The 71,683-nt window shown below is 44.6% G+C and overlaps 1 protein-coding gene across 1 annotated transcript; it reads right to left on the bottom strand.

Moving 5' to 3' along the window:
- Positions 1-21,506: 21,506 nt before the first annotated feature.
- ADRA1A (adrenoceptor alpha 1A) lies at positions 21,507-37,814 on the bottom strand. The gene is made up of 2 exons (XM_032204162.1): positions 36,932-37,814; positions 21,507-22,027 (listed from the first exon to the last, which is right to left on the bottom strand). The coding sequence occupies exons 1-2, from the start codon at positions 37,812-37,814 to the stop codon at positions 21,507-21,509; spliced, it is 1,404 nt and encodes a 467-aa protein (XP_032060053.1).
- Positions 37,815-71,683: the final 33,869 nt, after the last annotated feature.

The following is a 71,683-nucleotide window of genomic DNA, read 5'->3' as shown; positions in this document are numbered from 1 at the left end:
CTGCTGAGGGTTTGTACCTGAAATGAAACCCAAACCGTCAGGGACTTGAGGCACACTGTGTCAGGACGGGGGTTGCTTTCTCCCAAACAACGTTTTGGTTTTGTGAAGATCTTAGAGGGAGGGAATATTTCTGGCTCAGGCTGCGCTTTTGAGCAGGAAAGACGGAAAACGCAAGCCACACACAAACAGAAACAATGGAGGGGAAAGGTTGGAAGCAGCATCCCAAAATAACTCGGTGGTTTAGCCAGAAACACAGCGAGCCTGTCTGTGCTAAGAAGTGTTGCTTCAAGAGGCACAAGGCAGCCGAATGGGAGGAGCGTGGTAAGGATGGTAGGTGCTGCGTGTGCCTGTGTGTGTGCACAAAACCTCAGAAAAGGCAATTCCTGGCCACGCGTGCCTGAGCCAAGGTGACCACAGCCGTAGCCCTACGCGGTTTGAAGAGGTTTCTGCGTGCACGTAAACATCGCCACGGATAAAAGTGATTAATTGGCAGATTAAAAATCTGACCCCAAAAGGTATTGTTCTCTGTGATGAAAGATGAGCCCGAGCAAGGATTTACAGCCCCGGCGTCTCATTGCCATAGTAGGGCTGTGCTTGCAGGCGAGGTTATTATGGTGAATGTTAATGACAACTGCATCTGGGTAAAAGCCTCTCCATCACCTCTTGCTGTCGATGCCTCTTCCGTAGCTATGGAAATGGCACCTTCTGCTCAGCTGCTGCTTCTGATTAAAATTCAAGTGGAGAGGGACGGGGAGAGAAGAAAAGCCAGGGGACAAACACAGCTGATGAGCCAGGCGGCATGGAGGAGAGGAAGGGTGCAGTGTTACCTGCTCAGCTTCAGAGGAAGAAAGGGTGCTTGGGCTTCGTTGCTCTGATGGCTGCAATTTAGAATGAGAGCCACTGTATTTGCCCGGCACAAAATCTGTTTTAAGAAAGAGTCTCTGAAAGGAGTAACTTACGCTGTGAGTGCCCCTAGGAATGGAAAAGACCAAGGCAGAGCTCTTTGCCCTGGACATCAGCAGATGAGCTTCTCCCTCGCAGAGCCAGGTAGAGGCTGGGTTTTCTGGCTGCTGCGCTGCTCCCCGTGGGTTTGGCTGCTGATTACGACACTTGAGTAGTTTGGGTCTCTTTTAGCCTGTAAACACATTTGCGAGAACAATAGCAGCTTAATGGCAGATTTCAAAAGTCTGTCATCCATCATCTTCTAACGCAGCTTGTGTGGAGCTGTCTCTGCCTTCAACAACTGGAATACGGAAAGGGGCTCCTGCAGGAAGCACAGGAAAAGAAACACAACTGGGCTACCATAAATTTACGTTATTATGGCTGTGACACAGTGGCAGCACGGGAGCATCCAGCCAAAACTGGGGCTCTATTGTCTGAGGCAAATGCTACTGTGTGGAGCATTAATAACAGAGATAGCCAGAGGAGGTGTGTGACTGCATGCGATGCTTTCCATGTTAAAACTGGAGAAGAGAGGCCCAGAGGGACGAAGTCATCTCGGGTTATGCAGGAATCCTGTGGCAAAACGAGTGGAAGAACCGATCTGCTGGGCCTGGGCCAGCATTGGACTGCTGTGCCATCTCGGAGCTCATCCTCCGAAAGCTTTTAAGGCATAGCAGCTTTCTTTTATGGTTGAAATTCCCTGTAAATGTTGAATGATCTGCCTGGTGCCAGCACTGGTCGGTTCCCTGGGTCTGAAAGCAGCACGTGCTACCAGATCTGGGCTATCACTGCCATCCTCCAGCAGTGCATAGTCCCTTGGGGACAGGAGTGCTGTCCCTAGAGGACTGCCTGCCTTCCTTCTGTGTCATCTCGGGCAGAGTTTCAGCTCACAGCCACCTGGTTCAACACACGAATTGAAGGTCCGACCTTATTAATTTGCAGATAATAGGATCTGCTGTGCCCTAGCTGCTATGGGGCAACCAGGACTCTCCGTGGGCTAATTCGGGTTAGGATGGATGATGCTGCAGTGCTGAGGCTCTTTACCACTCAGTGAAGGTAGAAGGTAGAGATGAGAGAGCATCGGGGTTTTCTAGGAGACCCTGCTGAGAGTCCTGGGACCATAAAAGCATCAGTGCAGGATATTGGCCTTTAAAACTGGTTAGAAGCATAAGCTCTATTCTGACCTGCCATTTTCCAGTGCAGGGCTGACTGACCCTTAATGGCCAACCCATACCCATCAGGTGTCTCCAGGGAAAGCCCAGGTTTGGCTCTACCTTGTCCTTATGTTTGCAAGGCAAGACATACCACTTTGCTGTTCCCCCAGGTGCTAGAATCAGTATTTCAGGAAGCACCCTTCATGCTCAAAGCAGGCTTATTTTCCTTTTTGATGTGAACGCAGTGCTGGTAACAACACTAGGAGCTGGGCATATCACAGGATGTCTTCTGACCCCGCAGCCTCACAACTGATGTGCTCCCCGTACCACGAGCTGAGTGATTCTCCGGTCCTTGGAGTGTCTTTAAGGCATTTGCTTGCCATCAGTAGGTTACACCGACACAGATTGTGTGGCCTGTGGGTTCTACCAACTGCTTAGATGTGAAAGGTTTTGTATTGTTACAAGCCTTGGCCCAAAAGACACATGTTCTGATCAATTTAATCTGTATAAATCCTCTTATTTTATTTTAGCAGAGCTGCTCTGGAGTCATATCAACTTCTGATGCCAGTTTTGCTGTGGCTCTTACTGTTTTCACAATGTTCCTGTGTATCCACACTGGGTTTGGAGCTGGGGTTATGAGGTACAAGTCATCCTTGGCAAGAGTCAGAATGAGCTTCATAGGCTGGTAATTGAGATCAGATTCTGGCTTTTAGCATTTCCCCCCTCTGGCTCTGGCGAACCAATTGTGCTGGGAACTTCAGCTAGAACAAATCAGCTCAAAATAATTCTGAACAGTTTGTTTTTTCAGTTAGTGCAGAGAGAGAGAGACATCCCCATGAATAATTATGGATCTTTTCCCTACTAAAATTGTCACTTTCCCTCCTCCAGATTTCCCTGGTCTCCCACATGAGCGCCCAGAACATTACCTGCTGCAGTGGACAGTAACAACTCAGCCAGGCAACATTCTCCCTTCCAGAGGGCTGGATCCAAACAGGAGGTGAGCTGGTATCAGCGCCAGTGTAAGAGCTTTTAGCAACAGGACAGGCTGGGGCTACAAAATCAGGACGGGAGCCACGTGCCATAGGAGAGGTGCTGCTGGTAGCTCTTGCAGGAGATGCCTTTTGGGGCATCCCACACATCTGGCTTTGGACCATCTCTTTGTTGTGCATTTTTTTGCAGGCGCTGATTTTAAAGTGCCCGTAGGACCACTTCAATTTCCATCTGCAGGAGTGGAAAGAATATATTTTGGCATTCACTTTATTGTACAAACAACTTAGCTAGCATCTTTTTACCTCAATGGAAAGAGTAAGGAAAACAGCCCATATGGTGCTACCTAGAGCTTTAATACAACCTTAGTGCTGATTTGTGATTCTACTTGCTCAATCATCATTTAAAACCTTTTCTCCTACAAGACTGGGCAAGGGAGAAAGATTTCTGTCCTATGACAAGCTGCAAAAATCAGTGCAAGGATGCTTCTTTCCCTGCTGGGAATGCCTACATCTAAGGTACTTGAAATGAGTGTCACACTTGTGCCAGTTTCTGGTTTGGGGTGCAGTGAATTCCTTCACTTCATGCCTCAGTTTACCCCTTATAAAAGAGAAATATGATTCTGACCACCTTTGTAAGGAGCTTGGAGTTCCCCTGATGAAAGCATCTCACCAGAACTATTTTATTATGGTAAAGAAGCTTAGATTTGTTCTTATGCCAGAGCCCTAAGTCAGATTCTCTGGAGCAAAAACCCCTTGGGCTCAGAATTTTTCATATCCATTCTCCTCTCCTCCCTGTCCAATGTTAATTTCAACAACCAAGAGCATGTCCTCTGTGACCGAGCTGCTCTGCCTTTCCCCAGCATCAAGAAATCCCTGAGCAGAGCAGTTCCCTTAACCCTGGCAAGGGCTAGCAAACCCTCAGAGCATCCCTGACCAAATCCCGGTGCTGCAGAGGGAGGAACCCAGCTGCAACAAAGCCACTGTGGTCTTTTGGGGAACCAGCTTTGTGGTTTGTTGGCAGCCAGTCCTTATTAAATGTGTGGGTATGGATGGTGCTGAATTTCATTGGGCAGCCCCATCAGATGTGATGAACAATGGAGATCTCTTTAGCTTAGCTCTTAAAAATCCCACCCCAGCCCCACCTCATGAAGCTGAACAGACCAAAATCTGGAGAAAAATAAATAAATGACAAATTTTGCCCTTTTTTTCTTTTGTGGGGCTACTCTGGTGTTAATAGTCAGGCCTTCGTTATCTCTTACTGGAGACTTCCCCCCTCCTAGCACAGAGGCTGACTGGTGGTTGTTTGTTTGTTTGTTTTTTCTAATCCAACTCTAAAACAGTTTTTCCTGGTACTTTATTTCTAATGTGCACAATATCCACCAGAGGGCAAGATTCCCTCATCCCGGACTCAAAGAGATCTCTCCCCATCCCACATTAAAAACAGCCTGGTCCCAACTCACTTAAATCAATGGGAGTATTTCCATCCACTTCAGTGGTCTTTGGATTAGGTCCTAGTGTTCCTTTAATATAAAAAAAATCCCGGCAAGATGTTTTATATAAACTTAGAAACAAGGTTTTATAAACTGAAAATAAATAAAAAAAAAGGCATTTATACACTCTGGGTTTAGCTGTAACTTGTCAGATGGATGTTAAATGGTCCTTTTATTTATAATACGTTTATTTTTTAAATACTCATGTTATGAACAAGCCACAGCAACAGAGGGGATGTAATCCAAAACCCTACAATTTTTGTTTTAAATCGTCCTTGCGAAGCTGTGTCTGCACTGTGATGGGGTGAGCACTGCTCATTAATACTTGCATTGCAAGGTGAGTGCCTGTGAGGCAGTTTTCTGCCATAATTTAGCAGAGTCTGTTGGCATGTGCTTGCCTATAGGCACTGTACCAGCTCACCGACTGCAATGGGAATTGATGAAACCTGAGGTTTGAAATCCTTCTTAGCCTCCTGGAGGAAAATTCCCAATCCTGGTTCTCGATCCCAGCCCAGAAGCTTCGTGCAGGGCTCTCTTAGGGAGTCAGGAGGCACTGACAAAGGGGTGAGAGACATAACAGTGACAGACATAACCCCATCTGCACCGTGCCCAGCTGGGGAGGGACCTGCCTTCCCTCTGTATGCAACATGCAGCCCTGTGCCTGCCTCTGGGGCACGGCATCCAAGCCAGTGTGCCCTGCCAGAAAGGGAGGGCACAGAGGTTGTGGAAGCACAAAACCATCTAAAATAAAACCCTATTGATCAGCAGGTGGGTCCCGAGGAGAAGGGGGTTAAAGTTACTCTCTTCTGAACCTCTGTTTTCTCAAGTGTGAATATAAAGAGCTCCTGGGCTGAATGAACTAAATCCCTTGCTGACCCATTGCATGAGTCAGGGCAAAGCCACATTTTCTAATTCTACAGCAGAAGAAATGGACATTAGAAACCTTTAATAGGGCTTAGACAGCATCTCAAAAGCACTGTGCCAGCCTCGCTCCTAGGAAGCTCCAGGAAAGGTGAGCGGCAACCCTGCATTGCCTTCAGGGGCAGCAGAGCTTTGGGCAATGCAAAATGCTAAGAAAAAAGCTCCCCAATAATGTTTATAAAGCTCTTTCACGTTTACTGATGAAAGATGCTATTGAAGTACACAGTTTTTGCTGGAAGTTTTCCCTCCCACCTACTGCACTGTTTCTAGGCAAATATCTTGCCCTTTTGAATAATACGGCGTGGAGTGGAAAGATAAACTCATGTAATTATCCCTTTCCTCAGCGTGGCTGTGCTGAAAAGACAAACTGCCTCCTTCAGCATTACTGCTCGCGGAAAAATTGGACCTGACGCATCCGTGGGAAGATTAGACTGACTGAAACATTTTTTGCTTGCACCCTGGTTCTTGAGGATGCTACGGCAAGATGCAAAAGCAGCTCATAAAAGCCCTGGGGAATACAAAGCCCTCATTTCCACGGGGGAAATTATCATCTGCAACCTGTAACGGAGGTGAGGAGAGGTTATGGGGTGGAGGAGAAATTACCAGTTCATCACAAAAGCAGGGACACTGTAATACAAAGATCTGAGCTGGAGCCACTGCTTGAACGAGGTTCTCCAGAGCCCCCAGTGCCTGGCATTGCTTGCCCTGGCCTCCTGTTCTGTGCTGAGGTTATTTCAGTCTTCGGGCCTGCCAAAACTTACACTAGCTCTAAAAGCAGTTCATTTCAGTACCAGACCAGCTCAGGAGAAAGCTCAGGAACATCTGAGAAGATAATCTTAGCACGTCTCCCAGTTTGGAAGCGCAGTTTGCTACCCAATATCAGGGGAGTGGAAACTCCTATTTTGAGAAAAACCTCTTGACATCAGGCCTGCCCTAAGAGTTTGATTTAGAAATAAGGCAAACTGCAGATGCCATAGTCATACATCCGTGCTTGCTCTGGGCCAGGAATTATTCACCCCTGGGCTTTGTGTTGCATGACGGTGTCCCCAGTGACAAGCACTCAAGGAAGGCTACGAGAGTGACTTCAGCCTGACATCCAAAGGGAAGAGAAAATAATCTGAAGCCAAAAAAGAGGAAGCCAAGAGCATCCTTTGTGGCTTGAACACGAGAGGTAATGTGCCAGTGTGACACAGACCAAGGACATTTCACTGGGGAACTTTCAGCAGAGACAATGAGGATGGAAGTGTCAGCTGAGAGCATGAGATCCTACCAGGGAAGCTCCCTTCTTGTGCTGCTTTTCTTCTCCAAAGAGATTTAATTCATTAGGTAGAAGTAATGGATTGTCAGGTTATCTTCAGTCCTATTTCTGGCTGCTGCAGTTCTCTCTGTAACAAGCTGCGGTTTAAGTATATAGAGAAAAATAAAACGTGCCTCCTTCTTGTTAGAGCAGCAAGTCTGAAATAATGAAATATCTGCTGGAAAACCGATCGGTGCCTCTGTGCACTTAGGAGGATGACAAGCATTTGCAGCTTTGTAGCTGCCAAAGAGGCTTAGATTCCGAAATATTAAGTCTTTTTTTAAGGCAATGATTGTTGGTTAATTCCCTCATTGGTTCTAAGACCAGGTCCAAGAGTTTGAGGCTGCACAATTTCTTTACACACTTTCTTTAGACACTCGTTTAGTCTTATTAAAAGGCTTTCAGAGCTGGAGAAATGGAGAATTTGTAGATTTGTAATGTTGCTTCGTAACCTGTCTTGATGGTGATTTGCTCTCCCCAATAATAATAAAACAAAGTGTCTCATGACAAATTCTTCTGCCAGACACCAACTTTTTCAAATGAAGCAGAAAGACGGAAATGGCCTCAGTTTCTTCAGAGAGATCTCCGTGGTCCCAAGGAGGATGGAAGCCCCACTGCTGTGTCATGCTGCTTGTGCTGCACTGATCAGAAGCTGCAGGGTTGGAAGCTGCTGGGTGATATTACCAATACAGAGCTGGAACAGGCAGACTCCTTTTTCTTTATCTGTCTTAGAAAATGACTTCTGGTTATTTTTTTTTTTTTAAGTGTTATTTTTTTTTTTTCTGTGGCTTGCTTCTTTTGTATTTGAATAATTCCAGCCTTGCCATTTACTGAGAAGGTCTCTCTGCTAAATTTAGATGAGAATGTTACTCGCTTTTCTAAGATGTGTTAATATCCCTTAGGTTAAGAATAATTAGATGTTAATTTTCAGAACCTGAAAGGAAATTATACCCCTAATTCATCATTAAAAGTAAAATAGCTGCTTTAAAAGTCATACATAGCTACATTAAACAAAGGTCTAGCCATTTTTCTCCTAAACAAAAATTAACCTCAATACAAATTAAGATGATATGATTCTAGTTAGATTAACAACACCAATTAGGCTAATGCATTTCTAAAGCTCTCAGAGTTTGTGGAATTCAAGAAGGCAGAAGATCAACCACTGCAAAGCAGCAGACCTTCCCCAGCTACGTTTTGCTTTGCTGGCTCTCACGTCTCCAGCATTAACCTGCTTACAGAAGCTGAAGCTGTACCCCCTGCCATGGGGCTCACAGACTCCTCTTCCCCAAAATTAGGAGCAGGTTTTCCTTTGTTGGCATGAGCAAAATACCTGCAGGGATGGAGAAACCCCGGGCATATAAAGGGAAGGTAAGAATTTAGCCCTGTTAGCTCACTGCTGTGATCAACGTGAAGAGCTAATTTTGCCGTCTCAATGTTAACATTTCCATGGGCTTCTCAGGTATTTGCAGGCACCTGCTCTTGATGTTTCTGAGGCTGACCTCCCCTCCTGCCTCCCATCCCTGAGACTTGGCCGGCTCCAGCATCTCCTCAGCCCACCACGACACCTCTGCAGCAACGGAGTGAAGGGGAGCGAATCCCTCCTTTACCAAGACAGGCCCCTGGCGGTTGAACCACGAGGAAACTGTTCTCTGCAAGTCTTTAACACGGTAGCAATGTTGCTCAGTTCCACCACGTATTTTATTACTGTACAACCAGCATAAGAAACCAGCATAGTTCACAGGGTGCAAATAGTAGGGGGCAATAGGATCCCATGGGTGCGTTCAGGAAGAGCCTATATATGCTAATATTGGCCTATACACACCTTGAGCAGTTGGAAGGCAGATTTTCCTCCTTATATGTTGCCATTTCTGGTGGTGGGATCAGAAATCAAGCCTGGTAGTGAAGTTCATGGCTCTGAACTGCCAGTGTTAAACCAGTATAGCAGTGTTAAACCATATAGCGGTGGGAAATAGGATAGCAAACAGACTGAGGGCAATCTTTTTCCCCGTCTTTTTGAGTTACTGTAGCATCTCTTTCTCTTCCCACCTGTGCTGTCAGATCCTCTTCTTACCCCAATTTGCCTTTCAAACTCGCAGAGCTGAGCAGACCACAAGATGGCAAGGCTGTACCGAACATGCCCGGGACAAGTGCTGCGGATGCAACAGGTGTTTATTGGCCAATTTGATGTTTGCCACCTGCTTCAATAGATGCTGAATTGTATTTTTATACATAGCTGCCAGCAAAACAAATGTCCCCAGTATCCTGCCTGATGTGAACACTGGGTTCTGGAGCATTTAGGCATGATCCCTTTGCAGCACCAGGAAGGGGTATATGATTCTTACGAGTCCTCTGGAGCCTTTTAATATGCCCAGATCCATATGTAAATATAGCTTGAGATGAGATTTATATTCAGATATGTCCCGGTGAAGCCAGCAAACACTCCAGGCATGTTACAAATGAAACAACAACCCAACCAAGCCTTGTAATTTAATTTAACTGCCTCTTTTGGGGTATGTGTCATGCATTCAGAATTAGAGAACTGAATTCCCAATCAAATGTTCTTTGGATATAACAACATATTGAAAAGCATGGAAGTGCCTTAAAATAGCGTACTAACAACCACATGGAACCTATTCTTTTGGCAAAAGGAGGAGGCAATTTATAGGTCTGGACTCACTGCTCATAAATAAGTACATGTTCCTTTTTCTTTGCATTGGCATGTTTTTGGCTTTTCAGATTTTCTGTGCACTTTATAAATTCTCATCTAACTGTTCAGACAGGAGATGGGAATGCACAGGCATTTGACGAGGGGGAGGGCATGAATTTATCCCATTTGAACTGTCTGAAACAAGTTCTCTATTAACATTGCAATGAAATTCCTCCTGGGCTGGTTATTCCAAGTTTTCCTGCCATGCCTATTCTGCTTGAAAACCCTGAGAGCAAACCAGCTACTTGGTTTACTGAGCACGTTCTGAATATTATTCTCCTTAAGAGGAGTGGCAGCAAGTGAGTTTAAGCAAGCAGCAATTGCAGTTTGTTGCCTCCACGTTTTGTAATGTTTGTTAGCATCAAAATGTCACATGCCTTTCTTGAGGTAGGTAAATAGGAGCTTGATTCTGGAGCAAGGCAAAGACAGGCAGAACATCAGAAACACAGTCTGGTGATTAAATACAGCTGCCTCACAGGCTACCACACAGCAGTGCTTGAGCTAAGTACTGATAAAAACTGATTTAAGAGAGATTTTCCTACGCAGAAAGTGATTTTGCTGTGATGGTGTTCTGAATGAGGACTACTGAAACTGGAAAAAGAGTTGTTTTTCCAAAAGTCAAGATAAATATGATTAACAGTACTGCTTGTAACCAGCAGATTTGCTTTGTCCTCCCTTTTACATATGCCCAAGGAAAGAAATACTTTTAAAAAATAAGGCTAACTGGTAATATTCTCCCTACCAGCCTCCTCCTCCACTACATCTCCGGATATAGCACCATTAGATTGAGATTTTTATGACTCTCGGGGGAAACGCGGAACATTCCTAAAACTGAAGTAGCATTTTGGAATCCCTGAGCTGGAGTCCAGATAGCGTGGTCTCTCTCAAGGATAAATCATGGGAGCTGCCAACATATGGGATATTTAGTTTAAGAGGCATGAGGCCAATAAACTTCGATACTGTTACTTGATTCACTAATAAATAGCAAATGTTTCATCTCAAGCTAGCTCAGTGTGATTTCCAGTAGCAACGTGATGATAAAGAAGTGTCACAACTAAGGGTAGGTAGTATTAATAAAAACCTAACATCACGAGCTAGCTTTTGCTGCCAGCTGCCTCCACCTCAGCAGCTGTAATGAGGGAAAAACTACCAGTGAGGGAGCAGACAGCAGCTCTTCAGCTTCGTGTCAACACCAAACAATGCAGTGTGATCGTGAATTTTATCAAAATGACAATTTAATTGTAAAAAAAACAACCAACCAGTGAAACAAAAGAGCCTGGCATAGCAAAACCTTAGCTGGCCTGAAATACTGCAGTGGATTTAATTTTGTCCAAGTGGAATTTCTCCAGCTTTCAACTCTGTGGGGTTGGTCTGTTATGGTTAAAAACTCATGAGTATTTGAAATACAATTTTCGGAAGGGAGACGCTGTGCTAGCTGGGGAATGTGTTGCTGTGTTCATTCATTCCTCTTATCATTACTGGTAAGTTAACATGAAAACTGGACAGAAGGTGGGTTCAGCATTCAGCAGCATGGGCTGGGTTGTTATTTCCTAGCTGTCAACTACCCTTTCCACCATAAAGGTTGTCATCTATAACGTGGTGATGTCATGTCATCTATAACTAGGTGTTTCCCTGGCCAACCATGTTTTTATTGTGAGCTTAAGGCTGTGTATCTGATGAAAAGTTGGGATTTGGAGGTTTGAGATCCTCCTAGTGACATTCCATTCTGATATTCAGTAATGACATGGAGTCAGGTAGTGTTTGCTCTGTGTTACTGTTATTAAAATGTTGTCTGTGCTAAGCGAGCCTCAAGCTTCCACAGATCCTTAAAGCAGGGTAGTATTAATGGGGATTTCAGCTCACATTAATTAATTCTACCAAAAAGCAGAGCACGTTAGTTTGGTGGAGGTGCCATGCGTCTGCACTCCACCACTGGAAGAAGCGCCATGTAAAAATCCTGTCTCCTTGCTCAGAGGTGGACTCATCAGTCGTTAAGAGGCAGCGTGCAGCTGCACAGCCCTGTTCTCCACACCCTTGGGCAGCTCAACCAGTAGTGATCACCAGGATCAGCTGCTGAAAAGAGAATCAAGTGTGTGTTGGGGGGAAGGGGTGAAAAATGCAGAGCCATGTGCACATGTGAGTGTGTGAACGTCCATAGTGAGGAAATGAGTAACAACTGGGCTGTTTAATGAAGCCCTTTAACACTCTCTTCCCTTTGCTTTGCGATAGGTACATGAAGGTCTGAAGGAACAAGTTGAGGATCTACGAAATCAGGTATGTGCACTTTCTTTTGGTAAACAAGTTCAGGGCAGGTTTTCCTATTTAAGAAGGAAGGCATCTTATGCAGAGTTTCTAAAATAAACCTTTAGATTAGCTGATAACTCTTGACTTCTTGCAGGCTATTTTGTCCTTCTTAGCCTTTAGCCAGCAGATCTATGGAGGGGAAACAAACTGGTATCCCAACATCCTATTATGCAAAGGAAACTTAAATGCTATCTTGTGCTTAAATGCTACTCATAATGTCACAGGGCTTTATTGTTGTGGTGCATTATCAGCCAAGTGGGGAATAATACATGTAGGTCTGGAGAGTCGTTCCCTTATGCTAATTTAACTATTTGCTGGGTTAAACTGTGATCAGTTTTACACCAAGTGAAGTTAGTTGTGGCTCAGACCTCAAGGTTTTGTCCAGACAGTGATGTTATACCCTGTATGAAGAAAAGGATGTGTGTATGCTGATCAGGAGCAGAACACCCTCAGTTCAGCATTATGACAAAAGGGCTCTTTTTGACTCTCTCACTGTTCTTGGATCTGTAAAAGTTCACCTGCATTTCCTGCTAATTCTTCTAAAAAACAGTATTACTTCTCAGAGGGATTGCTTCTGAGAGGTTTGGTTTGCATCAACTGGGCATTACTCTGTTCTAGGCAAGGAGACAAAGGTGGTGGACTGCTGAGCTGTCCTGCTGGGACTACTGGGACTCCGTGGTGACCGACTGCTCAGTGCGGTAAGGAATGCTGGATCTGCTTCAATATGTATTTTTAATTGGGCTGAAGGGAAACAAGATCAGCCTTTCACTTTTTTCAAATATGGGAGGCATTCATTTTTTACTTCCCCTCTGCTTTTGTGCCAAACCGTCAGGAAGAAAATGCAAAACGAAAAGAAAACATACCCAGAAAGCTTCTATCCATCACGAGCTGTGCTTTCTTGAAAACAGAACAGCACTTTAATTATAACAAACCATAAAATCTAAAAGATGTGCTCTGGTGTGGAAGTGTGTTTGGGTACAATCCTCAACTGAAATTTAATCCCGCTCCTTATTTGTTATGTCTCTTCTGTTGTGTACAAGCTAAGGTCCCGATTTCAGTTAAACTCTTAGAAATGTTTATGCAGAATTTATTACCCTTCTCTCTGATGCATTTTCTGCATTTTCTCCTTGCTTTGGGACATAGCCTGTGAGATTAACAAGGCCACTTCTAATTGTATCTGGGGATCTGTCCCTTACAGAGCTAATCATTACAGTGGTAAGCTAAGCCAGCAGTGACAGATCCCTGCTAGCCTTGTCCATATAGGTGCTCCAAATGTATTTGCTTCGCACAAAAGATAATGTTGACTGCATGCCCTGGCCAAGTCTGGAGAACAGCATTATCTCAGGGAGAAAGCAGCCGTTCTCCAAAGCTGCTCAGTCAATTCTGCAGCTTTCTGATAACGATCAGCAGCTGGAAATTGCATTATGTGAGCTGGTGGATTAACGAATACCTGTTTGGCTCACTTACACTTTAATGAACAGCAGAAGAAGGTTACTTTAAAACCTGATAGCATTAGGCCAAAACAATGTGTAAGAAAAAAACCTGGATGTTTTCTTGCTCTTGCTTCTCCTGAGATTGCCAGCACGATGTGTCACTTATCATTGTAAAAGTGTTTGCACCCCAATGAAGCTGTTGACTGCTTTGACTTTTGCCTGCAGTTAGATAACAGGACAAAAGCTGCAGCGTGAAGATTTTTCTCCTGCAGCAGGCGATGATTATAACTGTAGTAAAATTTCCCACTGGGTCTGCATCTTTATGAAAAAGACCCAGTTGTTCTGGAGAGCATTAGAGGAATTTCTCTGGAAGATGAAGCAGCCCCCTGGCCTCAAGGGTCCGTGGGTTATTAAAGCATTCAGACTGAATATACATTAGGTATAGTTTAACTTAATCTATTTCATGCATTTTGCCTTAACATAATTTAAAACTTAAAGTCAGTAGCAGTTTCAGAAAGGGCCTTGAGCCGAATTTCCTGGCAGTGAAGTGGCTGTGCTGGCCCATGGTCAGGATTTGAGTGAAAGCTGTGCCTTTTCCCTTCACACTGAGGACAGGTGGAAGTAGCAGCCTCGTGGCTCTTTCTCACTGTGCCATTAGCGCTGTCCTACCGAGGGATTTTGGCCTTTATGAAAAAGGATGCAACGAGGGCAGTTTATTGATGGAGCTGAGCGGACAGAAGCTGCTGAGAATCCGGATATCCGAGGAGCCGGAAAGGGGTAGGAAGTTTATCCCAGAAAAAGCACTGGCAGCATTTGCCTAACTCATGTAGCTGTAAAGAAAGGAAACAAGTGCACCAACAGGTTTTATTTTTTTCTCTGACATATGTCAGCTTTTCAAAATCATTGATGGTATTTTATGAGGCTCAGCATTCCTGGGACAGTTGGGATATGTCACATCCATTGCACAGAGGGGAATTTAAACACAGTACAAGTGCTCAGATGTGCTGAAGGTCAGAAAATCATGACCAAGTTAGGAAAATAACTATCATCCAGTATGTCAGAAAAAGTAATTCCTTCCTGTCCACACCTGGCAGGTTTGGGCACGTGTTCTGTAACAGAGGAGGAGCTGCAACCACTTCACTAAGAAAGATTGACGTAGTCCTACGTAGTCTTATCTGAATTTATTTTATATGTACAAAAATATACTCATTTCCTACAAAATTTTCCTACCATTGACTAAAAATAACTTCTGTTATCCGCCAGTAAAGGTACCGATCACAAAAGCATTCTGACACTGTAAGTTGTTATTTATAGCTGCGATATTTTCATGTCCATCCTTAGATGTAAATGGGAATTCTGTAGAGCAATGTCTGCATCATTCAAGGGCTAAAATTTGGTCCTCAGTGAAGCTGAGGCTCTCCTACAATACAAAATAATACAGGGCAAATGCTTATTCTATGTCAGAGGAAGAACAGGTCTGAAAAAGAAGCAGGGGAGCGATGCTTGTTGTTTTTTCCTCTTGCAGTTTTTCTCCCTAGTTTCCCTGAGACCTAGGGTGAAATTTTGAAGGGTTTCACCAGTGACAACTGCAGGCAGGGCTCTCAAAGTTCCTAGTGTATCAGCTGTTTTGGAAATCTCTTTCCTTCTCTGTTTTCCCTTTATAAATCATGGAAAATAGTCATTCAGCACTGTCTTTCCCAAAGAGGATTTACATTCTTGGGTTGACAGAGATTGTTCTCTTAGTGTTTGTTTATAAGGGATACAGCAAAATGGACTGGATTTCATCTGGGACCTGATGTTTTACTATAAGCAAACCGAACGAGCATGGTAAGGACCAGTCTCCTTTCAAATTGTTTTGGGAACTCTAACTTTTTATAGAAGAAATAACAAGTGTGATTCCTTTATTTTCCCTGTACCTCACTCCCACTAAAACCACCGAGATCAACAGCATCAGGAGGACTCTACTTCACCCACCTGATCCTCTACTTGAGGGATGTGTGGTAGGGGAAAGGTCATGTACAAATATTTAAATATAAGAAACAAAACCAGGCAAACAAACCTGTGGCTCACATGTCACAAAGTGCACGTCCCCCCCCAATAATTTATTTGTTCACTGAGCAATATTTCATATACATTCAGTTTTGTTCAAGGAAATGACCAGTATGACTGTTCAAACATGTTGCATAATAAACAACGGGCCTATAAAAACAGCATATACAAAAGTCAATGACATCGGAATACCAGAAAATGCAGTGCCCATTTCAAGAAATGTCTTTAGAAACCATTGGCAGCCAAATTTGTACAACATGCAGGCGAAATGCTGCTGCAGACAGAGGAGAAGTAAAACATTTCTTGCAGCCAAAGGCTGGCTAAGCAAAAACGAACAAACAAAATAAAACCACACCAGCTTGCAACGAGTCCCACAGTCATAACATAAGTACAATCAAGTATTTAACGTTATTCAGCAAAGGTATTGTACCACAAAACAATGATGCTGCAATTATTAGCTGAGTGGAATTGCTGTCTAAGTGGAAATCTGCTGAAATGCAGGCTGCTGTTTTTTCTTCAGAAAAATGACCAAGTTTTGACAGTAGAAATGCAGATCGATCCAAGAAGGTCTTGTCATTCAGTCTGACACGTGGAGTGCTGGAAAAATCAGTTTTGCTTTTCGATAGAAGCACTTGGGCATTTTGACTCTGAAAAAGATCCGAAGGTATCGTGATGCTAAAGGAGAGGAATTTTTCTGTCTGGATTTAAGCCTAACAGATAGCAATCTACATTAACCGGCCCTTTGAGCATGTTGTGGAGCCAAAAGACATGTTATTTCTTATATTCGCTCACAATACAGAGCTCTCCTCTTTAGCAATTCATTTCCCCTTAGCTCATGCTTGCTATTTTTCTCCTTCTCTGCCAGTATGAGAAATATGCAGCATGTTCTGCGTCGAAGGCCTGACATTTTACTTGAATCCCTAATACAAATGCTTAATCTCCTCCTGGGAAATAAGTGATTCAATTATGTTTATCAAGCTGTGTGGAAGATCTTGCTTTAATGCATCAGAAACTCTCTTGTAGTGCCTCGGATTTCCATAATGCTGCCGTACATGAAACAATCTGCTCGTGAGTGCCTTCAAGACGCAGGTGGTTGTGTTTCTGGATGGGGAAGGTTTAGTTTGGTGCAGCGATAGGAAAAGACAGGATTAGTCTGGTCACAGGGTCTACCCTTCATCCCTGTCTCGTTGTAATTAGGCAAGAAGCAGAGTAAACATTGGATGGGTTCATTCATAAAAGCGTTAGCTGGCTCCTGGGCTTCTTTGGAAACAACTTGAGGGCGGATACGGTGGTGAGAGTAATGAGCTCCGAGCAGAAGGATGACTGGAAGTAGGCATGAGGAATGCAGAGAGAGAGCAGGGAGCACAAAGCCGCCTCCTTCCAGCAGCTCTCCAGGAGCTCTGGGGGCCTTTTCCTTCTAGCAAACATCGACGCTGCCTGGGGAGGTCCCAGATAGGCCTGGAGCTTCTTGCAATGTCTTACAGACTGGCTTTGCTTTTTGGCACTGGTGATGGCAGCAATCATCCTGCAATAACTGGTGCCAACAGCCTCTCCTACCGAGTTGGTTTCCAGCATTGTCTTACTTATCCAGCAGGTATTAAGACAGGAAGGAGGGTAAAGGCACCTCTGAATTGGATACTGAGTTAATTACCAAGCGTGGAGTCAGTATGGGACAGCTGAAATCTTCCTTTGGCAATCACCGAGTCACTCTGCTCAGTAGCTTTATCTTACGCTGGGGTTCTTAAAAATCCATTCAAACATCAACATCATTTAATGTGAGACTGACAGCCATGCTACGACAAGCAACTTCCACTTCAGTCAAGCAATAAGAGCTTTTTTAACTGACTTCAGTTGCTTTAAGGTACTACAGCCCCTGTTACCTTTCAGATAATTGAAGAAGTCAAGAAGGGGAATTTTGCAAGACTGAAGAAGCTTTGTGAATCTGTTTGCTGACTCTGAGTAGAAGAGCAAGAAATTTTCCAATCTCTTTTCAATGCCATGGCTTTTCAAGGCATTAAACCTGGCAAAGGGCAGTATTTCATTATACGGTGTATAATTTATCCTTGGTCTTGGCAGAGTAGAAATCATAAAAATGAGGAGACATTTGGATAATGGACAAACTTTAACGCATTTGGGACCTGAATAAGCTGAAAGAGTATGTGAAGCCTCCAAACTATAATACAGTAAGTCTGAATGAAAGCAAACTGTCTATACAATATACACAAGCAGTGTATGTTGTATATAACCCTCAAAGACTTCCAGCAGGACGCATCAATGAACCAGTCGATGTGCTTAGGTGGATGTGACGGAAGGAGAATCAGGACACTCCACCGATCCGGCCACCTTGTGCTTGTTTTCTAAACTCCCTGACTTGCTGCTGTTCCGTATTCCTAAAGTAACCCACACAACAGAGTCCTGGCTGGAGAGAAATTTTACCTATGATGATAGTGGCAAGGCAGGGGGCAATCTCTTGTGCTGCTAGTGCTTTTTGTACAGACCAGCCTTCAGACTCTGGGGCTGTAACTTTTCCACCAGTGCCAAGATCACTTTAAATAACAGAAAAATCTGGGCTGGTTAAATATGCACTTATTTCCCCCCCCATAACTCCTTCTACAGCTTTTGAAACTTGTCAGTCCGAATGTCCATCAAGATGACAAGTGCCTGTGACCCTACTTTGGGGAGGGAACCGGGCGGTTTTCATGCAGGAATTCTGAGTGACCCAGACAAATCGGGTGTTTGTTTTTGCTGGCAGATGAGACAGCAGCGGAGGTGCGGCCAGGACCAGGCATGCCTGATGCAGAGGTCCCAGTGCTTTTCAGCGACGCTGGACAAAAAGAGCTTCTTCACGTCATTTGATGATAGACAAAAAGGGTAAGGATTGAGACCAAGATTTCATTGTTCTAACCTCTGCCTCTCTGAGGCAGGAGCACTGCTCCTGTCCCCGATACCAGGCGGTGCCACCAGCACGCCGACTTCTTTGCACTCGCTTCAGATTCAAATTATCACTGCTAAAGATCTGCTCCACAATTAAACGAGGAAGCCGTTTGTTCTAACCCATGGGTAGCTCCACAACAACCCCTTGCCTGACACCACGAAACCTCAACAAATCTAAAATTACAAGAGCTGGTATGTAAAGTGCTGTAGAGGAGAGAGATGGCATGCATGACCTTGTTGGTCCAAGCTATAAAATAAGTTTACAGATGGGGTTAGGCAGCAAGTGCCTGCAGCAGGGATACCAAATCTTCCTCTCTTTGCTCACTTTAATGGGTGTTTTCAAATGTTTCAGAGTTCAGGTTTTCTTCAAATAAGTGTCCCACGTATTTGAACCCCGTGAGACCGAAAACCTTGGCTACGAGTCTCATGTGACTTTGTTATGAGATTTCCAGCTTTTCTGCTTCTGGTCTTGGCTTGAAATACCATGAGAATATTTTTTCGTGGTATTTCAACACTCCTGGTTTCAAATCCTAGGCGTTATTGAAAAACCTGAAGAAAAGCTTGAAGGGTGTGGGGTGGGTTTCTTATTTAAAATAAAAATGGGGTAACACCACAGACTTGCTGTCTGTGAATACCTGATTTTGGAAATAAAAAAGGGTTTGAGTCTAGGGCTTGGACTTGAAGACTTCTCTAATTTTAACCTGTTTGGGACATTCTGTAGCTTTCTTACCCAGCGCTCATACGAGAGAACAAACATATTTGCTTAAGTCAATCAGCTGAGCTAGATAGTTCGTTCGTCCAAGTAGAAGTGCTGGAAGGTGCCATTTACTGGCACACCAAACACAGCAAAACCTTAATGGGATGAAAAACACCGTGCTTCCAAACTCAAGTCTCTTCTCCATGTCTGCAGGACCGCTGCAGGCTGGGCTGGGGGATATTAGCTTTGTGTTCCCTACCACTGTGTGCACATTTATTTGAAGGCTTGGAAGTCCTCTGCCTGATGTGACTTATTAGCACCTGAAAACACCTATGAGATGTATATCTGAGGCAGCGAGTGCTGCAAGGAAAATGGACAGGGAGATATGGGACCTCTGTAGGTTTTCTGTTGTGTAATAGTATTACACAGTAATTTTAATGCATTGAGAACAGGGCCAAATGAAGGGGAAGAGTCGCTAGCTTGCCCTGCCTCTGTGAACTGGTTACATAAAACACAGGCTAAAATTCATCTATGCTGTTCTTTCACTTTGAGCTCAACATTTATTTATGATGGGGGTGCCTTGTTAGCATCCTGGCCATGTAAAACAACGTTTGTATCAATAAGAAGTGCATTTACACTCTGAGGTTGCTTCCTGCTTCCAGGATTGTGTAAAGCGAGAGTATTGCAAGAACTCTAAGTGTTGGATTTTACTTTTTGCAAGTTTTCTGGTAATGTTCTAGCTGCAAACATGTTTGCAGGAGGAAAGAAACCTCATTCATGCATAAATAAAATGCAGAAAACTGAAATTCTCTTGATGCTGGAGACTCACTACTGAGGGAGAGATGAATAAACAAAGATTCCTTATCAACATGACTGAGGTGTCCTTCCAAGGTCCTATCCTGTAAAAGTTAAATTATCTGAAGCCCCTTCCCTTTCCAAGCTAGTAGATATTCAGCACGGTGCAGGATCTGAGACATGAGTAAAAGCTTGTGTCTTGTTTCAAGGAAACTGCATTCTTGCTTGGCAGGCTCAGGAGGAGTTATGTCAAGAGCTGCTTATTTCTAATGTTGTACAGAGAATTCCTCCCACTATTTCTTCCAGATGCTGAGTGGCTTATTTATTTATTTATTTATTTGGATTAGTTATATTAAAATATAACATGCTTCCAAATGCTTTTCCCCCAAATTCCCAAAGGAAGGCCCTTTCTCATGAGGATGTACATCCTTCAGTCAATTAATGAGCTTAACTCCCACTGCTCTGAAGAGGGATCAAGTTCCTGACTTCGTGGTACCAGGGTCTCTTGGAAGGCTTAGGGCAGTTTGCACTGGAGGAGGCAGAAGAGGAATGTGGTGTGACACTGGGCAGGGAGACAGCAAAGCATCAGCTCTTTTCCAGCGATGGTGGCACTGCGGTACCCTGGGATCTGACTAGTGCAAGCACCTGGGCAAGGAGTTTTTGAGTTTCTAAGTGGTCCTCTGATGGACTTGGATCAAGGAGAACAAATGGATGAGTGGAAGTGACCTTATTTGATGATGCCTTACCTAGTTTTGAATTTTATCGGACCCGCATCAAAGCACAGACACCCTCCAAAGAAACCTAGCACGCATGCAAATTTTCATTTGGATTTGGATGGGGATTTCAGGGGGTTGTACAAAAAAAGAAAAGTTCCGGCTTGTCTCTGAAGCTAGGTGGGGTGCAGCCACTTGGACTGAGTTTCTCTTGGCAGTGGAATTTACTGAAATCCACAGCACCAAAGGAAACTTTGGGCGACTCCAAGCAGGGCAGGAGCTGAGAGAGCTTTGCTGTGCCCTGTGATTTGAAGTTGCTGCCTTTCCGGACAGCTGGAGGCCCAGCAGCCTTGTGGCCACTGCAGAACACCAGATCCCCACCTGGCACAGCTCAGGGATGTCCCAGTTGAAGGTGTCATCCAAAGAGCTGCCTGGCCCCTTCAGCAAGGGGTGTAGGACCTCGCCAAACCGGGACCTGGAGATGAACAAAAGAGGCAAGACATGGTAGGAACTCATTCTTCTCCACAGTCCCTTAACAAAAAGTAAGCAGAGATCTGTAAACACTGTCCCAAGACCTGAGCCTCCCGACCTCAGTTCTCCTGGCTGTTAAATCAATGTTTATCTTTTTATTATTAAAAAGTCACAGAAGCGGCTCTAGACTTGGAGCTGTCTGAAAGCATTCATGCTGAAATCAGTACGGGAACTTTGTAGTTTGCTCTTTCTCCATCCTTGCACCTAAATCAGAGCGGTTGGCCTTTACAACAAGGGAATAGAGTGAGAAATAAGGCCTTTAAACATCAGGCAAATCACTTGCAGGGGCCAGTCTTATGGAAGAGCATAGCGTGCTCACCATCCACTGAAGCCATTCACTGTCTTTTAGGCCCTTTGGTCAGGTCCCAGCACTCCTCAAAAGACTTGGCACTGTTTTTTGGTACTCTATTCATTTCACCCAACCCCATTCAGCTGTCGTAGCCTCTACTTCTACTTCCCAGTAAAAAGAGCAACTTGCAATTAAAAGAGCAACCTCCTGTCTGCACAGCCATGAGTTTGCCAGCCTACCCTAGTAGGCACGTTGAGTCCTTTAGACATCCTCCCCGTTTTCGCTGAGGGAGATTGTGTGGATTTTAATGGTTGGCACTTTACAATTTTCGTGGGCCACGTTCCCCGAAGTGCCTGCACAGCAGCATTCCTGGAGGAAACCTTTGCTTTTCACTTTGGCAGCGGTGCAGCTGGACTTGTCCTTAGCAACTGCGTTTTTTGTAGGCACGCTTTGCACGGCAGAGAATATCTTCCATTCGCAGACCCCATCGGACTTGGAGATCTTATAGAAGGTTTCGCCCGAGCCGACGGGGATACGGACCACACCTTTGCCACTTTCCATGCTTTGGCTAGCGGGATGGTTGAGGTTGAAACTTGGGGATTGCTTCTTTGCTGCGTGCTTCCTCGGGAGGCACTGCGCTCTCAGGACGTTTTGGAACGCTTTCTTAAACTCTTGACTCGAGCACGGATAGATGATGGGGTTGATGCAGCTGTTTAAATATCCAAGCCAAAATGTTATTTTAAAAAGCGTGTCCGGGGGTTTGATTGCAGGAAAGAAAGAACCTAAAATGGAAAATATACAGAGTGTTAAGGCAGAGGCAATGAGAAATTGCAGGTAACCAAAGAAACTTAAACACTGGAAAAAAATAAATAGGATTCTGTTCTGTCTTGCAAAATTTATGACTCAAAGCCTAATTCCTGCAGGAATGAGTCTTTCAGAATGTATGATGTTGTGCAATTACATGGATGTTATATCAGAGATCAATTCAATATTCAAGACATCTACTTCATTAAACAGGCATTGTATTTACCCAGTTACAGCCAGAGAGCCAAGAGGACTGATAGCAAGTGATAAAGGGAAATTGCTTCCTCCAGGACTTTTAATTCAAGGTTATGAATTAACTATTAATTGGCTATGAATTATGGCTATATTGGCTATGAATATGGCTATGAATTAACTATTAATTGGCTAACGCCAAACAACAACCATGACATGGAAGTCATCAAAAGGGGTTTCAAAGGGCAACAAAACCACACCACTTCAGAATCTGAGAGATTACTGGGTTGACTACATTACAACCAAAAGCCTTAGAAATGATAAAGTAGTGGGTGCTCATTTTCCCTTAAGTCTTTTGGGGAAAAAAAAAATCCACATTTTTCTTTTTCATGGCATGCATCTAAAATTCGGAGAAGTTAAAGGAAAGGTTCCTTCTTATGTCAGTGAACACTGAAGAGGGTCTGAAACTGGAATATACTGGAAACTGGTGTATACTTGCAAGCCCATCTCCCAGAGACCATTCAAAGAGCAAGAACTTAGGTGGCTCCTTACTAAGGAAAGTCCTGTGGGCCTTCTCATTCTATGAAAGGCAGGACAGCATCTAAAAATATTAGAAACTGTTTGACAGAGGTTGTTCAGCAAATCAGTGACAGTCATTGATGATGCACTTGTTAGTCCTCACTGGCACAACAGTCAGCTTCAAGTCACCATGCCAATTGAAATGGCATTGCTAACAGCCTTTTGTTAAAGCAGATTACAGTACACGAGTGATATTGTAGGATTTCATCCTATAAGAAATCTGCTGATTTAAAACCTTGGGAACGTTTTCCCTAATGCAAATGTTTGATTTTTTGTTTAAATACAATTTGAGTGCCTTACTTCTTCTATAAGCAAGTTCTTCACTTTGAGTTGTTTGAATAGGATGTCAGTAAACACTTAAGAGATTTCCTCCTGGAGAGATGTTACTATAAAACTGTATTTAGGATATCAAAGAGTCAACGCTGCTGCTGCTTACGGAGAATTGTTTAGAAATTTGTTGCTTTTCCTGAATGACACTGGAAAGCAGCCATTGTAACAAGATCCTTTAATTCTCTTGTTGGTACTTCTCTTTGCTTGGAAATAAAAACAGTATTGTCTGAATGTGAATGAGACAGAAAACCAAACTGCGTGTGATGCTGGGGGAGGAATAAGTGATAACGGCACTTCTAAGACACCAGTCCTGTCAAATGGATCTAGAACGAAAAAAAAGAGAAAAATATTTCCCATGTGTTGTCAAGGGAAAGACTGTTACTTACTTTCCTATATTAAAAAAAAAAAAAATCCATCACTCCACTCTTAGTAATTAGCTTGGGTAGCAGATCATGGGCATGGGAAGCAAAGTCATTTCCCAGAAAACATAACTGGCTCGTTTTGGCCTTTATAATCAGGTGTGTAATAAATGGATCTTCTAGCACTGACCTGTGCTTTTTTTCCTGCTTCCCCCCAAAAATCATAAGTTGTGCATGAAGAAATGCTGGGGAAGATTTTGTCTATACATTTGTCATCCTCTGCAGTTTACCTATTTTCTGCAGGCAGCTCCTAAGCTTTACACGGATTGATCTGTTTCTTAGACCTCCAGTGACTCTGGAAAAGCTAATAATGTAATCAGGGAGCCTCCTAATTAAATTCCGAGAGCTGCCGAACTTCGCTTTGAGTCTTTTGCTTCCCGTCTTTGCCAAGCAAAGCTACAGCAAGTGCAGCAAAAGCCGGAGAGGAATTCTCAGGGTGTTTTTTGCCTGTGTGAGAACGTAGCAAAATATTGCCTGCACCGGAGACGCAAATAGTGCAGGGTGATTAATGGTGCGCTCCTTCTGCTTCTGCTGAGCATGGTTTCATGGTTTGTGCTGCGTGGAGCAATGCTGTCTGCCCGTGGCACCGGCTCGGAGAGGCACTGGTGGCCCCAAGGACGTGCTGCTGTCACCGAGGTTATCGTGCCGCTTATCCCTGGCTTTGGAGCAGTCCCCCAAGATGTGAGCTGTCAGGTGCACGGCATCGGAGATCGCCGGAGAGGCTTTGCAGGGAAGTGAGTCACAATACCCAAAGGCAACGCACAACGTACCAAAGGAGCTTGCTCTTTGTATTCCCGCAGCTCAACCTCAGTTTTCAGCTCCAGGTGCAAGCTGGGCAGCCAACGCGAGCTCGCTGCTGGCTAGGTACACCGCTTTCACTATCAGTTTCAAAGCTGGCAAGTGTTTTAAGGCCAAAAAAATGTTGTGCTAAAGACAGCAATTGCTATTTTGCAGATTAGCACGAGCGAGCAGGCACGTCTCAGCAAATTACTGCTGCTTTCCTGTAATGAAAAACAACTAAATAAGCTTCTTGGAGAACTTGCTGGCTGAAGCCGCTGGCAGATGAAAAATACAAAAGGATTCGAAATGCCCAAATCCCGCTCAATCGTCGCTTTATTTCTTCAGTTAGGTGCAGAGTATCCACTGCTTCCCCATCTCGTATTAAGGCAAAAGGTGAAACAAATCTAGGTTTAGGGAATCAGCAATGTGGGGCTGAGTGTAAAAATGGGTAAACAATAACAATTCCTGTTTGCTGCAACTTCTGGCTCCCTTTAACTGGAATGCAAGTGCCTTGCCAAAGCCTGCTAAAAATAGTAAAGAGCCAGTGTCAGACTCTGTCTCTTTTTTTTCTTTTTTTTTTTTTTTTTGGGGGGGGGGTAAGAGGGAGATCTGCATGCTAATTTATTAACGTAACCATTTTTGGTTCATCAGTGTAGGGATTTGTTGCCTTGGATCAACGCGCTGTCAGAGAAAGGAAAAGAAAACGAAGAAGCTTTAAGAGCATACAAACTTTGCTAGGGTAGGTCCCATCACACGCTGTCATTAACTCGTTCCTTCCAGAACGGATACGACTCAGGTTTGAGGACAGTAGCTTTTCTCTGCCCTGTATTTGGTCATGCTAGTCTGTGATGTTTCACAAGTTTAGACCAGCTAAAGCTCTGCCTACAGGCTTTGTTATAACTGCGTGGTGTCCTGTAAATGGTCCTAATGCCAATAGAAAGAAACATGGTCAGTGGAATCCTGGTGGAACTGGGGCTGGAACTGATAGTAAAATTAGAGTAGAGATACTGTGCACCTTCTTCTTGCTTATGCCAACAACTTATTCATCTCCCAGAGCCGTATAAATCAAGGTCAGTTTGCCTAAACCTTGAGCCGCTGAGCTATTGTGTAGGACAGAGAAATTATTTCACCTCCTGCATCTTCTCTACAGTGGGCCAAATCCTTCTGTACATTGCAGGACTGTAGCAAGGAGCTATGGGCACATTAGTATTTATGTAGTGCCTCGACAGAAGTCCGGTGTCCTCTTCAAATGGCCCCAGAAAGCAGTGCAGACACCTGGTGAGCTCTGTAGTTCAGAAACATTCCCTAGCTTATTTTGTTCCCTGGCAGAATATCTGGCAAAAGGGGGAAAATATTGTATTCCCCAGGTCCTCGAGGGACCACCGTGCCTCCCACAGAATATTAGGAATGTGTTCTTTTCTTCCAGGAGTTTAAAATTCAGTAATGTTGCTGTCATGATTGATACCAGTGGTGGATGTATCTGGTAGCAAGTAGGAGTAATTTCCAAACAGCGCTGCTGAGCCTGGTGATAAAGTATTTTGTTCAGTGAGCAGAGACATCTAACCAGGTGGAGTCAGACAAGGTCAAAGTGGGAATAAAGCATGGGTGGGTTTTTTTTGTTTGTTTTAACAGTGGCTGTGATTAACCATGAGAGAAAACAACAAAGCGGAGTGGTGAATTCTCTTTTTTTTCTTAAGGTATTCAGTATAAGGTTGTCTGTTTCCTACGTAGCAGTGAGGCACTACAGAGAAAGCAGGTGAAAACCTTTGGTCTGTGACATACAGGGCGGTGAAGTAGAAGACCTCATTTGCCTTTGGGCCTTTACAATTCGTAAGTATGGAGGTATTGTATTGTAAAATTAATAAAACCAATTAAAGTCTGCTTATAGAAGCAATCACAGAGGCTGTGCCCCCCTTTAGGGGGGCAGCTAGCTCCTCACAAACTCGTTTCCCTCAAAGCTTTGTTGGCACAACTCATCCACCCTTGGGGTAAGCAGTTCAGAGACCTCGGCCATCCAGACCTTGGCCACTGAGTGGCTGCCAATTAGTGTCAGCTTGGATTTGGACACTTGCCTACTAATAGCCAGGGCTGAGAAAAAAGAATTATAACAGCATCTGATGAGCAAGCTTTCCAAATCGTCTCACTCTAAACTGGTTGTCTCAATGGCCTTAATGCCTTGCCTGGTTACACTGTCAGGGATGAACTAGTGAATAGTGGCAAAACCGAATACAGTTCAGAGCCTTCCTCATCCATTGTCCCTCTACAGTTTGTGCTGGAAGAGAAGTAAAGAAAACTTCAACTGATCCCTTAATGCCTTTGACTGTAGATTGACTAAATGATGCTTGAATCCCTGCTTTGTTTCCAAAAGGTTGAGGATTTTCAAGTGTCACTAGCACAATGCAATTGTTTGTTAGATGAAAATTAAATAAACCAGAATGTATTATTAGCCTCCTGAGATCCTTTGCCATTAAGTATTTCATCACTCTCCCCTGAAAATGTCAGGATTGCGTTCCCGTCCCTCATCATTTATTTTCCTGTTTGTGAACTTCAGGTTTCTTCAGATCTGCCAGAGAAGTTTTCCCTGCACCTCCCAGTGAGTAAGTGCCAATTCAGTCACAACGATGTAATTTGACTTTGTCGTTAGTCACAAGTTACAGAGCTGCTTGATTACAGGTTGTTTAAAAGCCAGTGCTGATGTCGGGCGTCACTTCACTGACGGACAGCACAGAGGGATTTAGAAGCTCCCAGGCTTCAGAAATTTGTAGTGTTTACTCTGTATCGTCTCCTTTGCACCACAGGAAGAAGATCCTAGAGATTTTATGATCTGTGGACCTCACTGTGTTGTTAAAGTCCAGCTCCATGGCTAAATCTTGCAGCTCTGATTCGGTTCACTACTTTTTCTCCCTTTTTTGTTGCATGTCACAAATGTTGTGGTTGAATCAGAGCACAGGAAAAGGCAGACGGGGTGGGATGGCTCCAGTAGTGCTTGCGGGAGATCAGGGCTGTACCCAGGTGTGCTGAGGAACCAGCACCAACCTGCAAAACGGTCATGGCCTCGTATTCAGAGCCTGCAGGGAGCAGCCATGTGTGGTACTGGTGCTCATTGTGAGCAGAGAACCACCCAGTGCTGTTAGGGCTGTGTTCTTAGGGCTTTAGGAGTCCAAAAGGATCAGGGAAAGTGCACGTTTTATACCTTGCTCAAAAGTCTGAAATCTTAACGTGTCTTGACTGGCACCTGGGAAATATTCCTCTATAATCACAGCAAATTGAAAATAAGGAGAGTGGTGTGGTTTGCAGAGAGGCGAAGCTAAAATTCAGGTCCTGTAATCTGTCCTATTCCAGACCAATTGCCCTAAAGACCCAGAGGATGAAGCACAGAAGAGCCCTGATTTTCTCCCACGGACTGACTCTACCAGGGACTCTCTGGATCTCTCGTGAGCCTGCCCTACTAATGTAGATAAATGTGCTTCATCGGGGGTTCCCAAGCTCAGTGTTAGCGTTGAACTTTATTCCGTGAGACTGGCACTCCATCCTGCGTCTCAGGTCAAACACAGACCACCCCATAGGAAGTATATTTATATATACATACGTATAAATATATATGTGTATTGCTGCAGACACGTAGCAGCTGCACTCTGTACATATATGCTGACCCAGCACGTCTCGCCCCACAGCTCCCTTATGGAAAGTATCTTCTGTGGGAACAGAAATGGGATCAAAGAGCCCTTCAATAGTAGGAAACGCTTCTGGGTTTTGTATAATTAAATTAGGGGAAGAAATGCAGAACAGTGGTTAAGTATCGAGTAAGAAGAGACATGAGGAAGGGTAAGAGCCTGCATCTGGTAAGACTTAGACGTTTACAGCCAGCATATCCCAGGACCTGGAATTTGGGGCTGATTCAGGGGGAAAATGAGAATGACATTGTGCTTAGACATCCCTAAAATGCAATAAACAGCCAGAGAAAGAGGAACGAGAGGTTGTTCCTCTTCGCAGGACTTGAATTCAGATCTCTGGGGCATTCAGTGGGGTGTGGATATTTCTCCAAAGGAGACAGATGGAACAGACAGAGAACTGGAATGGGTCAGTCTGGGAATGGTGCTCTGATTATTTGGATTTTTTCAGCCCTAATTTATGCTCTGTTTCATGTCGTACCCACTTAGGATGGATGATATTTCTGGCAAAGAGCAAACATCTCATCAAGCAACTATTTCCAGATTCACTGTGCGCAGATGCAGATTTAAAAAGCAGATAAAAAAAAAAGAAAAAACACGGGAAGGTAAACCGAGATTTTCTTACCTGTGTCAACTTAAATAATAACATTGCTTAACAAATCAATCTAATTGCCAGTGAAATTCTGGCTCCTGTGCTGTCACTGCAGTGGAATGGTTCTGGCTCTCATTGCTAACATTTTTACGACATTTGATATTCTTCCCAAAGTCCTAGCTCCTGGCGTCATGCATTTACAAGAAAACTTTAGCTTTCATTTAAAAGTTAAAAAAAAAATCTGATGGTTCAGATTTTTGGATAGTTTGATGGATAGTTTGAACAGATGAGTCTATCTCAGCCTGTCTCATGATTTTGTCACTGTGTGACTGGTGGTTGTGATTTTTGGAGTCTTTGGGGTTAGCAACACTGGAATTACACTCCTTAGCAAGAGCTGAGTGTTTAGCCCTCGTGCATCCAGATTGAAGACAAAGCCTGAAATCTGCTGGGTGGGGTGGCAGAATTATTCATCGCCTTTCAATCACTAAATTCTAAATGGCACCATGATGTTTGAGAGGAGAGCGAGTGAAAATTACATTCGTGGTTCATTTATTCCAGGAGCCTGATGGTGGTGACTACAGCAAGCAAGAACATTTTGAAGACAAGGACAAGTCTCCCTGATGGGTAGTTCATGCTGGAAATCCATAGGTATGAATCACGAAACGTAGCACAACTCACTCCACGTTCTCTCTCTTGTTTTCAGCTTCAGTGGCTATTAATATTAGCATTTTTTTCTGCTCCTTTGCTGGATTATGAGTCAGTGGGACATAACATTTCAGGATGTGATAACAGCAGAGAACTGTTGGCCATGGGGATGTCAGTGGTATTTTTGCCATTGGCTTCAGGGTGGCTGTTATCAACCTAGGGCAACAAGGCCTTTGCAGTCTGTGTTTACAAAAAACACCCCTTGTGATTAGACAAAAAACTCGCCTCTTGACTCTTCATGGCTTATTTTCTCCCTGTTCAATGACTTAACACACACGCTCACACACAGCCATGTTCCATGACTCAAAGAGTGTTAAATACCCTTTTTTTCTCTAACCTGTGGCTGTCACTCCATAGAATAAGCTGGGGCTTTATTCTATTTTTTCTTTGTTCTTTTTCCCCTTTATTTCTGTTTTCCTTTTTGTCGCTGAGGGAACACACTGAAATGCTAATGAAGGAAATCTAGCTCGGAATATTCCCACAGTGGCTGGAATTCAGCGTTTTCTAATATAAAAACTATTGTTGTCCCAGCTTTTATTCATTTTACTTTATTATGTTATTATCAGCTGAACAATGAAAAGAAAAAAGCCTTTAGATCCTAGCTTCTCAGAGTACTGGATGACCGAGCCATGATGATATCAAGGGAGGGCTCGGGCTGCTTGCCTTACTCTGCCTTCTAAGTAAAAGGGTGGGAGGGACAGGAGGATCCTGAGCTTCTCTTTACTACTACAAGACCATATGGCCGATTCTACAGAAGAAAAGGGGTGATTCGTGAAAAGTTTTATTTACCTTCTGTGCAGAGAAATGCCAGGATAACATATTGCAGTCCCATTGTGCTTCCCTGGAATGCTGGTACAATTGGACACAGTTCTCCTCCCCAGGGAAACTTTTGCTTGCTCTTCCTTACTTTCCCCATCAGCAAATTTATTTCCTCTCCTGCCATGTAAACACCTTCTCTTTGACACTGCCTTCACAGGATAAGACAGCACCAGCCACTGTGTCAGTATCATCAATCAAAGTGATCTCGATTCTATGGGAAATTGCTGACTTGCTGTTCAGCTCCTGCAGTTAACCTGATACTGAGAGATCCCAGCTCATTTCTGAATCTCCCAGCGTGCTAATTCCCATTATACCATTGGTTAAACGATGGGGAATGGATGAATCACGAGCACTTCCTTTTTGTGCCTCTAAAACACCTTAAAAACCACGTTTAAACTGCTCCCGGTTTCTCACTCAAGTTGGATCCTGTCTGTTACTCTGAAATGATGTTCCCAGTTTTTGCTCATTAAAACACCGCTGTCTGCAGGAGTCAGCAGGTAGGGAGCAGGGAGCTGCACAGTATGAATGTCAAGACAGCAGCAGGCAGTTGAATCCCTGCTATGATGAGATACAGGCAAAAGCAGAGATCCCCACTTCACTTTTCTGGCCCAACTCTGTCATATTCTGGCTGCTGGTGACAAAGGAACATGGCCCAGAGCCCAATTACTTTGCCAGCAAGTGGGCAGGGTGGAGGATGGCTCATCCCCAAACAGTGGGAGCTGATCGGACCGTGTTCTGACAGGAGAACTGCTTCTGAATCGAGACTCGGATGATCCTGAAAAGAACAAGAGGCCAGCAAGCTGTATCTGATGGGTTTTTTACTGGTAACAAAAATCAGGTGGGTCCTTGAGGAAAATTTGGGATATTCAACACCCTAATAGACAAGTGGGAAGCTTTGTATTGTCCCAGCCTTGCAACGTAGAGGAGGACAGGTCAATTGTGCCTTTGCCAGCATGATTAAGGTAGATGAATTTCCGTATCTGATAGCTTGTAAACAGCTGCAATTTTTTTTTTTTTTGGCATGTCTGGTCACCTTTGGCTTCCAAAAGGAAGTTTCCTATTTCCAGCTGAGCTGCCTGGGTATGAACTCGTACCTCTGGAGCCCGAGAAAGGTGTTAAAATGGAATCAGCCACCTTATTAGAGCATATTAAAGTTATGATACCTATAACAAGTGCAACCCTCACAGGGAAACAGATGGATAAATCCACCAACCTCCAGCTTTTGGTGCATGTTCCCACTCCCTACCTGAGACATTGCATCAGTGGCAGAGAGAAAATTGCATTTTATGCTTCTGGTTTACCTCTAGTAAAAGTAGGCAGTTATCCTCCTGGACTCCAGTTCAAAAAACAACCACAAAACAGTAATTAGAAACCAGCCGCAGACGGGCACGTAGGCAGGATTAGAGGATTCCCTTGACAGGGCTTGTGTCAGTTCACAAGACTAATTTACTACTCTAAACATCCTCCAGCGTATCCTCTTTTCTGCTCTTCTTCGTCTTGAGAATGATTGACAAACACTAAAAGCCTCGCTTGCCCATTTCAGTAGCCTGCATTGTAATTTCCCCCATGGCACCCTGGATCACACTTTCTCTTTTGTCTTTTTTGTGTGTCTGAAAGCAGCAGCCACAACCAGAGAGATTTAAGCGAGCTTGCCACGAGAAATGGACAGCAAACCGGGCTCACAGGTCATTAGGATGAAGCATCAATCCTAACACAGGCCTGTTTGTGTCACACCCAAACCCTTTTTCATTATTCCGTCAGTTCTGTGTTTGTTTCATCTCAAGATGACCTGTAACTACTGTTATCTCTGATGCTGAGAAGTAACCTGAAAAATTCCTGGAGCAGCTCTGGGAGCCCCGCTGTCAGGTGTAACCTCGTCCTCAGCATCACCTTGCAAACTCGTCCCATCGCTCGGGGAACGCACTCAACTTCCAGACTCGCCTAGTTCTGAGCATTTCTTTTCACGTCTGTCTGTCTATTTCCCTTTCTAGGGACTTCAAGAAGAAAACAAACCAACCAACCGAAAAAAAACCACACAAACAGAGATGGACGAAGCAGGCTGTTATTGTAGCACAGCCCTAGGTGCCCCAACCAGCCTTAACTGCCCTGAGGAGCCTCATCTGGGACCTCTACCAGGACCTGCCCAGCGGCCCAGGAGCTGCACAGAAGGTCAGGCTCTTCTCCTTGCTCCAATCTGAGTGCTGCAGGGAGGCTCAGGCTTGTCCTTTGCTCGCTCTGCTTTGTTGCTTTACGTTTTTGAGGTGGTTTCAGGACATCAGGTGAACCTGCTGGTGATGCCACCTCTGCCTGCTTTGCTCAGGTACAGTGAGGACATGTTTTTGGTGGGGACGTGGCTGCTGCCTGCACTGTTGTCACCCTGGATCACCCTCCCTCAGGGAGCAGCCCTGCCTTTGCTGCTCCTTGACATTCAAATTCCTCCAGAAACCTGTTCTCAGCTTTCTATTTCGGCTTCAAGCAATCCATAGATTTGTTGGAGCCTCAGAGATCGTGGTTGCTCTACGATAATTATCACTAATTTAAAAAGCAATATTGATTCATTTAAGGCATCTTTTTTTTTTTTTTTTTTTTCTTGCTCTTAAAGAGCTTTGGTAAAATGTCAAACATTTGTGTAGAGCAGCAGGATTTTGTTTTTTGGCTGCGTCGAAAACAGAAGTTTTGCGATGAGAAGGTTTTGACTAATTTAGGAAAACTAAAATGCAGTTCTGTTGCTCAACAGCCTCCCTTGCTAGGTCACAGAGCTTTGTTTCCTCCAGTGAAGCAGCGCCTCGTGGCTCGAATACACGAGTGCGTGCAGTAAAATCCTCTGCTCGTGCTGGATGAGTGGGGTGCTGTAGCACAGCTATGTCTTGAGCAAGGAGCCAAACCCAGGCTGACCGCAGCGTGGCCAGCACTGAAGCTTTTAGAGCTGCTCTGGCTACGTGGATCACACCAGGGGTTGTTAGCCAGGGAAGCTCAGGTCCTATGGGCTGGCAGTAAGTGGCTCATAAGTGGCTAGCACTTGGGAACGTGGTCGTGAAGTCTTGCTGAAGAGAAATAATGGTCAAAGTCAGAAAAGGAGGCAGTGGATGTAGTAGATAATTGGGAGTAAAAGCCACAGAGTGGACAGGGAAGTGTCCTTTTCAGCCACCTTATCTGGAGGGCCGAACAGGCTACCTGCACGGAGTAGGGTGCTCTCACAGTCTGTCTGGAGCAAGCAGCAGTCGTCCTGAGTAAGAGGTATACAGAGAAAGTATTTCAAGTTCCTAAATAGTCCAGTAATCTATTCAGCTGATTAACTTATTCTTCTGCTGAGTATGTCCCTTCTACGCTTATCCTTATAGAAAAGGTTGATGCCAAGTATAGAATAAAGAAAGTTGGGTGGATACACCTGAAAATCTGCTTGGGAAGCAGTTGCAGAGAGCTGTAGATGCCTGCAAACTTCAGCCTTTATGTGCAACCTAATACAAGCACTGAAGTGTTAGGCATGGTTCCTCTTAGGCAATGACATTTATAGGAAGAATCTGTGCAGAATTTCACAGCTTTTTCTGTTTTTTTTTGGAGGAGGAGGTAATAGCAATTCAAAGGAAGATTAGCAGAATAAAGAGCACTTTACCCTATCTGACTTCCACTGCTGCAGGGCAGACAGAGCCTGGACTTACTGAGAACAGATACCTTTTATAGATGCCACTGCATGTGAACAAAGGACCTCACAGTTCATGCTGGATCTCAGATGAAACCCCTATTTAGGTGTTGTTACATCTTAACCCATTTCAGTCAGTCTAAGCCTGCCCTAAACTATCAAGGAAAAAGCACCTCTTGTTGCACTATGAAAGGAGTGTGTCTAGAGAGGAACTGAGATTTAACTATGGGAGTAAAAAGATTGATTGCAGATTTAATTAGAACTTTCCTAAATCCAGGTAAGTTTTGTTAAATAATTCGTGAGGGTATGTTGAATTCAAAGAAGCTCTTACGGGAAAGCTTTGAGTCTAAGAGCAAGTCCACTGGCCAGAGCTAAAGCAGCAGACGGAGTGCATGCAGCAGTGAAAACCTGACTTCTTCCAGGGGAGGTCATCTGTTTGGACACTCATTTTACACAAGTTTTGTGAAGGCTGAGTTTGCATTCCGACATGCAGTGAAAACAAATCTTAACCCACCTCATTTATTTTCATGCGACAGGATTATCATTCCCTGGCTTACTCCACAAGCACTGAAGCCAAGTGAGAAGGTGTATTGGACTTAAAGCCTTTGCACAGCCCCTTTGCCTGGAATGAAACTCCATCCAAGAAAGTAAGAAAGACATTACTCACACAGATTGCCACTGGCAGTCTTACACACTGATTTCAATTAAGGTATTGTCTCGTGGCAGGGAAACTCAAGTTGTTTCTGCAGTTATTTCAGTAAAACCTGCTGATCTGGTTGTTGTACCTTTATTCCACTCCTGATATCCTTCTGTTACTCTTGTACTCCCCATACATACACCCCAAAGCTTCCACCCCTGTTTATAATGCACCTGAGCAAGCCAAGTGTTACTTGTTTTAACTCGGCTCTTAGCTGGTGGAGCTGATGCTAATAGATGTGGGGATCGTGAGCATGCTGCAAATAAACCAGTAGCGGTTCCTGATCTGGGAACAGCTGCTGCATAGAGTGGCAAGCACCTGCCAGTCACCTGAAGGGGATTGTATAGCAAAGGATAAGAATTTCTGACTCATGGGGCATCCTTCACTCATTTGCTTCTGGAAGTCTACAAATAGCTGAAATGACCTGGAGCAGCTGATGGGACTATTTATGCATCTGTCCCATTACAAAAAAAAAACGCTGCAGGGCTGGGCTTTTGCACAACAAAGTTCTTGTTCTCCAACTGGCTGTATCACGAGCTCCTCGACTGCTACTGGCTTCAGCAGCAGAGAGGGGAGTGCTCTGTGCAGCAGAAAGTCAGCCCTCTGGAGCTAATCTGCTGCGTGATCCTCACTGGACCACTTCTATTACCTGTGCCTGCCTTTGCCTGTCTGCAGGGTAGATCTGAAAATGCTTATCTTTTGGGGAAGTGTTCTGCCTTGTAGAGATGTAGAGTGCCGTATAAAATCAGCTGTGGATGAGTGTCTGGTTTGGGGTGAAACTGTCTGCTTCAGGATGTTTTCTTGCTTGTTTTTGAAGACTTCTCTTGCGCCACTTGTCTGTTTATTTTTTATTTTTTGTCTCTAACAGTAACGAGTAGGTCTTGAAAGACTTGTTAAAGGCTTTAAAACTAACAAGACAAGAAAAACTAATAATACAGGGAAACTAACCTCAAGTAAGTTGCCTTATAAGGGATCAAAGAAAGATGCAAAGCCAGTCTTGAATCAAGAAAATTTCTTAAATCCAAAGCAAATTAGCAACAGCTCTGTGTGGGCAACCACATTAGCAAACGAAAAGTGTGTTTGATGCGTTCTCGCAAACCCTTTTTGGGTATGTTTCAGACATCTTGGCAACCAGCATTCCAACGTGCTGACATCCTGGGCAGCATGAGCCAGGCTTTTCAGGGCTCCCCCTTATGTAACATCGACATCTCAAACTCCAGCACTTCCCAGCATTGACCAACACAAAAGATTCTCTAGTGTTTGGTTTTTCAAGTGGCAACATTAGTGGCAGGTTTTTGTGAAACAACCTGGTGTTCTTGGTAAATCCACTAGAGGTTAATTGAAAGAGAACAGATTTCTATAGGGTTAAAAAAAATAATGATCCCTCAAATCTTTCTTTTAGTGCTTAGGTAATGCTGATTTTTTTTTTAGTCGTTCACATTATTCCACTACTAGCTAAAACTTCTATTACTTGATTTTTTCCTCTACAGCGTAAGCCTTTCCATAAGAAAAGCTACTGAAATTGAGCAACTCAGATTTAAGGTTCTGTGTTTCAAAAGCTTGTATTTAGTAGAGTTCTGCACAGCAAACTTTAGGGCAATATGCCACATACACTCAGATATAGGTATAACATTAGTATTCTGCTTTTAAATCCCGAAGTCTCATCAAAGGTGACTGAGCAAGGTTTAATTAAAATTCTAATTACTTTATGTTTCAGTGATAGCAAAGCAGAACAAATTTCTCCCCTTTAGAATTGCAACTGGTGAATAAATATTCATAGTCAGTGTGATGGTTGAAATGGCAGCCAGCGTTTGGCCAGTGGGCGCCGTGGGTTTCTGCATAGGATGCGAGCCAGAGAAGTGTAAAATTAGTTTGAAGGAGCCTCGCTGCTGTGTTGTGACTGGCCAGATGATAAATTAAAGAACATATTCGTTTGGAATATGGTGTTTCGTGGTGTGAAACCTTCTGGCAGGAGGCTGATTATTCTTCGTAGTGGGGAACCAGGTGCTGAGCGCTTTGGGAAATTTGGTCCCAAGGCTGTAAACTGCTGCTTTGACCCTGAATACTTTTATGTCTTGACCTTTGACAAATTTTTATCACCTGGAAAACCGGCCACAAACTTAAACACACACATAAAGGTACCATTCCTATAGCAGAGTTGGTCAGAAATTAGTCTTAGTTCTGAGAGAATATTTTCTGTATGGAAAAAGGCTGTTAAAATCTGTTCCACTATTTCAGAACTTTATGCTTCCCTTTCAAACCCAACAAAGCATCTCTGGCTCAGACTTTCATTTTTCACTTTCACCGTTTCGTGCTGGGGGATGTTTTGATTTTTTGACAGCTTTCCAATGGAAAACGATTCCCTCAGAGCTTTTCTGATCAGCTCTATTGTACGCAGGCCAAAACACGGCCCTCCCTTCAGGGAAGGTGCCCTACAAGCGGATTTCGCGTTACTTACCAAGAGGCATGACTACAAAAAAAGGGAGCCAGCACAGAACGAAGCATCCCACAACTATTCCCAGGGTCTTGGCAGCTTTCTTTTCCCTGGAGAACTTGAGGAGGCGCACCGAGAAGTGGTGCTTGCTCTTGGGGTTGGACGCGGACCCGCTCGTTTCGCGAGTGTTTTTCCGGTGGATCCGTAGGGTGACTTCTTCCGACCGGGATCTCTCTGTCTTCAGACCGGAGCTGAGCCCTTTGTTTTCCCTTTTGGCCACCACGTACACGCGGCAGTACATCACCAAGATGATGGTGAGGGGGAGGTAGAAGGAGCCTAGGGCAGAGAACAGCACGTAGCCAGGCTCTTCGGTGATCTGACAGATGGTTTCGTCTTCTGGGGCTGGCTCCTTCCAGCCAAAGAGAGGTCCGATGGATATCACCAGGGACAGTGCCCAAACGCACAGCAAAGCCAGGAGGCCTCTCTTCTCTGTCACTATGCTGGGGTACCTCAGCGGGTAGCTCACCCCGATGTACCTGTCTATGGAGATGATACAGAGGCTCATAATGGAAGCAGTGCAGCAAAGGACGTCGACGGCTGCCCAGATGTTGCAGAAGATTCTCCCAAAGGCCCAGTAGCCCAAAATCTCCATAGTGGCTGAGAAGGGCAGGACAGTGGAAGTCAAGAGGAGGTCAGCTACAGCCAGGTTAATTATATAATAGTGGGTAACGCTCTGAAGATGCCTGTGGCAGGCTACAGAGAGGATAACCAGGATATTACCCAAAACCCCAAAAATGATTAATCCCCCTAGAATAACACCGAGCAAAATGGCCTTGGAAATGTTCACGGGCCCCACGGAGTGGGTGCAGTTGGAGCAGTCAGATGAGTTTCCAGGGAGGAAGACCATGGTGAGTGGCTGACAGTGTTCATGCATGCACTTCACTCCCTTTTCGGGTAAAAAGAGTGATGAGATCAGTTCTCAGAGAGTCCTACAGGCGACATTTGCCTGGCTTCGCTGGGGAAAAGAGTTTTTAAGAAAGTCTTGGAAGTGCAGCACCAGGATTAACAAGAAGGATCCAGAAACAGAATAGAAAACCTGCTTTTATCCCTAAGTTCTTGCCATCCTAGCACAGTTAATAGCCACCATTTCAGTCAAATTTAACCCTTTGGCATTGTTCTTGGGGTGCAGAAGTGAGGCTGAGGCTCCTTCTCCTACATCCCAGGGTAGTGTGATGAGAAGGATTGCAGGAGGAATTACAGCTTAAAGTCATTTCTGCCTTCCTGGCAAGATTCGATGTTTAAGTACCATAAATATTCCAAAGGGCCTCAAATTTAGGTTTCTCTAAGAGGAAGTCACTGATGCTTTAATTGCGTTGCGTTAGTCCTGAGCCCATTTTACAAGTGCCTTAGCAGAAACCTGGCAGGGTGAAGGCTGCTGCTGTCTGCTCAGCGGTGTCATTTGAGATACCTGCCACCACTGGTCCTCAGGGGCTGAAGGGTCACTCAAAGCCTCCGCGTGCCGTGGAACAGTTGGCACCTGGGCCACGAATAGAAGTTGGTTTACATCAGCTTCTGGCTTGCTCTGAAGGGGAGAGCGAGGTTTGCCATGTGAGTGACGCAGGCTGTTGTGCTCCTTTCACATTATCACCCCCTGCAAGAGACAAAGACACAAACAATGTGTTTCCCAGAAGCAGTGCTCGCTTACTGCTATGGTTCCCATATAAGAATAGAGCGGGAAGCTATTTTAGGGAGCCTTCCTCAGGCTGGCTCCAGCCAGTGGAACCAACCTTTTTCAGCCCAGCATTGTTTAACAACTGAGGGACCAACGTGCATTTTGTTGCCTGAATTTTCTCCCCAGGCTCTCAGCAGAAGCCTGTTGTCCTGTAGGGACAGCAATCAATCCTAATTATCAGTTCACCTGCAGAGAGCGCCTCGGGAAGGGAGAAACCCGCAGGACGCAATTCAGGATGACAAACTGTGCAGCAGGTTTGTAAGTCCAGAGTTTAACCTGAGATGTATTTAAGTGACCCCATTACCCGTTGTGCTACTCATCAGTCCAGCTGAACAGCCCGTTTTAGGAATCTATAGGGAAAAGCAGTTTCTGCAAAGCAGAAGATGTTGCAAGGAACAAGTTTCCTACTGAGTGGCACAACATTTCAGAGGATCTGGAAGCCAAGCTCAGCCTCAGCTGACTAAATATGGAGAAAGGGTACATCAGATGGCAAAGTGAGGGTAAGCCTGGGAACTGAGACACGGGGGGCACGATGGAAAGCTACAAGTGTCAGCTGAAAGCAATAAGATGTGGATAGAGTGTTCCCATCCCAAATATTGATCAGACGTCTGGAAAAACCACCACTAAGTGTTCTGGTTAAGTCTAAGCTAAGGTAAGGCTCTGGGAGTAGGAGGAGGAGGTCTTTCAGATGAAGCCCTCTTGTTGCTCCTTACGCAAACACTGAGCAGCAACAACTGCCATGCAGCTGAGTCCCAAAACTGCATTTTCCCTCAGGCAAAGAGGGGCTGAAGCAAGTCTGACTGCAAGCCCTGAAATGCCCAGTTCACAAGCAGGGGGCATGGGGGAGGGGAGATAAAAGGTATTCCACAGTGGGAATTTGCCTTCCTTGCAGTGAAACAGAATTGGACCTTTGTATTTTCTTTTCCACAAGAGGGAACAAGTTGAAGAATAATTCCCAGAAAGGCAACGACAGATTTCAATCTGCACATCAATGAAAAGTGGCTAGCACTGAGCAGCTGTAACCACTCTAACCGTGGTCAGTACAGGTGGGCAAGAAAATTAAGAAATGATCCAACTTGCTTTTTAAGCACAAGAAACAAAACTTCCCAGCAAGCCGAGGAGACACAGCAAAAAAAGAATGACAGATCCATGCCCCAACCCCACCAGATAACATCCCACCTGCGGAGAGAGAAGGCTCAGAGCAAGAGCACGTCCCACACCCTGCTGCCTGCCCCGCTCCACGCTCACCTCTTAGTCTCTAGAAGGCAGCACAGCTCCTCTCAGCATCTGGAAGGGAGATTCACAGCACAGCACAGCAGGCTCCTCTCTTCACGCAGAGATGGGACTCTGCCTGCAGATCCACTGCCTCTCTCCCTCTCTCTCTCCCCCCTGGCGTTTTGGTGACTCAGCCTTGCTCTGCTCCCCTGGCCCCCGGTGCCTGTGCGGGGTCTGGCTCCAGCATCCCTCAAAGCAGCCTCCCCAGTTGCAGTGCTCAGCTCCACGCTGTCAAGGAGCAGCAGTAACTTTACAGCCCTGCTGATGTAGCAGGCAGTATCCTTGCCATTACCGTAATCCCCTGCCGTCCCCGTATTGCTCCGAAAGGAAGAGCACGGATCTGCTGCCAAGTGGTGCGTGCGGGGTGGTTTTTTCCATGCAAGCTCCCAGTTCCTGCGGAGATCCCACCGTGAAAGCCAGCTAGGAAGCTCCTGCTTGCGGGCTAACAAGTAAATCTTGTTGTGATACAGAAAGAGAGTTGTTTGCCAGATAAATGGGGGATGAAATAAAAAAGCAAGGGGTGCAGCCAGGCTGAGCACGCAGTCTGCACGCTGGGACAAAGTTCTGGGGTATCCAGCACAGCTAACCTGGAAGTGGGGGACAGGGAAAGCCTGGAGAGGTGGGCACTGAAGATTCCTCCTGTTTTTCCTGCTTTGTTTTAAGGAGAGTGAGAGCCACTGGCATGGTTTTAAATAGGAAGATTATAACTATTAAAGCGTACAGTTAGGGAAGCTGAGTGTAAAGCATCTTGGACACAGTGTGCTTTGGAGGAGAGGTTCATTTCTGCGTGGTTCTTTCAGATTCATTTTTTAAAAAGTGCCCTGAGTCACTGGTGATGAACAGATGAATATTAAACAGGTGGCCTGAAGTGAAAGGAGGGGAGCAGAAGACAGATGAGGATTTGACAGCCGGGAGAAAGCCATCCTGCAGCCTCAGGGGTGAGCCACGTGCCAGTTTCCCCACACCACCCCATCCACCTCCTCATCCTGGGCAACAGCCCTGAGAGGGAAAGCTGGGTTCACGTTTCCTGAACTGAGACAACTTTAAATGTGATGCTCAAATCCCCCAGGAGAGCACCAGGTGAGGGCTGGCACCACGAGTAACCCTTTTCCCTCCAGCAACCTGGGCTCAGCTTTCTCCTTGGATAGCTGTTGCTGCTGGGAGGGGATGTAAAAACAGGTAACGTGAATGTGTGATTTGTGCGGATGAGGCAGAGTTTGGGAAGGTGCAGTCATCCTTATCCTCTGACAGTTCCAGCTCCTGTGTCATCTGCAGGTTTGATTTTAGAACAAAAGATCCCACGAGAGGAAATTAGAAGGGGGGTGAGGGGAGGGGAGAATTCACACTGACTTTTAGAAGCTTGCGAGCTGTGAGAAGGAGAGGTTTGTAAATGCTCAGCCCCCATCCCTCCTCTGTCCTCCTGGCACCTGTGCTGCTTGTCCCATAGGTGCAAGGCTTGGCTTTGGAGGCTGTTCAGAAGCCTCGAGCTGACAGCAAGCCCCTGCACAGCCCGGACTGACACCCTGTGCCACGATTTCCCTGAGCAACAAAGGATGTCAGGAGAGGGAGAAGCCTAAATTAATAAAGGAAAGGTAGAGTTAGTAACGATCCTAAAAGACCATGATTTGTCAAACCTATTTTAGATGCTTGCCTCTGGATGAAGCAACTTGTGCTCTGTTGTCACACTGTACAATTACCTTAAAGGAGGCTACAGCGAGGTAGGGATCAGGCTCTTCTCCCAAGCACCAAGTGATAAGACAAGAAAATAGCCTTAATTTGCACCAGGGGAGGTTTAGGTTGGATATTAGGAAAATATTCGTCACCAGAAGGGTTGTGAAGTGTTGGAACAGGCTGCCCAGGGCAGTGGTTGAGGCACCATCCCTGGGGGGCTTCAGAAAACGCGTAGCTGTAGAGCTCAGTGATGGGATTTCATGGTGGCCTTGGCAGTGCTGGGTTAAAGGCTGGACCAGATGATCCTGGAGATCTTCTCCAACCTGGGTGATTTCTGATTCAATCAGAAACTGAGCCCAAGTGACTCAGGAGGAGGGACGAGGGGTGAACCCTGCCCAGGGTTTTGCTCCTCCGGGTCCGTGTGACCTCTTCATCCTAGTGGCTGCTTCCAAGCTCTTAAGTGCCCGATGGAAATAAATTTATGTTCGTAGCTTCAGCTATTAGCGCTGTGCTCAGAAACCATCAGCTCCCGATGAGTAATACCCTTGTTGGAGGACATCTTCCTGGAATGGAGGGAAGCAGAAGGAAGTGCCAGACAGCCCTAAAATCCTCCGAGAAAAATGAATGCATTGTGGTGAAGGATTCCTACAGCCCAGGGTCAGAAGGGGCACAGTTGATGTGTGTCATTAGGTGAGGAGGACAGGGTAGGATTACTGACACAGCTGAGTTTTAAGCAGTCTTTGTGCTCAGCTCTGCCAGGATCTGTGCCAGAGTTGCACGTGTCTGATATAAAAGTTCTGTGCTAATCAGAACGGATTCAGGATAAAGCAGTGGGAATGACAAAAATCTAGAAAACGTGACCTGTGGGGCTGGAAGAGGTGGAACTGTTTAATCTGAAGCTTTGCAGCTCTGAAGACAGGGCAAAGGCTGCTGGTAGAGGCTGTGAAATACCCAACACTGGGAGTTTTTAAGGCCAATTAGGCAAAGATCTGTCAGCAGTATTTACTGAGCTATGATCCTCTCTAAAGAGGGGACTAAACATCCTGTAGGATCCCACCCAACATCTTTTTCTGCAGGTAAGATCTGCAGAGAAAGGCCGGGCTCTGCATTCAGGCAGTGGGAAGAACGAGAGTCCTGAACGTGGTCCCTGCTTCTGCTGCAAGGGCTTCAGAAATCCATCAGAGAAGGTCTTTGGCAAGCCTGCTTCCAATCTTCTCTTCCCTATCTGTGAAGTATAATGCTTCCCTCTTGCTCCTCTTATTCATGGAGACTGTAATCCTGAGGGCAGGGTTGTCCCCAGCTCTGTCTAGATAGCATTTATCACAAACGAGCTCCTTTACTTACTGTATTGCCAATTATGTTCATTAGCAAGGAAGGGCTCCCAAGGGAGGGCTACAGGCAAATGGCACACAGCTGCTCGGTCACTTCCCAGCCTCTGGTCCTCTTTTATTCCCTAGCTTGGTTAAAATCAGAGCAGGGTCGGGCCAGATGGCCCCAGAGGTCCCTGCCAACCTTCGGTGTGCTGGGATTGTCTGAGACCAGCAGTGGAGTAACTTCAAGAGGTGCTGCAGGCTTTGATGAGATTGGAGCCGTTCACCCATTCAGAAAGCAATGGAGAGCACTGCATTGAGAGAGCAGCCCTCGGGGTTTAGTGGGGGTTTAGCTTATGCTTGGGTGAGAAAGAAAATCCACTCGAAGGCAAGCGATGTTAAATGTTGCCTATTAAACTTCAGCTCGAAGGAGGAGTAGTCCCATCCCTCTGTCTTTTAAGATTAGGAGAGCCCGAAGCTCATAGCACGGCCGAGTGGAAGATAAATGGGGCTGAACATTTTCCAAGCAGATCGGTTTGCTTGTTTATATTAAACACGTTTTAATAGCGAGGTGTTACAGGTGTCTGAAATTTTCCATCCTGGGATTCACGGGGACTTTTCTCACCATGCTGCTGAATCACTAAGCAGAGGCTGATTACCAGGAGAGGCAGAGCCATGCTTGGCATGCGGCTTCGTTAAAGCTAACGATAATTTCTCAGCTCGCAGCAGATGAAGATTTGGGCCACTGGATTTTGTGTCTGGTTGCGGGTCTGAAGACCTCCTAATTAGGGCTGTTGTTACAAGTTTATTTCCATGCAACTCATGGAGAATTTCCCAGTCTGACTTATGACTTGGGTGCTCTGATGAAGTCTAACCACGTATGGAGAGCAGTGCTATTTCGTAGCCTCGGGAAGATTGATTTTCACCTACTGCTGAAACAAATCTACCCAGAGCTGAGTGCCTACTTCAGTTTTCATTCCTCCTGCTTCTTTCTTGTTTACCTCCTGTGTCTTGCTGGGCCCTTTCCCATACCATTACTGCTGCTTTCCTGCAGTGAGACTTTATGCCACTTCTCTCTGCTTTAGCTTCGTCTGAATCTGCAATATGTAAAGTGGTTTAGGGGAGCAGAAGGTGAGTTTAAACAAGGCAGACCGAGCTAAGTAGGATTTAAGTGCTTCGTTCAGGTTTATATATGCTGCCTGCCCACCTGTGAGAAGCTCTGCAGCACCTGCCTTCAAGCTGCTGCCTCGATTTTTCTCCCTGAATCTCCCTTCCTCCTCCCAACTTCTGGCTGGTGAGGCAGGATCTTTGTAGAGCCAGGGCTTGTGCTTCCAGTGTGGCACACGCAGCTCTGTGTACAGCAGCCCTTACAACATCCCTGTGACGGGAACAATACCAGGGTGCTGCTTTATCTCGCCCAGATCTGAGCTAGATTTAGGTCTGGTCTTGTGCCTCAGCACTCACTGCAGGCCTGCAAGTTTTCTTTCCCATCCAAAGCACACAGCGCAGCTCTGAAAAAGCCTTTGGGAGAAGTCGTGTCTTTATTCAGAAACATTCCCTTAGTCCAGCAGCAGGGCTGGAAGACACCACGGGCTTTGTTTGTCCCCTCGTGTTGCTGTGAGTGTTGGCTGGTTGGCCAAGAGCAAGGCATCCTCTTGCCATATGGCCATAAGCGAGTGAGACCTCTGCTCAGCCTCCACCTCCCCAGTGGCCTGGAACAGCAGCTTTTGCCCAAATAATCTTCCAACAAAGCATAACAAGAAGTTCCAGCTGATATATAGGGCCTCTCGTCTCCGAGGAGCCCGTAGTACTTGTGTAGGGAAGGAGGGGCGATGCTCGTGATCCAGCAGCCTTTTCCACGGGCTCCCAAAACTTGTCTTCTGAGCTTACTGGACTCACTGTTAGGACAGAAACTGCCATGGCAAAATAAATCAGTGCTCCATCTAATCGGAGAGCCTGTCAAATAGGGGCCAGCACAAGATGTTCCAGAGAAAGAGATGGAAGCAGTCAGCGTGCCATAACTCCGCAGCGGGTCCGACAGGCAGCAGCATGCATAGACACGAGCACTGTAGGGTAACCAGATGAAAGGGAGATGACTTCACCTTCAAAATCCAATAGATTTGTTCAGTAGCTGTAGTACTCAGCACTGATGCAGCCTAAGGTGGCCACAGGTCAATTTTTTTCTGAATTAACAGATGCTCATCAGATAAGTGCCTTATTAGTAAGTGGAATCTAGCCAGGAGGACAATGTAGCAGGCATCTCCCTTCTGGCGTCAAAACCCAGATCGTATCTAACAGATCCGCTTGCCAAATCTCTTCAGGCTCTTTGCTGTAGACTTGATGACAGAATTTGGCTGCATCTTTAAGCCTTGGTTGTTCGAAGCTGGACCAGGAGCAAGGGGACTTTGTGCATCACCAAACAAAACTTCTGAGGAACAGAAACCCTGGTGCCTGTTTCTCCCGTTCCCATTTTCAAGATGAAGCCACCCAGATGCTCAGCCTTTTCAAGGCCTTTCTTGTCCTTTTGTGTTTTGTTTGTTTGTTTGTTTGTTTGTTTGTTTTTTGTTGTTGTTGTTTTTTCTTTTTTTCTTTTCTCCTTGCAATTCAGGAGTAATTGCATGAGCTGAACCAGCACAATGCAGCTCCCAGGTCCTGTCTGGAACCCCCGCACGCTCTGCCCTGGGTTCTCGCCCTTCGGCTCAGCAAAAATGACTGATCATCAATTTTGGAGAGGATTTTACCTGAATTTCCAAAAGCTGATGAAAAAAAAAAAGTGAATCTATAAAAAGCCACAGCTTTCACCTTCCCCAAGGCAGCCTGCTGCCCTGCCAGCCTAGCCCTGCAGCTGATGCTTTGGGGCTGACGGGTCGGGAGCCATCCCATGGCTTTTTTTTTGCCTAGGCTGAACTCTCCTGCTCCTTCTGACACATCTGCTCGCTTCCTCACCCATCTGCTCCATCATGTCTTGAGCACCACGGGGTCGGAGCTGCCGTTTTACTTCGGGTCTGAGCAGAGCAGAGCATGCTGTGCTCCTAATTAAGATATTGAGGTATTGCTGCACCACCACCACCAAGCAACTGCATTTTAGTTTTTTTTTTCCTCTCCTGGTGGCTCCTTCCTCTTAAGGACTTCCAATTGCAAAAGGAGCTCGCCGCTTCCATGTGCCTTGTACTGTGACAAAAATCACTGCTCATTTCCTCTTCTGTTCCCATTAATTGCCTTAAATTTTTTCGGCCTATAAAATTATCTACAACTTGTGTCTTGATGGCAAACCAGTAGACATAGGTGTTTGAGAGATGCTAGGCAGAGTTTTTCCCCTTAAAGCAACAAGCTGTAGCTTTCTTCCGCAGTACGTGAGCATTTTAGTAATAAGTTCTTTCTCCTGCCTCAGTTTTTGTCTCTCTAATCATTATTACTAAAATACACACACCAATAATTCCCTTCCTCTGAGCCAGCCTCTTAAGACTGCATAATACAATTACTGCAAATTAGCATCTTATGAAAAACAAAGAAACAGCACAAAGCCCAAAAACCCAAACAAACCCTCCCAACTGCCTGACATTTATAAACTCTCCTTAAAACACTAACAGGCGAGAGTGGTAATTAGATTTGCAGAGCAAAATGTTTTTACATGTGAAGGACTTTAATTCAATAGCTCTGCACATTTTATTTACGCTCGATCTGTGTCCCTGGAAGATTTGCAGTGGAAATGTCTTTTCTATAAGGTTTTTAGGTGAAGGAGTGATGCCCTGTGCAATTTATTGTCCTCCAGAGCCCTGGGGACGAGGCAGGTGAGGAAAAAATCCTCATGGTTCAGCAATGGGGGAAAAAAAATGAAAAAAAATCCCATAAATGAAAATATTTATATTCTTAATTTTTTTTTTTACTACTCAGTGCCCATTCTTCCTAATGTAGGAGGATAATAGTAAAATTGCCCTAGGCTCGGTTAGCAAATATGAGCTTTTTGTGAGGATTTCTAGATGGTACATGATGGGCAATCGTGAAACAAAATACAAGCCCAAATACACAATTTGTCCATTTTTAACATCACGTGGATTAGGAAGTGAGTTAAAAATAGGTCAAATTATTGAATTAGTCTCAGAAGCTCTTCAGTGTTCATGCAAGGAATAGTCTTACATGAAGAAGGTGCTGGAGCAAGTTCTTTCATTCCTGATCCTATTTTGGTATTTTTGAGCCTCCGGAGTACCTGTTTGTAAAGCTGCCCATAACAAAAGTTCCCCAATTTATTTATTTTTTCATGCTGATGAATCAAAGGTCAAAAAAGGAGCAATTTTTTCTGACATCTTTCACTGTCACAAGAATTACTAAATAGCTTAAATGTAAAATGGCAAAGTATTTGGGGTGAAAGCACAAAAAAAAAAATGGTAGAAATTGTTTTATTGTAAATCCAATTTACAGGGAAGAAATGATGTACTGTGCTGTCTGCTGTTCTTCAGACCCAAGCATAACTGCAAGCAGATTTCCAAGAAACTGAGTGCAATTACAAGAAAATGTGTCCTTCTCACTGATTCTTTCTAGGGACTAATTGGGCTCCATACTGCATAACATCTATAAATGTGAAAGGAACCGGATTATTCCACTCACACGGACAGGTTGTCATCTAGAGGTACGGACTGCTTGTTGCTGGGGCAGTAGAGCAGGATTCTGGGTTGTTCTGTGCCCTTGTGCCTGCTGGTATCATGTGAAAGAAGCCAAAAAAAAAGCAATGTTGCTCCTGCAGTGATGCTCAGGATTCGTGTTCAGGTCCTGGCACTGGTGAGTCAGCATTCGGAGTTGGCTTCTGGTTGCTGTCTTAGTTTTCTGGCACTTGCATTGCCTGTGTGTTGAGATAGGCAGAATTTATTGTCACTGAAATCACTTTCTTAGTGCTACGTGGCTGTTACCACCTCATAAATGCCATCTTATTTCAGAGGCATGGTGCTGGTGGTTCCCTTGATAACTCTTACCATCTCCCCACGGCACATTCTGCTTGTCAAGGTTTTTAACCTTTTTTTAAAGTGTTTTCTGAGTTTCCTGCAGGGTGTGCAACTGTCTTGGGCCTGTGGGAAGCAGCTCTTGATCTTGGAAAGAGGATCAAGCAATGAGGCATCCTTGTAGCTGCTCAGCTTGGAGCAGCCTCCTCCTTTACACTGCTCACTAGCAAGGACTGGTACAAAGGCAGACGTGTTCCTAATCACCCTCGTGTTAATAAATCCCCATCCCCAAGGGCTTGCAGAACAGGAGCTGGTGATGGTGTACGTATATTGGACTGCTTGCTCATCTTTTAGTGGGCCCCCATGCACAGATTTTCCCAGGCTGGCTGGTGTCAGAGTGCCAGCGCACGCTGCTTTTTGGCACAAACCTGGGGCACGATGTTCTCTATAGCCTGAAGGATGGACCCAAACCAAAGCGATTTTCCCCTCCAACATTTTCCGTGCACAAACAATACACAGAATTCCTCTGACCGAACGTCACAGAAAGCAGGCTCGAGTGCTGGATTTCACTCTGCAGCTTCGTCCTAAACTTAACGTGGTGTGGGGAGGTGGAGGAAGCAGCCCCATCACTTATTTTTAGGTGCCTCACTCTGTTCCTAGGCAATGGGAACAAGTACATCACTGGCTGAAGCAGCTAGAGCAGGAGACTGAGTGCTGGCTGACACAAGTTCTTGTCCCACAGACTGGAAAATCCCATGCAAAGGATGCTGATCCAGGAGCAAATTGAATTTAGAAAGTGTCTTTGAGAGTGGGTAGGGAATGCTGCTGCTGCTGCCTATTTGAGCATTGGTTTAGCAGATGCCAAGGGGGGGAAGAAGTCCCTCTTGCTTAGGACATCAGCATGATTTGCTCAGGAGAATAATAATAATAATAAAAATAAATAATAATAACAATAATGATGGAGTTCCTGGGATCTTGGAGCACGCTGCTGCTGGATCTTACACTCACAGTGCTCCAACACACTTGGGCTCAAACAGGGATTCATCTTAGCAAAGAGGTGAAGGTGATCAAGGAAGAGCAGCTAAATGAAAAAAGTTGTGCATTTAGTTGCTTCATTGGGTAAACAATGAGTAGGATCTCACAATATTTTTTTTTCCAAATGAATTTTCTTACAAAAACAATACTCAGGATAATAAAAAATGACCGTGCTGATTTCCCAGGGGCAACACTAACCAAGCAGCATTATTAAGGAATAAATAAATAAAAAAAAACTTGTGTTAAACACTGTAGCTCTCAGGGGCTGGCAAAGTAGTCATTTACTCACATCACCTGAAATTAATTGCTTCTTGCGGGGGGGGTTACCCACCACAGTAAAAATACACCTCAAAAATTAGTTGTGAAAGCTATGTTTTCTTTGAAATGAAAAGAACTATTGTAACTGCATTTTCCTGCTTTCATTCTGCCTGATGTGGGAGACTATTAGTGAGCTGAACTATAAATGTTTCGCTGATAGAAAACTAGAAATGAATTGTTGTTCCTTGCAATTTTTGCCTCCCACTCTTTACAGCATAGCAGAACACAAAACTCTCAAATCATCAGAATTGGATAGGAACTGCAGGGCTTTTTTATTTTATTTTAGAAATTGAGTGTCTGGAGTGATGCACGGTCTTTTCAAAAAAAAAATAAAACAAAAGTAAAAAATTGAACGCTAGGCAGAAAACGAAGGGGTTTTTTTGCATGATGCCAGTGCCAAGCCTAGAGGAAGGGTATTCTGAGATGTTTCACAGACAAGCAGGAAGCCCATAAGAAAAGAAGCAGTCGATGAACTGGAAAGGTATGCAGCATCCATAGCCACCGAGGGAAATTCAGATGGAAAAGCTCTCGCTAGGGCGAGTTAACGCTTCAGTCAGTCAATATCAGCAAAACCTCACTAACTTCACAGCTATTTGTGCAGTGAACTATCTAGCGGGAGGAAAGCTATCAACTATCTGTGCTGACTTCCAGCGGTTTTTGTCCAAAAAGTGCAGATTATTGAAGGCTTGGTGTTGACCTGGCAGTCGCTAATGGGTAGCAGACAAAGCAGGAATTCTCTTTAAAGCCGTCGCGTGGACCTGTGTGCGTACGTAATCCCCGTCCTGACCTCTGTCCAAAAATATTCTTATTAGAGCCCAGTAAGGGAGGATAAACCCATTTTGTGGTAACTGCTGAAGTTTCATGTTTCAGTTTCATCCCGGGTTAGAAAAGCAGCAAAGGCTTTCTCCAAACCAGAGTGGCATCAGTTCTCCTTTTGTGCATCGCTGCTGCATGGTGGATCGCGCGAACTCAGGAGCTAATTCTAAGCAGATGGACCTGATTTTAGTCACTCTTTTTTTTTTGCCAGCTCCTCCATTTCTGTGTCAGCAAGAAATCCAGCCACATTGGGAAGCGTCCTCCTTTTACTTCTATACAAGGCAAACCCAAGCGCTTCTGCTGTCGCATTTACTTCTTGGCCCCCGTGAGTTTCAACCAACAGCCACGGCTTTCGCTTTAGGTCAGTGTTCAAGCAGTTCCCAAGCTTTTCTGCCTGCTCTCATTGAGCAAACAGTGGCTTCATATTTTCGTGCTGTAAAACTTTTCCTGTTTGCTGGCACTCCGTGTGCGGGCACAACGGAGCTCTTAAGGGGAGAGACCGGTCTGCGCTGGGCATTGGGAATGCACCGAGCTGGGAGGTTAAAGTATGCCTGACACAGAATCAGGGGGTGGTTTGGGTTGGAAGGGACCCTTAAGGGTCTCCCAGGTCCATCCCCCTGCCGTGGGGGTGTTGCTGTGGCTGGACCAGGCTGCCCAAAGCCCATCCAGCCTGGCCTTGGGCACCGCCAGGGATGGGGCAGCCCCAGCTTCCCTGGGCAGCCTTCCATCAGCGTGCACCCAAATGTTTGTGCTGGAAAGTGGTTTTCTAAGGATTTTAATTTGTTTTTACCGTGTTAAAGTAACAGTAACACTAGCAAAATCAGTCATGCCTTAAATTCAGACTGAATTTTTGCCTGTACGATAAGCAACAAAACTATCTAACATTATGTTTCCGTAAGAACCCCTGCCATCCACTGACAGCACCCTAATGTAGTAGTCCCACCTCGTATGACATCCCTTTCTGGATGGATCTTCCCTTTTAAATCACATCCTGGTTTCTGGGATACCCAGCCACAGGTAACTCGCTGCCGAAGCAATGTGTCTGTGACATTATCCCCTTCCCTCTTTGCTCTCTGAGATTCCTGTAACACAATATTGTGTGGGGAACATCTGCTGTATCATTCTTTTAATTCTTTTAATTTTCTAGGTGTGTAATGAACGTAGAAATCTGCTGGTTCGGCCCAGCAAAATGTCCTGTCCTTTGAGCAGGGCCCTGCCATTTGTGCTCTGAATAGCAAAGCACCAGGACAGGAGCTGGCTCCATCTCACACTCCCTGGCCATTCACTGCATTTACACCCTGTTCTCCGCAGGAACGTCAGAGCATCTGGAATAAATCAGGTCTTGGAAGCCACCCGTTTATGCGCAGGCTCCAGTTTGGGGGTTTAAATGATGTGGGATGGTGTGATGAAAGCCACCCAGAGCTGCCTTGTTTCTAGCTCACGATTTAAAGACTAAAAGCCTCACCCATCCTTCAGCTGTCCTGTGCCTTACAGGAAAGGGAGGCATGTCATGAAAACAGGGGAGGCAGCTCCAGCACTGCAATACTTGAGAACCCAATGAATATTAAGCGAGTGTTATTAAAGTTATTTAAGGGTTCTTAAATTATTCTGGGCCTATAAAAACCTGAGGCAGATTAAATAATGGCTTCTGGGAGGAGAGGATTGATCCCAGGCATCCCAAGTAACCTTCTGCTCGGTCCTTGTGGCTTTTTCTTTCTTGCTGGTGCCCTGCATCTGCAGCCAGCTGTAAAGCTGCTGCTGTGGGTGCTCAGCAAGATGTACAGCAGCTGCTCCGTGCAGACCGATGCCCTTGTCACAGTCAAATGTGATGTCTTTAAATCACATTTAAAGCTGAGGAATACTAACAAGGGATAGGGGACAGTTGTTACTGGGCTTATTCTCTGGCTATGCACTTGTATTTATTTTTCCCTGTGCACTATAACATCTTTCACAGACGTGGCGTTTATGAGAGATCAGTATAAAGAATGGCAGAGCAGTATAGGAAGAGCAAGATTTATGGTTTAGGTGCAGGACCGGGGACAGGCAGAGCAAAGCCCTCTAGTTTGAGTGGATTGTAAAATGGAGATAAAATGATCTTTCTGTAGGGCTACTCCTGAGTTAAACTAAATATGAACTGTGAGCATGATGAGACAGCCGACAATATAATACTCGGGACCACTTGGTTATTATTTTTATATCATCCAGCTTGTCACTGGCTTCTGCATCCCATATCCCAGCTTCTGTAGGTGCCTGCAGAGCGGTTCCTGGGCGTTCCCAAAGCTGGGACTGGGAATTCAAAATCTCTTGTGATGCAGAGAGCCGGGACGAGGAATGAAGCAACCCTAATTCTGAAATGTCTGTATTTTTAGGGAGCTGATTTGTTATGTGCTAAGCGGTGCCTTGGGAATCTCTTTGCTTGAAACAAACCGAGGCTCTCTGGCGTTCGGCTGGCAGGCTGCTGCAGGGCTTTCACATCTCAGAAACTGCTCATTTGTGGCTGGCTAAAATTTCATTGCGACTCCATCAAGAAAACAACAAGATGGAGAAACAATTAAAAAATATTCTAACGTGTGCAATAGCTGGTGGTGGGGAGCAGCGCGAGCTCTTCCAGGCTTGCAGATTTGAAACTGATTCCAGGCTTACAGATTTGACTTACATTTGAAAGTCTTTCCTGAAAAAAAAAACCAACTTGTTAGGGCTCCTGGTGGTTCCCAAATTCTCCTGTGCAGTGTTGTTGTGGCCGGGTGATCGCCGTGCCTGCAGAAATCGCGGTGCAGTTCCCTCCAGCTCAGCCCCAATTTCTCTGTTTTTCAGACCAATCTGTTTGCAAAGCACCACAAGAGGCAGGCATTCGATCACTTGCAGTGGGAGCTGAGCTCAGCATCTAAAACAGCCGCTCCCTGGGACATTTCTCTTTATTCTTGACTAGGACATTGGCCATCCTGGGCACTCAGCCTTGCCCCAAGGCAGCGCGTCTGACTACAAATCTCCTTCTGCCACGTCTCTGCTTTCTGTGCTGAGCACCTAGATAATTGCGTTTCATCCAGAGGAATGTCCTTTGCCTGCTTAGAAGCAATGTTTGGATATTACAGTAAATATCTCTTTAGGTGAAAACCAATTTAAGCAGGGAGCTGAGCAAAGTTATGAACAGTCAAGTGGGGCTGGATCCAGTCATTTACTCCCAATGCCTCTGGGTGGGTAAGGCAGGTTTAGCTGTAGGAAACGGATTAAATGATGGCCATGGGGCATATCAGAGAGGAAAGTAATGCGTCCATTTTCCATTTTCGTGAATTTATTGCTCCTTTAGAGATGTTCCCAGGGCACCAGTGTATTTGGGAATGACGGCGGTGCTGGTTAGCAGCCAGGCGCAGCAGCAAGCCCCGATCAGCCTGGCTTGCCAGAAAGGCAGCGTTTTGTGGTCGGCCCAGATTTTTCTTCTGCCTTCAGAGATATTTCCTGCCGTTGACTCATCTGCGTCTCTGCCCATGACTGAAGACTCAAAACATCAAGGTCAGGAAAGCACGTGATCAAGATGCTTATCAAGACCTGCCCGGGCAGAATTTGGCCAGAAAACCCGTTGAGAAAACAGCGAGACCGCGTGTGAAACTGCACCAACTGCTAGCTCAGGGCTGGCTCGGACATCTCTTGGTTGGTACCTTGAATTCAGAATGCTTTCTCCTGACAGACACGGGGAGAGCGGATAGCCAAAGCAAAATGTAGTCAACTGGAGTTGTCTATTTTTAGAGCTAAGGGAAAATAACTGGTTCCAGAGCTGAGCGGAGACATACGTTACAGGCCTGACATGCATTTACTCTGAGGACTTGCTCTTGGGATGGAGCAGGGAGTGGTTTGATTTTATTAATGTGAGACAGCAAGAAAAGATGGTAGGGCACGGGGTCAACAAGGGCTGTCTGGCTGGCAACTGGAAGGGTTTTGAAAAGCCTGTGGTTTAACCCTGGATGAATTTGATTTTTTTCTTTTTTTTTGGAGTGTTCTTCAAAAGCAAACCTCATTGCCATGCAGCAGGGATGCTCACAAGTCCCACGCTTGCACAAGCAGACCTGTATCCGTGACTGCTGACCAGCCTCTGCCTCCAGCCAGGGGCTCTGAGACCCTTCCAGCCTCCCTGGGGGCCAGGAGAGCCTTTGCTTTGTGTGCAAATTAAACCCCAGACAGTCCTGAAAATGCCAGTGTGTGGCGGGTACACAAACGCAGCTTCAGCACTTCAGGACTTTTTTTTTCTGTAAAATAACTTGGCTAGCATAGCAATCTGCCACTCACTAGGTAGCGTTCCTGCCATCCCCAAAAACATTAGAAATAGAAAGATATTGGATTGTGCTGCTAGAGTGGGCTCCAACAAAAAACTGCAGACCGGAGAAATATCTGTCTGAGCTCTCAAGGGAAGGTCTGGCTGGGTTGCTGCTCACTTCTGATCATTAAATCTTCCTGGGATGGACTCAAGTTTTTCCTTCCAATGTGCTACTTGTGCACGGTGCTTTAGTAGGGGTTCTAGATCTATCTAGGGAAGCCTACAGCAAGGCCAACACAACCCTTCTGTGCAGTTTTCCCAGGAGAAACAAAACCTTTCAGGCTTGTGGTGGGGCTGTCCCACACCACGGACAAGGCTTTGGCTCTCATAGTAAAGAAATGGTGTTGAGTTCGCAGGGATTGACGGTGATTTTTAAAGAGAAGGTAGCAAAGATGCACAGAATTGTGTGATGGTGGAGAATGGATAAAAATAGTTGAGGACAGGGCAAGTGTCTCATTGTATGTGTGGGGTAAATGAGAGTCTAAGGAAAATGAGAATCTGTATGCATGAGGTAAATGAGAAATCTGATGAAGGAGAAATATGTGTATGGGAAATCAGTGGGTCTTGCTACTGTACCTTCCCCAATCCACTTCAAAATTGCCTGGACAGAGTACCTGATGCACAGAAGTGAACAAAAGCCTCTACAGCACCCTACAGCACCCCGTTACCGATTACCTACATCCTCTGAAACCCGCTGACTGACCAACTAGCCCTCGTTTCAGAAAGACCTGATCTCGGTGAAAAACAAAAGCCATCATTTTTGTAACCTCCTCAATAGCAAGACTTGTGGAATGGGAATCCTTCGAGGGACAGGGACCTGCTCCACCTATGTTGAAGGACATCCCTTTCCCCTCACAGAAGGGAAAACACATTTCCACAGCCCTTTTAGCCTGCTCTCCCTTCGTCTCTAGCCCATGGCACAGCCAGGTGACAAGCGTGGCTTGGAGATGGAGAAAAGTCCTGTGGTACCCGTAATGATAATTGTGGTAGATTTTCCTTTCTTGGATGTCAGCCATCAGGAGGCTGCTTTGATTCAGATCCTAATTAACAACCCAGATTCGGAGAGGTCTTAAAACATGCACGTGGTGATTTCAGCCCATCTCTGGTTAGATCCAGGCTCCTAGGAGCTGCGGGAGGGGCAAATTGTTCCCCGTTTCTAATAACTCCTGATAACTTCTTCCTTTGCAAAGGCAAAGGGAACTATTTTTCTTCTAGGCTCCTTTCCATCAATAGATATCGATCACTTAACAAAGCTAGTCTTTCAGCTACGGAAGGCCTTTGATTAAAATTTTACTTGGCAGCCTCTTGGACGAGATATTTTATCATCATCATGAACACTAGGGCCCCATAATGTGAAAAAGGAAATGAAATGAGGAGGCAGTAACCTGAAGTAAGAACTGAAAAATTATGTATTAAATGCCAGACACATACTCTTAGATAATACTGTGCCACTTTACATATTGTACAGTCAATTAGATTTTATAGGGATGGCTGTAATTACTGCAGAAAAATCTCAGGGGCTAAAGAAAAATAGAAAAAAAAATCTATTTAAGCATTTTGAATAGCATCTGTGAATCTCAGTGTTTTGGTGAAGAGGCTGTAGATTTTTTGCTGTGTTCTTGTGGTGCATCAAATTCTCTCCACCTCAGAAAACCGAGGTGCATTTTCGACAGCAAACAAAATGTCCCCTACAAAATCTGTTCTGATATAGCTGAATTTTCAATCTTTCTCTGTTTTTTTTTTTTTTTTTTTTGCCAGAAAACTCTGTACCTCATGGGGAGATGGCTGATATTAGGGATAAATGCGACTGGAGATGAGTCAGCTGCAGAGGGAGGAGAGGACTGCTCAAGTAACTTGCTGGAGAAAGAGAAAATAACATTTGAGATTCGAGGAAAAGGAGGCAAGCATGGCTTTATTTAGCTGTAAGGCAGCAAGGGTGATCAGGGATGACAAAAGAAGAGCCAGGAAAGCATTGATTCTGTTGCAAATGATCCGTTGTGGGCTATGATAGCATCTGGGTTAACTCTTTTTTAGGTGCTACCCTAAACTCTTTGAGCAAGGAGCTCTTTAGGGCTTGTGCAGTGCTACTGAAGAACTAATGCCATATTGAGCTGAAGAACAAATTTGGTTAAGCATGTTCCTCTGAAAAGACATCTGTTTTTAAATTCACGGTAAATACTTGCAACCACAGTCATTCCGGGAGGATGAAGGAGGCATCCAGAGCTTTTGTCATTTCCCTGGGTAATGGGACTGATGTGGGGACCTCCAATATCAAAGCCCTACAGGCTTGACAATTGCTCGGGAGGAATGTCACCTCTCACAGCAGAACCAAGCTGCTGTTGAGGAGGACATGAAAGTGAGCAGACACATGGCAGAAAGCACATGAAGTTATTAATGATCTGTTAATTATTTGGCTTCCTGTGCTGCTTCCAAGTGCTAACATGACAAGTCAGCAAATACAAAGGAAATGGAGGTTTGGTTGAACAAAATGTAGGAAGTGGCAGTCTAGTTGTTCTTTTCCAGGCAGGTAAGTGCTAATTAGTGTATTCATCTAATTACACCCAGCTCTGCAATGAATGTGCTTGTATCTGACCTAGCTACTTTGTTTGCCTTTATAATATATAGATAGAGATGTAAACACAGACAAAAAGTGAATTTTTTGTCAACAAATTGAAGGTCCTACAGCTTGTATTATCTCTCCCACTCCGTGAGAAGATAATTAAGCAAGGACAACAGTTTCCTGACTGAGGGGGGATCTCTTATGACCTCAATTAGAGCATGGGAAAGATTGAAATGTTTTTCTTTGGTTTTAACCTAATTCTCTCACCAGGCCTTTTCTTCAAAGGCCGTGGATCAAAAACTTTTTGAATGGTTATTAGATCTTTATCTGAGAGTAAGAAAAATAGCACAACATCTGGAAAGGTTAATGCTGATTGACAAATCCTTCTTTTAAAAGGCAAAGCTATATCTCTGTGACCTAGAGCTGCCAGCAGTAAAGGAATTGTGCAGCCTGAGGAAGGATGGCGCAGGACACACAAACAACCCCCTGGAAGTGGGGTCCTGGGAGAGATCCCCCAGGAAAGGAGAGCAGTGGTACTAAGGGGAGGAGAAGCTCACGAGTCCCAGTTCTCACAACCCCTGTAATGAGAGGATTTGAGGTTTTGTTGAAACTGAATTTGTTCTTCAAAGCCCATATGCGTGCCCTTCCACTGCACCCGCTACACAACAGAAATAGGTAAATGGAGACACATTTACTGATCCCTCTAAATGTAGAAATAGTAGTGTTCTCATTATACAGGCAAGAAAGTGCCTTGTGGTTTATCTTCTTCTTCTCCTTTGTCTTGAAATGTTACAAGGTCCAGATTTCACTATGGCTGGAAAAATACAGCTTCAAAGGCCACCATTACAGAAAGTGCTGCAGTGTAGGTTTTCTATCAGAATGAAAGGTTTTTGTGGCACAATATTGAAGGGCTGAACTCAGATTTTCTGCTTGTTTGGTTGTGGCTGGCTGGAATATTTTCTCCGTGACTTTTCTCATCTGGTCACCATTTGCAATCAGTTACGGTAAATGACAATTTTGCTTGCTTGGCAGTACTAAGAGCTAATAAATTTAAGGAAAGCTATTTGATACAAACAAATCAACGCTCATTGATTTTAGTTTTTCACCTCGAGTCTTTTGTCTGTCATTTCAGTGTATTAATGAGCTCATTAATAGTTCTAGAGAAGACTGGAAGGTGTGGTCACTCAACTTCATCCATCAGTCGTACACCTGCTGCTGTCAACACGAAATGGTGCTACACCACCAGAATGGGATATGAAACTATTACTATAATGGAGACAGCAGTGTAGGTCAGTCTTCTATTATTCATAGTAAACTATATTTAGAGCTTAATAGCTCCACTCTGCATTGACTCATGGGTACATGGCATACATATTAATAAGTTACATTCCACTAACAACAAAAGCGTGACGTTGGTTTTCAGGCATCTGCGTCTTTGTAGTATTTCTGGTTGATGTGTCACTGTTAGGTGTCATCAATGTATACCAGCCTATCGAGTCATGACTCATCAGTCTTATCTTGGAAGACTGTATCATACACGATTACCCAACCCCAAGATATTTACTGTTGTGTTCTAAAGCAAGCACGGTCACATAGCCTTGATGTTGTTTGTGATAACAGAAACCCCCCTTTATTATTTCGGCTGAGTAGACTTTATATTTATGCATAACTCTGTGCTTTAGCACACTAAGCCACCACATCTTCGTTGCTACTCCCAAATACCAGTAGACCTCAGTGAAGAACCTCAAGCTGCCAAGCAAGAAGGAAGATGGTAGATAAGAAGAACAATAGGCAGACAAGTAATAAAAATTCAGCTTCTTATAGCTAGATCCCAAAGATGATCATTTGTATTCAGCCTTAAGATGTAGCAGATTGGAATACATTTAGCTGGTGATACTTCTCCCTTTGTTGTCTTATCAGTTTGGATTCAAAGGCATTACTATTGGACGGTTACTCAAAACCTGATCTGTTCTCTCTCTGAGCTTTAATAATTAAACCCGTTCAATGAAATGAATTCATTGCGGTGCTAAGACAATGTGGTTTCAAAACCACCAGCTTTTATGTTGATTAAAATATTTCCCTAGGCTGCGATAAGCAGCCAACAGCTGGCTTAGAGTTTCTTGGTAAGTAGGATTGCTGTGTCTAATTCTCATATCTTCTGGAAAAGAACACAACCTTGTTATAAAGGAAGAGGTCAAAGGATGCACAAGCTGAAACTCACAATTTAATTCTACCTTTAGGTGAGTTTTAAGTATGGTTGTGTCTGCCAAATGGCTGTAGTTAAGGGGTGGATATTTCTGAAGCCCAAAGTACCCGCTCGTGGCAAAATCACTCTCGTTGAGTTTCAAAGACAGGTGGATGAAGAGAGGCTGACAGAATTATATCCCCAAAAGGTTAAGCCTGTCAGAAACCAGCCTGAAATGCACTGCATTAACTTTGCCCTTTATCGAAGTAAATATTTATTGGCCACATGAACTAAACCAGAGCAGAAGCCTTCGCGTTGGTTGCAAGGAGCTCCCAGATTCATGCAGAAGGTTGTGGGAGAAGCAACAAATCCAGCAGCAGAAACTGCCCAAACTTTCATTTGTTTCTCTCCCCATTTCGATTCAAAGCTTACAATGTCTTTATGATAGCACAGCTACAAATAAGTTGGCTGTTCATCCACCGTGAAATGATTTTTTAAATTTGTATCCATTATCTGAATAGGAAGAGGCACTGCTTCTCTTGTTTATTGTGCTAGCAAAAGAGCTTCCAGTAACACAGAGATTATTTTCGGGATAGCTTTTCAGGATAGCTGACTGTCTTCTTGTTTTGTTAGCTCTGTTGAACTAGTTTGCAACACCAGTGCCAGCTTCTTAGGAAAGTTTGTTGGCCTCATCTTCTTTGAACTAATTAGTTGGATGTAACGTCCTTGCCTGAAGCATCAGATGAAAGGGTATAGATTTTGTTAATGGCTGTCATTCAATTTGATTCTCTCTCTGGCAAGAAAACCTGAAATACTATACTATACCAACTACTATTTTCTTTTGCACTTTCCAAACTTTGCTTCACTGTTTCATGAGACAGCAGGTGACACGGTTCCCTCCAGGCACATCCACGCTGAAGTCAAAACTGGCAGATGCTTGATGTACCGTGCGGAGGTGTGTCTGCTGTGGGATGGAGCCTGCACTTCAATGTCATGCTGAAGCCGTTCCCCTAGCAAAAATGAACTCTTGCTTAGTTTATCCAGGTAGTTCCAATCTATACCTGTAGTGGAGACAGCTCTTTTACAGACTACTGCTCGTGGAAAGTATTTAGAAAGCTTTTAGCTCCTGCCATAGCCTCTTTGCAAAATACCTGTGTGTGAATTTGCAGTCCTTGCTATAAATCTGGCATTTTAGTACTTGAATATGTTACAAGCTTAGTTTTGGGGAGAAAAATGCTTTGCCAAATAATATTGTTAGTTAAATAAAATGTTTTGAAATGCCAACAATACCATTCTCTATTATGCAGCGCTGCATTATTTCTTTGTAACTGAGTAAGAATAGCTGAAAGCAGATGTAAATTGTTCAGCCTAATGCAATTATTTGCATTCAGTGAAAGGTTGAAAGTAAAGATCATAAAGTGAACATTTAAATCCTTTCAAATTTAATCATATAAGAAGTCTTTAGCAAATGATTTGACCTTTAACAAAAGTTTTTCAATATTTATGAAGAACTGTAATGATATTCTTTCCCACTTAATTGCTGCCTGCACAGAGATAAGCTTTTGTTCTGTTCACGGTCCTTAGGATTCCATTTGAATAACCATCCTCCATTGGGGGGTGTTTGTGGATTTCTTTGAAGTCAAAGCAAATCAGGGATGCAACAGTAGCTAATTCTGCACTAGTGGTCATGTTGAATTGTAAACAGAAAAACCCTCTTGTATCGGTGATTTACTTAATGGCAAGCTATACATGCATTCCCTCATACGCAATGTAAATAAAAATAAAAAAATTTGATCTGATTTACTGAAGAACGTTGATCTAAAATGTACATTTTCATCTTATTTAAAAATAGCAGTAATGTAGGCCTCGATTATGCAATGAATTCCACTTACAGCCATGAGAACGAGTACACACATCAGTGTTGATTTTCACAGACCAGCAAACACTGCCAGAAGCTGCAAGCAGAAGAGGGGATATTTAGCCATTAAAAACCAAAATGATAGAGGCTGATGGAAGAGCTGTGAATCTGCCTGAAGGTGGGAAAATCGCTCAGGAGCTCGTGTACGGTCCCAGGCCTTCTGCAGCAAGGAAGCAACGCATTCAACTTCACCCCCGGTGCCACGTTTTAATTTCTGCAGCACATTGTTCCTCAGGATCCTCTGGAGTACTTTGGGACCTCCCGGCTCCTGTGATTATATGAGAAGATGCTAAAGCCCAGATGGAGCTGCTCATTTATTTTGCTGCAGCTGACAATGAGAGGTAACAATGCTTGCCGATTTTATTTATAGAACGAGCTGTCGCGATGATTCGCCTGGGACCAGCAGACGCCTCCAACCACCGTGTGAAGCACTGAATGCCCACGGCTCTCCAGGGTCACTCGATATTGATCAGCTAACGCCGTGCTGTGAACAGCTGGTTGGGCTAGATTAGAAGTGTGACCTGGGAGGGCTGGAGTCTAATAAACTAGCGGAGCCACAAGCTGCAGAGACCAAATGATTCGTGTCCTCTGAGCATTCACTGAACAAATACTGTCACCCTAAGAGCACGCAGAACCAACAAAGAGGTTTTCTTTGGAGGCAAAGAGACAGCTGCTGTAATTAGGGTGGGACACAGATGGGACATATTGTATCCAGGTTAACTGTCCCTTATTGCAATATGTCGCTCGCTTTAAATCTAGGTAAGCTGTCTTGTGGTGATAAATATTCAAAGCCTAACAGGAGCAGGGGCTGAAGGCTTGTACAAAGCTTGCTGCCTTATTTTGCTGTCTTCATAGGAGATGCATGGTCCCTCAAGTGTGCAGTCCTAAAATAAGCAATGCTCACCCTTGTGGCGTGTGGCCAGAGGAGCTTCGTTGAAGTACGCTGAAGTACGGAAAGACATCTCATGGACAGAGAGCCAGTCAGTCTTTACAGAAGAACTGTGACCAGTGGAGATTCTCAATATAGCAATATACCATTATTCTGAGTTTGATGTTTTACACGCAAATGATAAGGACTCCTTGCTCAGAAGAGACTGCAACCTCAAAGAGACAAGACAGAAGAAGAGAGACATTAACCCAGATTCCCATTACATCGCCCAGTCCTTTGGGCGATCCACAGGTGTAGAAATTGCATCCTCATTTTTTTTTTCCCCACACATTGTTAGCAGTATCTGTACACATAAGGAAAATCATTGATGTAATTCACTTCATCTCCATCTGTATCTCTGTACAGCTCTTTAAGAAGACACGCAGGTTAACTATTCCACCCCATGGCATATGCAATATTTCCCCCCTTCTACAAATTATTTGGCAAGCGTGAAAGTAAATATATGAAGATGTTCTCTGAGACATCCTACAGCTCATCCTGCTCTAGAGAGATATAGGAAACCCATTTCAAGAACAGTAACAGATCCAAATAATTCGGTTTATTCCTGTTGATCTCTGTGAGCTAGAGTGTCTAGAAAAATGCACTGCCTCATACATTAAGTTAATAGGGAAATTTTTCTTGTTATTTAGAAGAAATAGTCAACTAAATGAATATGAAGGCTTGAGAAATTTATCAGAAGCCTCAAAAATAGTTGGTTTTCTCAGTTCATTCTTCTACCTCTGTATTTTGGCATGACTCTATTAGATTTGTCACCATTTAAGAGTCATGGTTAAATGGAGGAGGACTTTGGAAGGAGGAGTTTGGAAATTGAATCATATATCTCCAGAATTAAGCTAAACAATGCTGAGAAATTCTTCAAGTTGCAGAGGGAAAAAAGATGGAAGCTCTTTTCTCTACAAGAAATGCAAACTTTACAGACAGTAAGAGACAGCTGGCAGTAATCTATTCCAACAGTGTTTTGAGGAGGCATATGTTTATGGCAAAGTAATTTCAAGGCATCGCAGAGGATAATCATAGGAGCTATTTTAGTCTCTAATACTTCACAATCTCCATCACCCCAGGAGCCATTAATATATCTGAGTTGTAAACTGTTCTCCAAGTTCCTCTCACTGTTTCTCTCAAACCCGTGAGCGGAATGACTTTGAATGGAGTCAAGTTAAAAGTTTAGTGTTGGGGATTGTACGAGGCAAAAGAAATGAATATGTCTTAACTTGGAAGAGCAGAAGAAAGAGATATTGAAGAGACATTTGTGTTACACCAAAGCCTTTTCAGTACGAAGAGATTTAAATAAACATAAATGCACTTTAGGGTTCTTTAATGCTGCCAGCATGAGAACTGGGCCGTCTTATTGTACGATGGCTTAAAAGGTTTTAATATAAGAAGCGGAGAAGCTGCACTGAGAGACAGAGTACACTCGACCAGATAGAAAAGGAAGTTATTTTTCTCCCCTCCTACTTCAAACAAAGGTCAGTCATCCAGTCCTCTCCAATTTTCCATTTTGCTCTGCTTTAGACTTTTCTAGCCACCTCCACCCCCTCGCCAGGCGGGCCTGATTTGCTTTTTTTGCATCTGACCTGAAACATGCCAAAGCTAACAAACATCCTTTCCCATTGACTTCAGCAACTGCTGTGCGACGTCCTTAAAATATGGTTCTGATCTCCGTCCTGCTGCCTTCGCATCGATACGAGTTCATTCACTGCAGACGGGTTCTGGTAATGATGCTGTTGGAGAACAAGAACTAAATCAAGGCATCGGTGACAAATGATGAAACCGAATAAATAAACTTTGGTGTCAGAGATCACTTCAGCGGGGGGTTGCGCAAATATTCTCACAAAAATCAAAGCATAAAGGGAACAAGGAAAATAAACTATCCGGCAGTTGTCCCAGCACTTTCAGGCCCTGCTTCCTGCGATCCCATGAACAACAGCGAACTGAAAATATTCGCTAGCATCTCTTTGAACGATTTAACCAGGTTCAACTGTGAGTCCCACTGGCGTGTGATTTCTAGTGTGAAGGAAATCTACTCTATCATCAACAGGTATTTTATTTTACTTTGCTGACCTCGGTGCAGCAGCGTGAAGGCATTTCTTATCTGCAGAAATTCCCAGGAGAAGTTAGGGACACAAACAGCGGGAGGCTGAGCAGCAGCAGGGGCAGGGGAGCAGCGTGCTCTTCCCATGTCCCGTTGGTGGTTTTGATGACAAGTCTTTGGCATTGTAGGATGGTTGCGGAAGCCAAGAGACCATGGGCAAACTTCAGTCGTTTCTATTTTTGTGGTTTGTAGGGTTTTTTAACAATTTCTTGCTCCCTTTTCTGATAGTGCAAAGCCGCGGCACCTTTGTAGTTGGATCTTTCCTTGTTGGCTTTCCAGAAGAATTTGTTGCTCAGACCTAAGTTCTTATAAGGCTATGGGCTGCCGTTATTTACCATAAAATGAGCAGAAGTATACCTAATACCCCACTCCCCTGGCTGTTTTGGCATCAAGGGAGCTGTAGATTAACTTTGAGTCCCGTTGGCTGCTTGACAGTAAAATCCTCAAGAATTAACTTCTTCAATAAATGGGAAAATAATTCAGTACGATCTAGGAATGCCTTGGCATTGCAATATAAGATTTAATAGTAATTCCTTGCACTTTCTGTTCTCCGGATGAGAGATGCTTTATAAATATAAGGGGACATTTATTTCAGAGGAGCTCAGCTTGCTGGGTGCAAAGCGTGTCTAAGACTGGAGGGCTCTGGCTGAATGTTTCTGTTCCTCCTGGGGCAAGTACAGTTTCAGAGATTCCCCTGTTCTCAGCTCCACATTATCCCCATTTTGGTAACACTCGTTTTGTTAGGTTGATTCACCTGATTGTAGAGCCATGCTTTAAAACTGACTCAGCTCTGTCTTGTTTCAAAGGTGGAGGCTATGCTGGGCTAGAGGCAGAGTGGAAACCAGATCTTCTTCCAGAGGAAGAGCAGCACATAAAAGCAGCCAAGGGGGTAAGAGGTTGCACGATATGCCAGAAATCTATATGACATTTAGATACTTAACTGGTAATGTGAGGTGGAGGCTTTCAAAGACACAGCTTAGCTTTGAAGGGATTTTGCAGAGCACTTTGGCATATGAGGCACCTGAATTCCCATTGAACCTCATCGTGGGGCATTAAGCATCTGACAACCCCTTTCTTTTGTAAATACACCCTCCAAAGGTTCCAAATATATCCCCTATTTTATTTTCTCTAGGTTTATGTGAGTTTTTCCTGCATGCACCTACCACATTTATCTCGGTCTGAGGCAGCTGGGTGTGCCTTGTCGTTGCAAGGCCATTGGTGTGAGCAACACGAACGCTAAAGAAAATGAATTCATTACCAGCAACTGACAGAGAAAAATGCCAGTCTGCTGGATGGCACTGGTGGTAGCTTTTATTTGCTTTCCAAACATATTTGCACAAAAGCGCTTTGCCAAGAAAGACAGTAAAAAGGCAAAAGAGAGAGAGAGGGTGTTAAATATAGAATGTATTTCTGCATTGTGCTAATAGCATCATGAGGACGTGGGCCATCCAGGCAACAGCACCAGTCCGTGACGATCTCTGAGCTGAAGCATGTGATACGGACAGCACGGTCTTAAAGCAGTGGCTACAGCAAAAGGTTTGTGACCAGCCAGTTGACAGGGTTGATGTGTTCAAGGAGTGGGTTATGAATATATGATTTCACAACAGCTACGTTCCTAAAAATCAAAGCCTGTACATGCTCATTTGAAAGGGGATGTCGGCTGCATAGACCCCGTTGTTCCCCCAGCACCCTGCTGACTACTCAGGGTGTGTAGCTTTTCCTTGTTATGCAGCTGGACAAAAAGCAGAGCAGGGCAATGAAATGGTTTGTCCCTGTTACGGATGCAGAGGACTGAGAAGGGTGCCCCAAAGACATGCTAAAGCTACGCGTCCATCTGCCTATGCAGAACTTCTTCCCTGTGATAGATTTCCTTGTTCAATTCCAGCTGGTTTGAGCATTGGGGACCTTGAATCCTTTGGGAATTGTGAACAGAAGGCACCTGACAACTGCATTAATACTTATGCTGGAAGAGGTCTGCTAGTCTTTTAATACATGTAGTGTTTCTTATATCTGCATGCAGCAGGTTATTTGTAGCAGGGATTTAACCCTGGATCTTTTTATGTAAAGAACAAGGCTTTATGTCCGCAGTAAAAGGTTGAGCTGTTGGTTTATACCCCCTCAGAGATGTCGGTCACTAGAGGGAGACAGAAACATGCTCTGCAAGTACAAACTGCTGCTTCCAGCGCTGCCAGCCCTCATCCCGAGCTGTTGTTAGCAGTAGGTTGTGAAAAATGTTCACATTATTACATTAACAGAACAGTTTCGTTGACAGTGATTGAGCCAATCTGTTCAGCCCTGACAGTGAGAAATCTGTTCTCTGCCTGTAAGAGCAATTTGTGTAATTATACATGTGTCAATGGAATGAGGTAAGGAATAAATCAGTGTCAGGGCACTAAACCACAGCCCATTTCTTCCATGAACCTAGCTGAAGTCTCTTCTTGTATCAACATCCCTTACATTTATTCAGCTTGGTATCTTTTAGCCCTCAAATCTCCTGCTTTTTCCACAGAGGGTTAACATCGTTTTATTTTTTTCGCTCCAAAAAGCAATTTTCCCTCAGTTACAGAAAAGTAATCACCTCCCCCTGCTCCAGTCAGAATATTGTTGCCTGATGCAACATTGCCAGGCTCCAGGACAGCAGCAGGATGGAGAGCTGAGAACTGTTGCACCCTTAACCCCCTTTGACCAAGGCAGGTTAACAGCAGCAGGGGTAGCTGTCATTATGCTCAGACATCCTGTAAGTCCTTATTTCTGCAGGCAGAGAGCCAGTGGGCTCCAGACGGTTATTATTCTTATATTTAAGTAGTGTTCAAGGTTTAATGTTCTTGGAACAGGCAACTACTGGAAGATGCAGGCTTATGGAGACCGCATCTTGGCAACACCTCTGTAAATAGCCCTTTTCCTCCTCCTCACCTTCCTTTAGGTGTCTGTGTCATGCCGATAGGGAGTATTGCCAGGGCTGAAAAGCCCTTTTAATTACAAATTCTTAGCCAGGACTGGCGTGTCTTTCTTATAAGATCTAGCAATGGACCCTGATTTAATTTGGTGTCTCTGGTTTATCCTGTACAGAGAATAACTGTAAAACTGCCATAACAATTGCAGTAGTAATGCTCCAATTATTGTGCAGCTCCAAACAATCATCACCGCGGGGTTTTAGAAGCAGCTCTGGTACAGACCATAATCATTTTTAAGAAATAGCGTTTGATTCTGTGATATGATAGTCAATGGAAGGCTTCCCGGCTATTTTCATGAGGTCTGATCAAGTCTTTTTCCAAGACCATTTGAGCGCCACTTAAAAATATATTGAACAAACGCTGCAATTTCCACCTTGTGCTTAATTCCCATCGAGTGCAGGGTTTCACGCCTAACTTGCCTGCGATAAAAACCACCAGTGGGATCCTCTCATAAAACACCAAAAATCAGGTGTTTCTTTCCAAATGATTTTGCAGAGCAGAATGTTTTATTTTTAATTTTTTTTTTTTTCGCTTAGGTAAATGGGTATCCTGCAAATGACAGCGCTTGCTTTCTGCAAACCAAGAGCTGGTGTGTTAAATCGAGATGCTCTCCTCCCCTTCTGACCCAACCAGTAAAACTGCAGGCTGCTTCCCATGCTTTCTTCAGTGAGGATGCAGAATCTCCCCCTGCTGGCTAGGAGAGCTGTTGGCTGCTCAGCTCAGGGGGAATTTCTGCTGGCAGCCAGGAGGTTCCGCACCTGCCTGGTGGCAGCTTCCACCCTCCTGCAAACAGGCAGAGAGCCTCGTGCGAAGATTTCTTGTAGGCAAAAAACCAGGCTGCATGGCTGAAATCATTTATAGGGGTGATTTAGCAGCAGGTATGGAACAGGACAGCAAACTTCAGCCTGTACAAACCTCCGAAGTGTGCCAACCAAGCACGGCTGAGAATTTCCAACCTTTCCCCTTCCTGCATGCTCACAGAGGAGGAAAGCACACCAAGGGTAGAGGCTCGCTTCTCCCAGTGCTATAGCTATAAGAGATGAATAATCAAGTAACCCAGCTAAGAACCGATCTGTAAGAGAATTGTAAGAATGCAATGGCTATTTCTAGTCGAGGAAGGGGCAAAAATACTCGTGACCCATTGGGGGACTTCAGAAGGGAATTTTGTGCCTCATCACAAAAGATCAGCAAGGCCATTTAGGAGGATGGAGTGGAAAAAAAAAAGGCAGGCATTTAGAGAAATAAACATTCTGCATTATAATCATGAGTTTGGTTCTTTTAAAATAAACAAAACAAATAAACAACTGAAGTTCAAAATCCAAGCGTTTAGGAAAGGACTTCTTTTCCCCAGGCTCTGGATTTCCACAACCGAGCGCTGCTGCTCCTTTCACCTTCCCCTGGGGCACGTGCTCCAGCAGCTGCAGGTTTGGGCAGGGTGCTGAGTTGCTCTCCTGGCAATATTTGCCATCCTGCTCACTTGCTGTAAGTAAAACCCTCCTTGGTACTAAAGACCAGCAGAAGTGCTCTGCTCCTTCCTCTTCCAGGTAAGTCAGTGGTGGACTGACTCGTCTGCATATAGACAGCACACAAAGGGGGGACAAAAGGTTCCTCTGGGTGTCACTTTTAACCCAAAACAACGTGTTTGAACCTGGAAACAGGACCTGTGTGGCTGCTCAGGGTCTGTCTGAGCAGCTGCTGTGCCAGCCTGTGCTTGGCCTGAGCAGATGTGGCCTGAGGCCAGCAGCACAAAGCACGGTGTCCTGCTCGAGTTTTGGAGGTCCCCTTAACAACCGTATCCTAAACTAGGGGGCTTAATGTTTGTAATGAAAAAAAAATAATAATTTCAAACAAATCTATAATTTCTTTTTCTCTTTTTGTTTGTGCTGAGATGGATGAAGAGGAGCTGTGCGGGCAGACTTCTGAGACTGCAACTGCTCTGGTTGTCTGCAGACAAAGTACAGCGTGGCACTCACAAGACTTGAATAAAATTTTTTAGTAGTGACACTGAGGGCTTTTGACCAAAATAGTAAAAGCTCAAAGGCCTCCATGGAGCAGGCAGTGATCTTTCCACCTCAAGGGCTATCCAAACTCAAGAACAGGCCTAATATACTGAGCAGTGTCTGAGTGGGTAGCGTATTCAACTCTTTTTTTATGTCTGCTTCTTTCCTTAGCAAGCTGGAAATGGGTGAAACAAAGTCTATTTGGGCTGGCACGTTATGGAAATGCTGGAGCTGTGATACACAGAAGTAACCCCATGCTCCTGCACTGACCTCAGCCTCAGACTTTTGCAGTTGATTTGCAGAAACTTGCCAAAATAAAGCAGAAATCTTAGGAATTGCTGGACAGGCAGCCTTGCTTAATGAAACCAAAAGAAATAGAGTCTAGGAGTAAAAAAGGCCAAATTACAAAGAACCTGAATCCACTGAAATGTATGCAATTCATTTCAGTGGGAGCAGAAGTTGGCTCAAAATAGACTTGATTAATTAACAATAATGATATTTTGGCACACTCCTCCCAGGCCACAGAGGAGCAGTCTATGCAATTACCACTGCAAAATCATCATAAATATTTGGCTGCATTGGCTCTATTAAATAAAAAGTCTATAGGAAGCTAATGGCTGGGGTGAAGTCTTTATGCAGAGGACGGCTCGTGATTAAGCACCGGAGCGGCACGGAGAAAACCGTGACTTCACAGAAGTCCATGGCAAAGTTCCCACGGACCTCAGTAGGGTGAGATTTCACTTTGGATGACTGTCTGCGAAGACGGGAACATTTGCCTAATGCTAGCGTTGTGCCAACATGCTACCAGCTCCGTGAACAAACTGGCATCTGTTCCAGCTAGCCCAGACCTTTAGCTGAGAGCATCTGCTACCTTATGAACTGAATTCCTAAATCCCTCCGGGCCTGGGCCTGATTGAAATGCTGCCAGTGCATGACACGGCTTTAACGTGCAGCCTGCAGATAGTTTGGGGAAATAGCAAAATGAAGGGGAAAAGGAAAAGGAGTACTGGACTGGAAGTGATGGAAGAGGGCAGAACTTCTGGCTGCTTTGTGGATGGGTTTGGTTTCCCTTGTGAAACGACTTGCTAAAGGTTAGGCACTACGACTCTTAACCACAGGTGGAAAGAAAGCTCTTATTAGGTTTCTCAATAATATAGACCATTTCTGGGCTTAGGATCAAACCAATATCTAGGATTAGAACTGACAAATTATGTGTATCTTGCTATTTGCTCTGTTCCTTAGAATGAACATACATGTTATGGTTTCATTGAACAGGCCAAGACTGATACTTTGGACCGAGAGAAAGCAGAACTTCACCTTACTCCCCTTGACCCAGCTTGCTTTGAGAGAATGAGACCCAGAGCACCTCAGACACATTTACAGAGGACCTCGAGACACATTTACCTCACCCTGCTGTTTCCCCAAACCCAGGTTAGTTCCCCTGCCAGCGTCTCCTCCAGCAGGCTTTGCACTGTTCAGTGCCTGGCTCAGCTTCTGCAGCAGTAATTTCAGTGGGATGGATGATGCTGTTACTCTGCATCGCTAAGATAAAGTCTCATTTATTTCCTCTCTCATTGGCACTGAGGGATAATTGAAACACAGTCTTACAGTTTGGCTCTTTATAAATAACAGTCAGAGTGGAGGATTTTGTCTTTTGAATTATAATTATGCTCATCTCTGAACTATATTTTATTAACCACGTTTTATTATCCTCCCATTGCATTGTGAGTGCAGTAGCAGGGAACTGCCAGCTACATTGTTTCCTGATTGACATGCGATTTTCTGCCGTGTGCTTAAACCAGGGAAAATGAGAAAGTGTCCAAAATTCCCAACACTAGCAGCTTTGAAATGCTGCTGGATTTCCTCACCATAACCTGCTGACCGTGGTGTTGCTCTCTGATATGTTAACTGACTTCCGGGGAAACACAGTATTAATTAATATTTTGTCTAAAGCGTTTGCACATTTGATAGTGGGACTTGTTTACTGTCAGATTGTGGCAAAAAATAAGAAAGAGAATCATGTGATAGGACAAAATTCTTCATCATACCACTCGAAGGAAAGCAAAAGCCAAGGGGTTGAGACATTTGGGAAATTCAGAGGGTGCTAGCAAAGAAAACCACACGGCCCTTTGGAGGCTGTGAGGGTGGCAGGGAAGGAGGGGTATTGGTGTGCTGGCCATTGATATTGTTTTCAGTCTGAATGTGGAGTCAGCAGTGTCTTGACCACAGTTATTGCTGTACTGATTGATGAAAGAGCTCTCCACGTTATCCTTCAGCATAGGTTTACTGTCCGTTAGAAACTATAACTAAACTTGCTGAGACAGTCAGCAGAAGAGGAAGAAAAGAAGGAAAAGCAGACCGACACGATGATAAAGCTGTTTGTTACAAGTCGTATTGATCCTTTCCACCTGAATTTCTACTTGTAACTTGCTCAAACTCCCACCGAAGATGTTTATCCCATTAATATGTTTTTCTGTAATGCATACTACCAACTTCTGGCAGCTGAGGACAATGAAAAGCTATGAACAATGGTGCATGGACCTGGACATTACAGCAAACTGATCACTAGTGACCACACTGCAAGCAGTGGCATTAAGTAGCCCCAGCAATACTTTTTGACCTGTGTTGTCCGAGAGGTTGCAATAAGCCCTGTGTTGACCTTGGTGTCCTCGATTGAAGAGGAAAGGCTTTTTGAGCCTGCTGCTTAGGCTGCAGACC

The sequence above is a fragment of the Aythya fuligula genome, chromosome 27 (assembly GCF_009819795.1).
Source record: "Aythya fuligula isolate bAytFul2 chromosome 27, bAytFul2.pri, whole genome shotgun sequence".
In the NCBI taxonomy this organism is placed as follows: domain Eukaryota; kingdom Metazoa; phylum Chordata; class Aves; order Anseriformes; family Anatidae; genus Aythya; species Aythya fuligula.
This window is presented reverse-complemented; position numbering and strand designations above follow the sequence as displayed.

Excerpts from the sequence above, each read along its gene's own strand:
- ADRA1A (XM_032204162.1), bottom strand. The coding sequence starts at position 37,814 with ATGGTCTTCCTCCCTGGAAACTCATCTGACTGCTCCAACTGCACCCAC. Across the intron at positions 22,028-36,931 it reads TTTTGTAGTCATGCCTCTTG|GTTCTTTCTTTCCTGCAATC; the intron begins GTAAGTAACGCG and ends TTTCCATTTTAG.